Source organism: Centropristis striata, chromosome 13 (assembly GCF_030273125.1).
Source record: "Centropristis striata isolate RG_2023a ecotype Rhode Island chromosome 13, C.striata_1.0, whole genome shotgun sequence".
Lineage (NCBI taxonomy): Eukaryota > Metazoa > Chordata > Actinopteri > Perciformes > Serranidae > Centropristis > Centropristis striata.
In genome coordinates, this window is record NC_081529.1 from 19,842,812 (window position 1) to 19,914,900 (window position 72,089).

Genomic DNA, 72,089 nt, shown 5'->3' on the forward strand with positions numbered 1-72,089 from the left:
AAATGCCGAGGCTTGCGTAGAAATCATCTTACGCCCACTTTACGCTCACTTTCTGACGTACGCTCGTTTGATAAATGAGGGCCATTGAGTCCCTCTAACATGTTTCTATGCTATTTTTGTCACACTTAGTGACATTTTTTCTGCGTAGACAGCAGTTTAAATCACATGTATCTTGCTGTATATGTGTTTTAAATGTATAAAGTGCATCTTCATTTGTTGTTCGGCTGCTCGAGACAGACTGGGAGTCTTGATCAAAGTGTGATCACTCACTCAGTCACATACACACCCATGTGTAGGGCTGACCTCTCGGCAGTCAGCCAAAAAAGAAACAAGATGTTCCAAGATATCATTTTATACACATTTCTCCAAAATGTAACCTGACACATTTGGGGTTTTTTTTTTGGAGCTTTTGGGATCCACCTTAGACTTTAAAATAAAGTTTTCACAAAGTTTGGATGCATCTCAGGAGAGTGTAAAATCAGGGTCAAGAGGTTAAAATACCAAAATGTAATTTAAATGAATCCCTTTGTAGCTACAGGCTGTTTTGCTTAAACCCTTTGTAGTTTTGGGCTATTTTGTCAGATTTTGAATCTGTTTCATTCTGCCTGTATACACCACTTAGAAAATGTTCACCATGCCATGTTGGTGTCATTGTTTTCAGAACAACCTCACCAATATGACCTGATCATTATCTATTCACTTTGACTAACTGGGTCAACATTTTGAACACAAAAAACACACAAAATGCATAAAATATGAATATGAAAATCATCATCAAACAAAAACTGGCATGCAGTTTCAAGCCAGGACTTTAGTGACGAGAAGATTGTTTACATTATTGATCTCTTGTGTTTCTGTGTTTTGTTTCTCTGTGTAGTTTTACATTCAAGGATATGAAATATGAACACAAAAATGTGCTTTTGGAAGCTTCTCTCTGAAACTATTCGTGTTGGTATCTGGTTCATTAAACCCAGTTGAGCCACGGTCTTAAAGACTTCCTGTCGCTCACTTTTTCTCGCTGAACAGCATCATAGCAACTAAATGTGTGTAGCTGTTAGTGCGGTGACATTAGTGTGACTCACTCGGCCTGAAGACTCGATGGCGAGCCTCCAAGGGGCTTCCGTGACAACAGCTGGAGGACACCCTCCCCTTAAGACACACTCACACACACACACAGCTCATCCTCCTGCTCCTCCTTTACTCCAAAGCCCCGTCTGGCTGTGCAGACGCTGGTCTGGCTCTGCTCCGGCCTGCCTGAAGGCAGGGGGACGGTACCGCCGCCACAGCAGCTGTTCCCGTTCCAACGCTGGTACACCGGAAATAACAGGCCTGACGAGCCTGAAGGACGCCATGTGCCTTATCCATTTAGCTGCACAAACGGCGCATCAGTCTTTATTAACCTGAGAGAATTCACTTCTTAACCCATTAAACTAAACAGACCTGGTTCTAAGTGGACGAGTGTAAACATTAACCCATTACAAGGGACCCAGTTAAGATACTTCGGAAAGTTCTTTCACCTTTGGTTCAGCCCAAGTAAGACTTAAACCGGAGTTGCACGCAAACACAGTGAACACTCATTGTTCATCATTGGAGCAACACTCCTCCCAATGTGTGCCGACAGAGCTGCAGCCAGCCTGGTAACGCTAGCTCACAGAATGATTGGCATAATGATCTTTGGTTATCACACACCTTATGTAAATATCTGACACTGGCGGCATTTGTGTTGTTCGTACAGGAAGAAATGTTCAGATAAAAACAGGGCCAGGTGGTTCAGGTGGATAGGCGTTTCCAAATTTGCATGAACCCAATGCCCTCTCTGAGCCATTCACCATGGACCTAACCTTAAAGAAACACTCTCTAAGAGCACAATAATACATCTTAATGTCATATATTATCAGTGTTGAGGAAAAAACCTTTAGAGTTCAACATCAACATCATTCGGAGGAACTATTGGGCCTTGTAAAATTAGTATGTGTACCTTTAAACCACGATGATCCCATTAAATGGAGACTTGAACTTTTGTACCAGCCTTCACTCCCCTGTTCTCTGGCCTTCTACCAGATTCTGGAATCTGGCTGCAGGATTTACAGCCACAAGAGCATTAGTCAGGTCTGATTCTAACGTTGGGCGATAAAGTCTGGATTACAGTTGGAGTTTCAGTTCATCCAAAAGGTGTTGAGGAGGGGGGAGGTTAAAGTCAGGGCTCGGAGACGCAAGTTTTGATCACGTAGAGTTCTTTCATCCCATCACTGAAAATCCCAAGCAGAATTTGGGTGGAAACAGGAAATTACAAGGATCAAACGGTTTCATGCAGCCAGTTTTTGTCACTCTGGCGAGCTGATAACAAGAGGGAGGACAAAGGACATAGTCTTTCAAGTCATAAATCTTAGCTATGAAGTCCCAAATTAAGACCAGCAAGAGACCAGCGATCCCCAAGTCAACTCCAAGTCCAAAACTTAAGTCTATAGGGAGAATGTGTTGTGTTTAGGACCTAAAACTCGTCAGATACAGTCGTACAAAAAACCCTTTAGTGTTGGTTTTTCGAAATAAACCTCAGAGGCAACAAAACCACTTGATTAAGGCCCCGTTCACACGAGGACGCTCGCAGGTGAAAACGACAAAATATTTTATTGGAAGTGCCTTTCGTTTAGACGGTGACAGCGTTTTGGGGGCTTAAAGACGCAAAAATCTGAAACCACCCTCCAAAGTGGAAAAGTTAAATACGCTCCGCCGTAGCGTGTCCGTCTACACTGCCAAGACGCAAAACTCTGCTCAGATCTGCTCACGTCACATATGTGTTTACGTCATATACATGCTCCAGTACAGGAAAATAAACAAATGTGGGATTATTTCCATGCGTCGGACCTTCAAGCTGCTCTGGCAGCTCTAATAAACTTACAGGAGTCTTTCCACCAAATGTACAGGATATGTAGAGATAGTATTAGTGAACAGAGAAGGATCTGTAATTACCTCTATCACATTTTGGATGCAGCAATTCGTCGGAGGCGAGCCAGACGGCTGTGAACGAGACCTGGGAGATCTAGTGGATGGTGGATAACTTTGTGGAAGGAGAAGCTGATGAAAATGTGTGGCGTGAAAACTTCTGCATGCCCAAAGATGCTCTTATCGCTTTAAGTGATGCCGCCTGGCTGCATACAATCGAATTTCACACACTTTTGCGCACCGTATGCACGCAGATTTCCTCCCGAAAATGCTCGTCTAAACGAGGAATAAAAAGTGAAGACGCGACGCCACTTTTGCGTCTTCTGTTCAGACCGTCCTCGTGTGAACGGGGCCTGAGGTTATGAAAAAAATAGGGGTGGGCTTTGAGACAACTACTTCTGAATTTTTACCCAAACACTGACTTTGGTTTAACAGAGGACACTAACACCGGTCAAAGTTCAGCATTTGTTTGACTCCCCCCAACCCAAAACGGATCTTTGCGCTATGTATATCACATGTTTCAGTATCTGACAAATTGGGAGTGAGAACAGGCTGCCTAAACCAGTCATTATGCAATAAATCCCAGAACTCATCGGTGATCGGTCTGATAACAGTTTAGCCTCTGGGGTCAACAAACACTATTTTCAGTGTAACTAAACTTTCTCTTGCACTTTCTCTTCATTGTTTACAGTCCAATTAGCAACTTAAGATGTAAGAATAGAGTTGGAGCTGAGAAGCGATGTCTACAACTTGTTTTTTTCCCTGCATATGAATATTGATAATTTGTTTAAAAAGCTACATTGCTGTTAGACATTAGCTAATGGGTTCTGAGAATGGATTTGATCAATGCAATGCATTTACAGTAGCCTCTTTCCTCTGCACACAGACCATTTACCTGCATGCAACCACTTAAACATGATTGATCAACAAAACCATAAAACCTGTGTCTGCAAAATTCAAATGCAGAATCTGTTTATGGAGATAATTCAATTAAAGCATCTAAGTGGAGTTGCAAGTGCTGTGATGAAGGTCTGCAGCTCTGTAGATAACCGTACAGAAATCCTCTCACACCTTCACTGACTGATGTTGTGCATGTGAATGCATCTGCAACCTCTGAGAAGCAAATCAACGTCAGCTCCGGTTAATTGTGATGGATAATCACGTATTCCCTGGTTGCAGCAGTCGTTTCTCTCGCTGAGGGATGCCTCTGCTCGACACCAATAGCTTCAATCAGCTGAACATTGGAATGGGAGCAGACAGCAGTCGTTTAATGAGGCGCTTCGCTGGGTCCAAATTGTTTACGCTCTGTGTCATGGAAAAATGAGCGGCCTAAATTAAAATGGCCTGCTGCGCCGTCTGTTGACATTCTCTACCTGTTTTCTGCTCTCTGGCTCACACCGCTCCCCTGCAACCACATTAAACATGGAAATACTGTACTCACACACAGGTCTGTAACATACACAACAGGGTTTTTTTTGTTATGAGGCAGGAACAGAGGATTGGCAGAGAGATGTAGAAGAGCAGACAAAACAAGAGGAGAGAGAGAGGGCATGTGCTGGGAAACGTGTCCGTCCATGCCGACCGCATGTGACTCCGGTCTGAGAACACAGCGCAGCACGGGAGTGTGTTTGTGTGTTTGGTGATTGTGTTTTGAATGTGCGTGTGTTCCTCCGTCTCTCTCTCCCTGCATGTGTGCACAGGCTTGCAAATACTGATCTTCACTAGCTTAAATATGACCTTTGTTTTGCAGACTGTGGAAGTGTACGTGACACTCTATGTAATAAAAGCCAGCAGTCTCGTATCCATCAGATCAGAGGAGAGAATGAGGCTGGTCCTCCTGTTTAATCCTCACAGGGGCTGTTTGGCAGCTTGTTTCCTACAGGGAGTATTAGCGTCCCTGTGTGATGCCCCCCCTCCCACTCACACTGGAGGAAATATAATGTGTGCCACGTGAAGGCTGGTGGGTTGACCAGGTAACCAGGTGACAAAGACAGGATGCAGCAACAAAAGCAGGTGATGCATATCGATTAACGACTCAGCAAGACAGAAAAAGGAGGAAAAAATAGACACACGTGTTGGACGATGATGACACAAGGACGCTTTTACTGTGACAGAAATACAGAATACAGAAAATCTATTCTGGCATTGACTGATGTAATCTTAATTGATTAATTTATTTCCCAAATCCGTTTTGGGCCTTGTGCAGATCAGGGTTTGACGATATCTTAAAAATATTTAATAAGGCCAGATTTAACCAAGCAACATTGTACCCCCTCCAAACTCCCGATCTGTCCATCTCTGACATATTTTAATACCAACAAGATCTCCAACCTTTTGTCACCACCACCCATAACGTTTTTTTTACATACACGTACGGTTATAAAAAAGCTGCAGTTGCTGTGAATCTATGCTACAAAACCACTGACCTAAGTTAAGGGCAAAAACCTCCCTGGTTAGGCGTTATAAGTAAGTTTAAACAGTAAATAAATGTATGTATATGCTGGAAACGAATTAGTTACAAGGGTGAAGTGAGCCGCAGAAGTTGCGTAAAAAAGCAAGTTACGTTAAAACTCACAAGACACAAACTCCGATCTTCTGGGTGAAAGGAGGACCGTCAAAAATATAAATATGAGCCATAAGCTAAATTAGCAAAATAAAAGGACGAGAATCGCCCCGAAAAACATGCTGATGTATTTGTCCAGTTTCCCAAACCTAGTGCTGAAAAATAAATTCGCCCAGCTCCCCTGTGACATCTTTTCAGGTTGATCGGGTCAGAGAATACTTTGGTATCGACATTCATGTTAATTTAGGAATTGATGATATTTTGTCCAATCAGCTGCCTAATTGGTTATCTGGGAATTTTATTGTCATATCGGTCACTTTCTACTTTGTATAAGTAAGTAGTATTTCATCTATATCTATATCAATATCTATTATGCCAATACTTTAAAAAAACAACAAAACTCATGAAGCTACAAAGCAATTGGGGGGCACAAATAATTCAAAATCAATCCAAAATTGACCATAAACTGGCTGACAAAATACATTTGTCCATCTCGAATGTGACTTGTTTTCATACTGACCGGGTCAGACATTTAAGTTAATTTTGAACGTCATATAAAAAAAAATCTTGTTCTCAAATGTAGTAAGAGGATATTAGAGTGGACACCATACGATTCACATCATTTTCATCAAATCATTCAGTGAGCACTCGTATATCAATGAAGCATTTGAATTCATAATGTCTCCCCACTCATTTCTCAAGGTTCTAACTTAATTTGTCACCCGTTTGCATGAATAAATTATTATAATTTGATATAACAGAATATCTCATGGTGTTCCTTAAGCTATGACTTAACTGATCCACTCTGACTCCTGCATAAGATTCCACCAGACCAATGAAACTCATAATGAAATGCTACAATCTTTTTCCTTTACAGCACAAACAAATAACCAGCATGCACTGTAAACGATCTGAACAAACAGTCACAGGCAGCTGTCATTCAAGTTGTTTTCCCTGCAGCTAATTCTGCCTTTTTTGGTCATAAATACTGAGACGAGAGAAAGAAAAAAACTCAGATTTTCACAGTGCTCTATGAAATTGAATTTCAAAAACATTAAGTGGCTTGCTCTCCTCTCTCCAGAGCTGCCAAATCACTCATTCAAGTGTCACTCTGCTCCAACAGAAATTACAGTATTCTCGAGAATAATCACTTTAATGGAGGAAAATTCTGCTCACATTATTCCGTCCACTGCGATGGTGATCTTTTCAGACGATGTGAGCCTGATTTTAAAGCAGCAGTGGGCTCTTCTTCTATAACTAGCAATCTCTAATCTATATATTTTCTTATATTAGGTCTATTTTTGGTCTAATTCACCCGTGTGCATGTTAAACAGTCAATCCCTGACAATAGAGAAACCCAGCAGAGCATCTATGCATGCATCAATCTCCCCTCCTGGCTCTATAAATGGACTCGCAGCACATTACAGGATCCAGGAATATACAGTGATCTGCCATCCACTTGTTTCACCTGGAGCCCTCTCGATGTGTGTGGGCACCTGAGTGTATGGCGGCGAGTGGAAGGGATGTGAGTGTTTAATGCGGTGTGTGGGATGTGGAGATGAACAACCCTACATCTCAACATCACTCACCTGCTGGCAAGAGGAGCTGACGAGCAGGTAGGTGGAGAGTCAGATTGTGTTTCTGCAGAAAGCCTGCAGCACAGGACTGTTTCCATTTCTCATTCAAACACTGTTTAAACAGGCATTACAGGAAATCTGTGCCCTTGAAAAGAGCTCATAATTATCAAGATAAAGTCTGAATCAGTTGCACATTCAGTCATTAATCAAAACATCAGACTGTCAAAGAATTTCTGCCTCTTGGCTCGCGAGGTTACGAGGAAAAACTTGTGACGCCTTTTTTTTTAATAACAAGGCTTTGCTGGAAACTTTTCAGGACCTTGTAACTGTATTCCTCATGGCCAGTTTCCTTGAGAGGACTGTAGATGCACGTAGGCGACCAACAAAGAAAGAATTTGGTGCTCAAAGATTCTGGGAAATGTATTTTGACACCTGCAGATGACTGTAAATTTGAATGGTTTTGCAGAACAAGGAAGCTGGTAAATATAAGAGCTACAGGTTGTGAATAAAATATGTCTCAATAAACATACCTGTGGTGAGCTTGGTGAACTTGAAAATGTTATTTATGGTGTTGTAGTGAGTGCTACTACATTACACAACAGGTTTTTTTTGACTGAAACAAGCCACAGTGAGCATGTCAGTCTTTAGATTCTCCACAATGTGTGAATTACTTGTAGTATAAAAAAACTGTGTCATCTCTACAGCAGCTTAAAACATCCCATAAGTACATTTGTAGTTAGCAGCGCCCTGTAGTCGCGGTAGTAAAGATGTTACGGAAGAAAAACGCAAAGGTGGAAGCGGGATAAAGAGTATAAAGAGTGACAAAGTCCACCGAGGACAGGCAGGGGGTTCTGGTGAACGGGTCAAACAACACAGGATTTTGACCCAGGAGACTGATGTTTGTGTCCCATATGAAGCCAAAAATAAATGTTCCTATTTGAATCAGAATCAGCTTTATTGGTCAGGTATGTGTGCACATACTAGGAATTTGACTCAAGTTTTACTCTCTCTCTTGTTAAAAAAAAATACTACTAATAAAATAGGGAAAAAAGACATTAGGAAAAAAAAATTGAAAAATATTTGCATGTAATGCAATGGAATTGAAGTTGCCTGACTTAACAGATAAGTGGCACTTTGTTACCTACATAACTGCCTCATGTACAGAAGTTAAATCCAATAATTTTATCGTTTTCTGCTTCTAACCAGCTACTTCTTTCCACTAAGTAGTTGTGACCTAAACCTAACCAAACTGCAACCGTTTCACAATGTTAACAACATGTTGCATTAACAATACGGAACAACCCTGTTAGAAGGAGTTGGGACATTATCTAAAACAAAAAATAGAAAGAAAAGAAAAAATGTGATAATTTGCAACATACAATGCTTAACAAATTTATAGGACCACCTGTCGTAAACAAGAAAACATTTTTGGTTTAATATTTTAGAAATCTTTCAAAAGCTTGTTCAAAGCTAAAAATTTTGTTGTTATTTATTTGGCGAATAACAAACTGAATTCACCTTTTTATAGCCAGATTTGAGCCAGACATCAAGCAGAATTTGACATCTCATTCAAGAAACAATAATATGCTTTACTATTTTTACAGTTAATAATTTTATTTTAGCATTAAAAATATAATTTGGGTTAAAGAGCTTCTACACAGGTGTAGTAACCCTTACATAAAGAATATTTTGGTAATCATAATGCTGTTAATTCAGTACAGCTGTGGCACAAACCGCTGGTCTAATACATTTGTTAAGCACTGTATGTTCAACTGAAGACTGTACAAATAAAAAAATACATTTCATACATTTTTGCTAGGCGTCCCAACTTTTTTTTGCTTCTGGGGTTGTATGAGGACGTGTCGATCTCCTCCCACCGGTACGGTAGAGTAGAAACAAAAAAACCCACTGTCATCCAACCCAAAGCTCCTCCAAGCCATATGACAAATATATTGTTTATGTCTTTTGTCTTTTCTATTCTCTTTAAACCACTTACTTGGTAACAAACTCACAATGTTGCATTGTTTAATGTCAAGGACGCAGAACTAACACAATGTGCTGTTTTGCAGCATTTGAGATGTTGATATGAGTATTATTGTCAAGGAAATATTCTGCAAACAACCTCAGATGGAAGCAGGAGAACGGTTCAGATTTAGGTCTGTTAGACTGAACCGTCTCTGCTGGGATGGTTGTATAGTTCCAGGACTCTGCTGACGGATAACAGCCTGAGTCTGTGTAATTGCTCCACTAAGTGTTACGTAACACAAGTAGTTTTGTTGCAGGATCATTTCAGCAGCAGCAGCAGCAGGCTTAAAGCCTCAGTGCTGCTGGATAATTCCAGTATTTTTCATCAAGCTTATTTGTGTCCTTTTCACCTCCTGTTATTCAATTTTTCATTAAGAGAAAAGAAACTTTATTCTGACATCGCCTGACCCATTTTCTGTCACCAGGTAGATATCTGAGCTATGAAAATAGGTGTGACGCACCTGTCCACATACTTCTGGTCTTTCCTGGTCTGGGCTTGACGGCTCTTTGTATCCAGAGAAGGGAAATCTTCCTGCTACAGAGGACAATGAAGCTTCAGACAACAGATCTGTTGCAACACTTTAGGGAAGACCCTTTCCTGTTTCAACATGATGATGCTCCACTGCACAAATCCAGGAATGACTTACTGTCTGGGCAAGGCTAGCTTCTGCAGACTGGCAATCCCCCAAATAATCATAGATAATAGAGGCTATGATACCTACTCATGGCTTTATGACTTTATTTATAATATTTATCTGTGCAATCTGGAATTTCTATATGAATCATGTGCAATATTTCAACTTGTTACACTGTTGTTACATATATACATATTTGTACATACAGTCATGGAAAAAATGATTAGGCCACCTTGGTTTTTCATGGTTTTCTTTATAATGATGTGGGTTATTATAAAGAAAACCATGGAAAATGTCTACATATCAGCTCTTAAATTAAACTCCTATGAGTTGTTTTTGTTTATATCATTATGTTTGTCCAAACAAATATACCTTTAGTTGTACCAGGCATTAAAATGGACAAGAAATGCAAGAAAACAATAGTCTAATATTGTTTTCTATGACTGTATCTTTATTTTCAATATATTTATTTTATTTAACTCCAAATGAAAAATGTATATTTCTAATGAACATATCTTCATTAACTTGATACTGGCATTTGTATGTATATTTTACATTTTGTAAATTTTGTGCAGGGTGCTTTTTCCTTTTTTACCTGTATTTGTTTACAGTACAAAGTTACAAAGTACTTCTTTTTATTCTTATACAGCAGCAACTGCAACAAAGAGCAGGTAAATGCATGGCTAAAAACTGACGTTCTTAGTGTCTGACGAGCGAGCAGAAATATAATATTAATAATCATCAATTTTATTTGTATAGCGCCCTAAAAATCAAATAAAAATGACCTAAAGACCTATCCTTTTAGACAGGCATTTGGATAACCAGCCTGTATTGTACAAATTATTATATATTTTCAATTGTATTTTGTGTTTTAACTGTGTTTAAATGTGTTTTAATAGTATAATTTTTAATAAAAGGTTCTCAAAGTGCTTTAAAGAGAAATTATAAGTAAGTAAGTAAGTAAGTACAGTTTATTTATAGATCACTTTTCACAGATAAAAGCACAAAGACACCTGACATAATAAGCAAGAACCAGTTGTTGTAGCTGTAGCTGTTTTTTAATACCATTTTTGTTTACACTAATGACAGTAAAAGCAAAAACAATTCAATTCAATTCAACTTTATTTATAGAGCGCATTTCATGCACAAGGCAGGCTCAATGTGCTTCACAATGGATATACATAATTACAGTTAAAAAACAAAACAAAACAACAGAAAACAAATAAAAACAAACAATTAGAAAAAATCAATTACAAGTTAATTGAAGAGTGAAGGTAGACAAGCTATGCCATATTCACCACATACACACTTACTTACTCACACATGTGCACCCACAACCACACATGCACACACGCACACACACAGTTCAATCGAATGCTGTTGAAAAAAGATTGGTTTTTAATCTGTTTTTAAAAATGGCTACTGATGTGGCATGTTTAACTGAGTCAGGCAGGGTGTTCCACTTTCGCGGGGCATAAACACTAAAAGCTGCTTCTCCTTCTTTGGATCTGGTGTGAGGGATGAATAAGTTGCCACTGCCTGTTGACCGAAGTGTTCTTGCTGGGGTGTAGGTGATGAGCATATCTGTGATGTACTGAGGTGCAAGGCCGTGTAGTGCTTTATAAACCAGGAGCAGTATTTTGAAATCGATTCTTGTTCTAACGGGTAACCAGTGCAAAGATTGAAGAACGGGTGTGATGTGTTGATATTTCTTGGTGCCAGTGAGAATACGCGCAGCTGCATTTTGAATTAGTTGTAACCTATGAATACTTGATTTGGAGATTCCAGTGAATAAACCATTGCAGTAATCTAGTCTACTTGTTATAAATGCGTGGATTAATTTTTCTGAGTCGGATTTTGACAGAAAGCCTCTCAATTTAGAGATATTTTTGAGATGATAGAAAGATGATCTGGTGATGTGGTTGATGTGACTTCTGAAATTTAGATTGCTGTCGATAATTACACCCAGATTCCTTGCTTCAGTTTTGCTGTCGAGAGAGAGGGAGTTGAGATGTGCTGCAATTTTCTGTCTGTGAGCCTGTGCACCAAAGATGAGTATTTCTGTTTTGTCTTTGTTTAGTTGTAAAAAAATTTGTGACATCCATTGATTAATGTCTTTGATACACTGAGTGAGGGATGTTATGGGTGATAGGTCATCGGGGTGTAGTGAAATGTAAAGTTGTGAATCATCTGCATAATTATGATAACTTATTTTATGTTTGCGTATGACATGTGAGAGTGGAAGCATGTAGAGATTGAACAGTAGAGGTCCTAGAATTGACCCTTGTGGTACCCCGCATGTAATTTGTTTGAGTAGAATTCACCGATGGAGACATAAAACTGCCTATCCTGAAGGTAGGTTCTGAACCAGTTTAGAACTGGGCCAGACAAACCAACCCACCTTTCGAGTCTTTCCAGGAAGATATTATGGTCAATGGTGTCGAATGCAGAGCTAAGGTCGAGTAGAACAAGAATGGACATTTTTTTGGAGTCTGTGTTTATATGTAGATCATTAAGGATTTTAATAAGTGCTGTTTCTGTGCTATGGTGGGGACGGAAACCAGACTGATAAGTATCTAAGAGGCTATTTGACTCTAGATAATTCTTGAGCTGAATGTAAACTGTTTTTTCAAGTATTTTACTGAGGAATGGTAGGTTTGAGATGGGCCTGTAGTTTGCAATGACACTTTGATCCAGATTGTTTTTCTTCAGAAGTGGTTTGATGACAGCTGTTTTTAGTGATGTGGGAAATATACCTGACTGAAGAGACGTGTTAATGATATGTAAAACCTCTGGTGCAAAGCACACATACAATAATCTCTGTAAGAATATGTGTTTGTCCATAAAGTTGTAATAATTTGGTTTTAGACAAAGTCTTACAAATATACCATGATGAAAATGAAACCACAACTAACAGAGGATTGATTAATACATTTTTGAGAAGACGTACACTTATCTGTCAACAATAAATCACATTTTCACAATAATTTCATGGAAAGAGGTTAAAAAATATTTTATTATATACACTAACCAAACCCACAAAATGTTCCAAAATTATTATTACGTAATGTTCCCAACAAGCTTTGATAATGTTGATTTGTTATATTCACAGAAATTGTTCTTGCATTTCAAGAAAAGTCTGTGCACCTCTCTCATAACCGTCCTCCCTAATCAACGAGCGTGAACATGAACAAATGACCATTTATCACACAAGGACGTCCTCTTTTTATTTCACTTTGAAAGGATTTCACCACAAAAAATATTTAATTTATCTTTAGAGCAAACATCATCATAAAGGGCTAAAATCTTCGAAGCATCTAGTTAAACTGAGTAATCCTTCTGCTTCCACACACAAGTCTTTGTAGTCTGCTGTCACACTTTAAATCACATTCTTCATAGGGTTGGTGTTCTTTGAATCCTCCCTTTTCATGTGTCCTTGTCTAACTCTTTGCAGCGATTCGGGGGCATGCTGCTCCATTCAGCTGACCACTTTCACACAACACACGTTTTGTTCGGCTCATACGTCACAAATGTCCTCCTGCAGAAGTTTCTCACAGTTGAACATGCGTGTTATTCTGACAACAAACACATGATGGCACAAAGAGACACACTAAAGCAATCAACTGTTTGACAGCTTCCAGGGCTCATGTGATCTATCGATACACTGATCTTTGACCTTTGACATCACTGCAGCCCTCAATCCATCATGTGTCTCCAAAAACTGCTGCCTGATGTGAATTGTTGAAAATTTACAACCTCTTATTGTGCATGTCCTAGGTGGGTTTGCAGTCACTTTGTCTTTTTATTTATTGATATGTACAGACCCCACTAAATGTGAAGACAAAGAAAAGCATTGACTGCATATGAAATATTAACTATCAGCTGAGGTTATATTGATTTTTGATTGTGATCAAGAGAGAAAATAGCTAAAATTGACTTTTAAAACAAATCATTATTATTAAGATAAATCTTACTTTTACTAAGATAAATCAGTGTGATGACGTTGCTATCAGCTATTATTTGGGATTTGGCCACTTCAATCAACACAGTGAATAGTTGGAGCCCCAGTAGCAGCTGTAACGCACAGCTAATCATACTCATTATCTGACTCATAGCTCAGAAAAAAGCCCTCCTTATAATTGCAGAACTTGCCTGAAATACATCATGTTTTTTAGTTTTTCTTCAGTATAAGCAGTCATTGATCAGCACAATGACAGTATGTGTGCACTAAAAAACAGGTTCTGCTAATAGCAAATTCTGCAGCCTTTGGATGCCGATTTGTCGCAATGTAAAGAAAAATAAACAGGGCTAGAGTTGTAGCCTTTCCTCCTATCATTCCTCATCTGGCTGTCTTTTGAACACACTCCATTGTCCTGCAGAGGGTCAACATTTTGCAGATGATACAGCACTATTTCACACAAATCACACAATCTAGAAAGCTGTTTCACCTACAGGCTAAAGGTCAACACATCATGAACAAAAAAAGATAGCAAGATCAAAACACCAACAACCAGCATTTACCATCCAAAATAAAACCTGGAAAACTAGCAGAAAACCCTAACAGCAAAATGCACATTAAATCCATCCTGGTGTTTGGTCCAAAAACAGAGAAAATTACCCCGAACATATTCAACAAACTTCGACACTCATCAACAACAGCTACTTCTGACGCCTCCTGGAAACTTACTGGAGAGACACAATCAACAATACCAAGGAAGAACCCTCTGAACTTCAGGTTACAAGACTGGACTGGCAGAGCTGGCTGGGACACACACTCTGCAAACAGAATAAGTCAATCACTGAGCAGACATTAATAATGAAGCCACAAGGCAAGAGAGAGAGCGGAACGACCGGAGAAATAAACAACAGATTAGGAGTTTCGTTGGTAGTTCCTCAGGGAATACAAAGCTCTGAGTAAACTCAGGTTATTGCTCACATGCTTTACATGCCACAAAGCATCATGGAAACTGTAGTTCTTTAAATTTAACTTTTGTGACCTGATCCTTGTATGAAATCCTACGAAATTTACCTAACAAGCTGTTTTTCAACACATGACTGCAGCTCATTGTTGACATGTGACGGCTCATGGTCAGGACAGTTTTCAATGTTTTATAAAATTATGTTTGCTGTCATTTTAAAGGCTTTCATTCAAGCCCAATTGTGAATCTTTCTGACAAATACTTAAGTAACTGTAGCTCTTAAAACAATAACACACATTCTCCTACAATTTTCACCTAAATGATATTTATTCTCTCTTTCCTGTGACATCTAGGAACATCGGGGACAAAAAACTCAGATACTGGAATACTGACATGACTCTAAGGATTCAGGAAATGTATAATATACCCATACTATTTCATTGTGAGACGTTATTGTGAGCCATACATTAGAAGAATTGGCAGAAATCTCTTAATATCTACTTTCAAGCAGTTTGGAGCAGCTTGTTGGTATGTGACAGGGCTAATAATAACTGTCTGTTATTTAAAAGTCTCATTAATATACACAATATACTCTGACCTGGTTTAATTTGCAGGCTGCAAGAGGACATCTCCTGTCAGCAGAGCTTTGAACTTTACTTTGACTTCCGTTGATGTCATGGAAAAATAAGATCTTTACTTTGATACAGCGTGACATTTTCATAGGCATGAGGACAGTTCCAGAGAAAAGGATTTAACCGAGTCTGGCCTGTGCACAATCAGATCCTTTCATGCAGCTTTTTGTCATATATCTCTCCTCATACAACTGGTTTTGTTTCAGCTTGTCACTCTTCTAATCTCCATCCTGCATTTATGGCCTTGTATCATTTATTTCCCCACAAACAGACGAGCTGATGATTAAAACAAACAAACGAGCAGAGCGGAGCGAGGGTTTTAAAGTATGACTCAGCAACTACTACACTAGAAAGCATGAGTTTCCATGTGCAGCGACCCACTCGGGTAGAATTGCAGTCTGACAACACCCATTGGCTGAAAGTAGGTCAAGTTTAGATTCACGTCATTCTTTGCTGTGGCGCTGGAGAGGATTGTGTCCTCGCTGCTCAGACTGAATACAGCACCGAGACGCTCATCCTGACATGCATGTAATAAAAAATAAATCAACAAATATAACACTATTTAAGGTGCAGAATCTCTCTCTCTCTCTCTCTCTCTCTCTCTCTCTCTCTCTCTCTCTCTCTCTCTCTCTCTCTCTGAGATCTGTGATGTCTCAGTGGGTTTGGGAGAGTTTGTGCTCATTTATGAACATCTGAGAGAACAAACTGTACCAGTCAGGGATCTAATCTGTGTCACCGGCACAAAATAAAGCTGCTTTATTCATGAAGAGCAGCTCTGACTTTGGAGTACCCAAATAAGTTTTGGTCTAACAATGAACTCTCACACAAAACAATGTAAACAACCAGGCATTTGCTTGCTTTTCTAGGTGTGTTTATATTACGTTTCTGTCATTTTGTGACCAGGTTTGATCTGAGAAAAACTGATTAAAGACCAGTATATTGTTTTACTTTGTTTCCAAGTTACATTTAAGTCGTGGCTCCTGCATGACGCCGAGTGTTTCCAAACAGATTTATTACTCAGTGGCTCGTATGTGTCATGGGGGAGGACTTATTCTCATATTTTGAATTTTCTCCTTGGCACAAAGAGTTTCCCCTGTTTTAGGAGTCAGTTTTTTTCACTGATGGATTGATGTTTTATTGCACTGAAGTCATTAATAACTGGCATGGATTTTCAAAGTAAGAGAAAGTTAAGATACAGAATGTTCTTGCACAAGGTCCAATGTTATTTTTATGACATAATGCACAAACAGAAGCTGAAAAGTCACTATTTACTCAGTTTTCATGGGAAGTTTGATGCTAAATGAAGTGGAGGGAAATGTCCAGTCACAATTTACAAAACTGTTTTGAGTTCAGGTTTGAAAAACAACATAAATTACAAGTTACAAGTTACAGTCTGTTTATTCCACCTTCCTTTCCAGATGTTTGACATACCTGCTCTGAATCCCCTACGGTGCTGTGGCTGCAGGAAAAAAATGACCATTTCAACATAAAATAATGGTAACAGACGACAGAAGCAGTTTATGGCAGGCAGTATTCATAATTGAGAAGTTTACGCTTTCTTCCCCATAACACACACACGTGTCTGTTATACTTTTGAAAACCATAAATCCACTAAATTGTCCACAAACTCTTGAATAAATACACACATGGACAGTGAGAGGATATTCAGTTTGCACAATGGCCGGTTTAAACTGAAGACGCCTCCAGGGCGAGAAAAATAACTTGTGACTTTCCTCCAAACCCTGTCCTCACATGTGCTGTCCTGCATTTCACTTTATAGTCATTTTGTTGAACACAAGTTAGGTTATAAATTACAGGCAATGAAAGAAAAATGTACAAAAAGGTGCATCTATGTGGTAATATAGTAATATTACTAGTACTTTGCTTTGAAAGAATACAAAGAAAGAAGACTTACTTGGGTATTTTCATTTTATGCTACTTTATATTTTATACAAATATTGTACTTTTTATGTGATTTTTAAAGCTTTAGTTACTCAGTTTATTTAGATTTTTTAACAATAATTAAAATGTGATAATAATTTATATTAGATTATTATAGATTATGCTACCCAGCAGTAATTAAGCATCATTATACGTTCTAGTATTAAAGTGATGTACACATGAATGCATCAATAAATAATAAACCCAATATATATATATATATAGGGCAATTTTTCATAAGGGGTATTTTTACTATTATACTTTTGTTCTTTCACCACAGCAACATTTGGAAAGCAGGACTTTTACTTGTAACATAATATTTTTACACTATAGTTTATTTTATTTTTACTCATTATTTTTACTCAAGTAAGGGATTACTTTTCCCACCACTGAAGTAATAACAATAATAAATAAAAATACAGTAAGGGTTATTCCGGTATTACCAGTAATATAATAGTGGTGCTAGAATATGTGAATGCTGGGGGCAAACAGTTTGAACGTTTGAGGGATTAATATGTTATCATTGATATGTTTTTCATTACAGTATACCTACTTTTGCAGCCCCCATATATATATATAAAAAAACAAAAAGCAGCATTTTTTTATGTTTTATTACAGAATACACACATGTAATACAATATCTGATTTATATAATGTTGAATTCTCAGACAAGGATAAATATATAATGTCTGAGGTGTCAGTACATTACCTGAACATGAGGGAAGACCTTTTTGCTTTTTCCAAACAAAATAAATAAATAAATAAGTTGTTTGTTTAGATTTTATTTGTCCATGTTATATAATAATAATTAATAATAACAATACTAATAATAATAACAATAATTTAGAAATGTATATAGCACTTTTCTTAATAATGTTTTGCTTCACAACAAGATTAAATAAAATAAGAAATTGTATAATATTTAATAATATTTCAGACATCTATTTACCTAGGTTTTATAATAATAATAATAATAATAATAATAATAAAATAACAATAATTATGAAAATAATAATACAACTTTGTAACATTATTTAGAAAAGCGACAAAAAGTGCTTCACAACAAGATAAAATACACGTTTGTATAATCTATAAAATATGTTTTGTGCACACGTTTTGTTTTCCATTATTGTATACCTACTTTTGCAGCCCCATGTATATAGGCCTATATAAAAAACAAAAAACACATTTTTAAATGCTTTATTACAGAATACGCACATTTAATATACTTTTAAATGTATATAACGTTGATTCTCAGACAAGAATAAATATACAGTACAGGCCAAAAGTTTGGACACACCTTCTCATTCAATGCGTTTTTCTTTATTTTCATGACTATTTACATTGTAGATTCTCACTGAAGGCATCAAAACTATGAATGAACACATATGGAATTATGTACTTAACAAAAAAAGTGTGAAATAACTGAAAACATGTCTTGTATTTTAGATTCCTCAAAGTAGCCACCCTTTGCTTACTAGAATATAAGACATGTTTTCAGTACATAATTCCACATGTGTTTATTAATAGTTTTGATGAATTTACAATGTCAATAGTCATGAAAATAAAGGAAACGCATTGAATGAGAAGGTATGTCCAAACTTTTGGCCTGTACTGTATAATGTCAGAGGTGACCAAATAAACTACAGACACTGAATACAATTTTTCCGATTGTCCATGAAGGCAGCTGCACATAGTTGTTTTTTCCCCCACGCCACTTGAACGCGCCGTCAGCAGCGTCTCCGCCCTCCCGGTGCTTTGACGTCACCGGCGTCCGTCTCCGCACATGGATGGAGAGGTGTAGCTCCGCTCTGTAAAGCCGCGCTCCCCCCGCCCTCCTCCACCTCCTCCTCCAGCTATTTGCCAGCCAGCTCCGACTACAGCCAGCCAGCCGCTCACCGTCCTGCTGCTGCGCGGAGTCCCGTCTTCTCCCTCCGAGCACCGGCGTCGTTTTCTATCCGGAAAGGATCTTAAAGGGGACCGGCTTGCGAGTTCGGTGGCGTCTCTTATTTTGGGGGGGAAACTTTAAATATATATTTTTTCTTTTTTGCCCTTCAAGACATACGGAGAAAATGGCCAGACCTCTTCCTATAAACCCAACTTTCCTGCCGCCGACTCACGGCGTACTGAAATCCCTTCTGGAAAACCCGCTGAAGCTGCCTTTCCATCACGATGAAGGTAGGTTTTTAAAAACAACTTAAAATGTACGTTGACTCGGCTCTCGCCTCTTCTCTGTTGTGTTTCTGCACTTGCTATTTTTATTCTGTTGGCACGCATGGTTTTTGACAGCTAAAACGCATTTAAAAAGAGCCAGATTTTTTTTTTAAATACAACACGCAGAGTGATGCCTCTTTATATTTTACGATCTTTGTGCCGGCCAACTAACAACGTTCTATTTTGACAAAGATGTTAAAAACAGAAAGTTGATCATCTCGATTGGATTTTAGTTGACTGACAGGTTGATGTGGACTTCAGCTCAAGCTAACAAGCTATTTTAGCATGTTCTTGTTGTATAAAATCGCATAATACAGTGTGATTCGCATGTGTTGTTGTTGTGACTGCGCTGTTTTTAGCTCGCAGGTGCGTTTATAACCTTTAATGCTCAGTAGGATTTATATTACTGATGCCACAGGCGGCCGATAGAGGGCGACTTTTCTGTTTTGAAAGCTGCTGTGGATGTTTGCATTGCACGCTCTGTTTGTATTGTTGGATGTATTGCGTGTCAGTATTAACATGACGGCAGACCTTTTTGTTTGTTCTAACAAAATAAATGAATAAAATAATATTTAAATACATTAGTCGTGCAGATTGTTTGGAATGTATTTGTCCATGTTATATAATAATAATAATAATAATAACAATAATAACAATAATACAAATGTATACAGCACGTTTGTTAATAATGCTGTGCTTCACAACAAGATTAAATAAAATAATAAATTGTATAAAAATAATAATATTTCAGACTTCTTCTTATCTAGGTTTTATAAAAAATAATAATGATACAACTTTACCATTGTTTACAAAAGTGACAAAGTGCTTCACAACAAGATTAAATAAAAATCATAAATTGCATAAAAATAATGTTTCTGACTTCTAGGTATCTAGATTTTAATAATAACTATTATTATGATTACAATTATTATTATTTAGAAAAGCAGAAAAGTGTGGTATAAAGTGCTTCACAATAAGATGAATTAAAAATTGTAAATTTTATTAAAAAATATGTAATTTATTGTTGTTGTTCTTTTATCTATGCATGTACCACATTATTTATTGTAGTATTAATAGTTATAAATTGTATAGTATAATAAAATAAAAATCACAAGTATGAAGAACGTGAAATGTAAACAAATCTACATTTCTATTAACTCCTAAAATTAAGTATAGAAAAAGTTAATCATAGTATTATGTCAGTCTTTGGAAGACAATGGAATATATTTATAATTGAATTAACTTCATTTTGGCCGTTGGATGTTGTGTCAACATTGAACATGCCTGGTCAAACTATGAACTCAGCAGAGATACAGATGGGTGACATATTCAAGGAAAAACGTAAAAGTGACTTTGTATCACATGTCAGCTTCAGTATGGGCCTCTACTGGAAGGGTGAACACAACTCCCCCTCTAAATTTTTAGAATATAGAACCTTTATTTAATCAGGTAATCTCACTGAGGTAAGCACCTGCTTGTAAAATTAATACAAATAATAAATGACAAAGCAAGAGAAAGTTAAGATAAGAATATGCAAATGTTCTTGCATGAAGCCCAATGTTATTTTGTGACAAACTAACAAAAGTTAGGATCGGAGGAAAATGCCCACAGTCATTGCTTACAAACCAACAAACAACAATGAGTAAAGATAACATAAAAACATAAACATAAAAATCGAGTTGCAGCTGCAGTTTTTTTCTACAAAGTGGGGTCTGTGGCACTCAAAAATGTTTTCAGATTCATTAATTTCAATGATTATGATATGAATTTATATTTTTGAAGTTTAATGAAAAATCTATAATAGTTCTTACAAATTGGTCCAAAATCTTCCATGTAAGTGGGTTGAGATCTGGTGATGGTTTGGTGAGTTTAAATTGACAGAAAGTACAATGAACCCTGGTGCATTTGAAAGGTTTATCCACTTGTCAGTGGTTTGCAGAAAAAAATGAAAATTTCCCCAACGTTATTTATTTTGTCCTTTGGTAAATTGGTTGAAGTGACCCTTTAAACCCCAGTCACACTTTCTTTTCATACCCATGCACTGAACCGTGAGACAAAGAAATGACTGTGCGCTAACATTTCACAGGATTTGAGAAAAACAAGGAGCAGGAGAAGAAGCTGGACGATGAGAGCAGCGCGGCCAACCACCCACAGTCGGCTTTCCTGGGGCCGACCCTGTGGGACAAGACCCTGCCCTACGATGGGGACAACTTTCAGCTGGAGTACATGGACCTGGAGGAGTTCCTGTCGGAGAACGGCATCCCTGCCAACACAGCCCAGGGCGAGCAGGCCCCGCAGGCAGCACAGGCGGCGCAGGCCCCTCAGCCCGCCACGCCTGCCACGCCCTCACCCACCGTGGTCGACCTAAGCAGCCGCGCCACCACCTCGGTCCACACGGGCATGGCGCCCCAGACCTGCCTCCGCAGCCCCAGCACAGCAGGTAGGAACCACATGCCAGCATAGGGATGCTCAGAGAGAAGTTTCTGTCTCTAAAGGAGTCACCTCTGATCATGATAAATGATAGTATTGTTGTATCGATGTTGTATTAGTTTTATAACGATATTAGAGTACAAATATGAGTAAGTACATAATAAGTACATCCTTTTCCACAGCAATGCTTTTTTAAACCTCAAGAATATTAAACATTGGAATTGAAATGTGGAAAAAAAATCTTAAAATATCCTGGATAAATAAAACTTAAATAAATAGACTGCAACCAAAACAAATAAAATAGACTTTCAGGCTCTGTTAACAAATCATTGCAATGAGATAATCATCATGTATTATATTATTTTATCATTAATATAACATAAACAGCTGGAATGGCTGCTTGGGAAATGTAGTTTGTAATTGTAATGTAAACAACAAATTATATCGAGTCAAGAAAAAAATCGTGTCCATTTTATATATCCAACGATAAGTCGATATAGTAATTATCGTCACAGGCCTATGTCTGAGCACCCATTTCGCTTGTTTTCTCATTAAGCTCCTGCTTTTTTAGCTTCTCAGAGCCTTCAACTATAAGTTAGCTCCACTCTGACACACTTAAGCTCAGATTTACTGCCCCTGAACCTGGACTTTGGAGTCCCAGAGTGCAGCATAAACAGGCTCAAGTCCAAGGATGCAGCAGCAGTCACAAAGCTCTGATTGGCAGAAAAGTCTCTCTCTGTGTTTTGACTTTGTCCACCATGAGTCATCTTTGTGTGCTGTAGTTATACAGGTGCTCTCTTCTGTGTTTCAATATTAATTTTCATTCCCAAGATTTTTCCCCGCAGGGTTTGGCCAGAGTGCTTGCGTCAGTCAGAGCAGTGATTCATAAATTACTCCAGGAGTTCATTAATCCTGCAGTGCACACTCAATCAGATTAATCTTTGATGAATTTTAAGATGTTACGCAATCGCATTTTAATTTGGCTCTTGAGATGCGCACCATGATCCATGTAGAGTCATCTAAAACATATTAAACTGCTGAAACAGAGACATTTATTTCACTATGTTCCTCACGTAAAGTCTTGTTATTGTAACGAGTTGACATTAAGCAGGCAGTTGGTATTTAAACTGTGAGTTTGTGAAGCTGCCAGACAAATAGTTTGAATCGTTTAAAGGGCCAACCCTCACTGTAAACATAAACACAGCTCATTACCAGTGGGCAGAACCCTGAAGACTGTTTCAATCCAAAACGTAACACACAAAAAGTCTGATGATACGTGACACGTAAACAGAGGCAGAGGGAGTGTCCTGAGGGTGTTTTACCTGTCAGCGCTGAAGGATAAGACAACACGTATTGTTCCTCTGAAGAGTGTGACGTATTTCAAACCTAGAGCCAGATAAATGCTGATTGATTGTCTGTGCGGCTGTGTATCGATCCTGCTGATGATTAATAATTCATCAGCATCCTGTGAACTCTTAAAAGGCTGATTTCCACCTTATTTAATGCAGGAAATGTGTGGTTTGGTTGGACTTGTCCATGTTGGGACCAGTTGTGCCAGATGTTGGTGTGATGTCTGTAAGCTGCTCCTCTCAGTGTTTTGTGTCTCATGATTTAAAGTCTAGGGAGGAATAAAACTGGATGTAAACATTGTGTTTACCTTCACTGTGATGTGCTTTAATATCAGGATTATTATTTATTTTCCTAATATTTTAGATTTGTTTCCAGTGACTTTGCTGTTATAAACATTACTGTTTCTGCTCTAAATATAACATTTGGATATATTTAAAATATAACAAATGCTTCTGATGCTGTTGTGATTGTATTCTAATTCTATTTTAGATTAGTTTTATATATTTTTATATAAAAAAAATAATTATTTTGTAATGAAAAACATCAAAAAGGAGAATTGATTAAGAATTATTTTATAAAAGGGATAGAGTATATTATTTGTCACATTAGTGATACTTTGATTGCCTTACTGAACTCAATATACTATAAAATGAAATAAATAAAATCTATAATAATAATCAATCAGCCAACAGTCTAGGCAAGAAATCCAGAATATTCAACAGGTCAGATTTTAATTAATTAAATGTATTGTTAGAGCAAATTTATAAACAACTCAAAGGCTTTTGCAGACTTTTTAAAGTACAGCAAGATATATTTTTCAAAAGCAATTAAATGTGTAAAAAAAAGTATGAAAAACAGAATATAAACAGAAACAATTTAACATAAAATGAATATATATTTAAATATTTATCAGTGTTTAAATAATGCAACAATTTGTTCTAAATGAAAAGTTGATAAATCAAACTGATTTATCAACTTTTTCTATCAACAATTTTCTAAAAAATATATATAATAATAATTATTTTCTGTCTGTCAGTTCCCTTTAAAAACCCACACTCCTTGCAGGTAATTAGGCGTGTTTATCTTTTATCAATCTAATTATGAAATGTATACAGAGTGAGCAGAGATACTTTAGTTTTAGTCTTTTCTGCAATAAGAAACAGTGTAACCAGAAGCTTCAGTTTCTGCCATTTTTAATATAATTTAATGATCAGTGGATTTGTCCACAACAACAGTTAAAAAAAAAAGGTTTTACAAAAATCTAAAACAGCGAAAAAACTGCAAACTCTCCTGTTGGAGAAGCTGAGACAGAGGATGTTTAAGATATTCACTTTTTTTAAAGAAATTGATGAATGCGTTAACAACACTAGACAGTTTATTATTATAAAGATTTAAGTTCATATCATCTAACCTGAGTTTATAAGAAGGAAATCAACCAAGACAGCAGCAATATTTTTATCATGTTTTCTGAAAAATCATCATTATTTCATGTTTTCCCCTTCACATAAATCCCTCATTTCAGTGAGAGTGGACAGGTGTGCAGACTCAGCTCCGACTGTTGTAGGTTAAATCTGAGAGCAGTGCAGCCACAGAGAGCTGGCTGCTGCAGGGGAGGTGCACCTGTACAGTACACTTTATTCTGGCCTGAGTGCACACATGTGCGTACTTCAGTGTGTGTGTGTGTGTGTGTGTGTGTGTGTGTGTGTGTGTGTGTGTGTGTGTGTTGGTCTGCTTCTATCTGCATCTTCACATTTACCTCTCACGTGAACGCAGCAGGGGTCTCCATGTGAGACACACACATGCAGCGCCGAGCTCACAAACAAATAAAATGATAATGAAAATATGATAATAAACTGAATAAACAGGAAAAAAAAAACAGGTAAATATTGTTCAGAAAACAGAATATGGTCATAAACGATTTATATGTGAGCCAGCAAAAATAATCTAACAGTTTGTTCTACTAAAAAAAAAGACCAATCAGTTATATTTTCTGAAAATTAATCAGTATTTCATGACTTTTTGTCTAAAAATCCCTGAAAATGTTTATGTCCTGTGAGGCAACAGGTGTGCAGACTAAGCTCAGGTTGTTTTAGGATGAATGTGAGAACAGCACAGCCACAGATAAATAGATGCTTTTGTTCAGGACACTTTATTCCAGTCTTTGTGCACTTGACGTACTCCAGCCTGTGTGTGTGTGTGTGTTCTGTCACGTGAACGCGGCTGGGGTTTCCTGCAGCGTGCCGGGCCATGTGACGGACACATGCAGGCGCCGTGTGCAGGGCTGAGCTGCAAACAGGAGCTTGTCACGGCATGAAGCTCTCTCTCGCTCTCTCTCCCTCCCTCTCACTTTCACCCTCCCCTCCTCTCTCTCTCCCTTCTCCTCCCTCTCTCCCTCCCTCGCCGGTCTCGGCTCCGACACAGCCTGGACTCGGAGCCAAAGCACAGGCTGTACCCTGCTGCAGATCACATGGACTCTGGTGTGCTTTTGTCACGTGCGTGCAATGTTGTTCCAGCTCGTCTCGTCTAACCAGCCGCTCCGCCACAACCACCACCACCACCGCTGCACACAACAACAACCACAATCCCCCTGGTGCATGCTCTGCAAGCTGTACAGCAGGCAGCTGATAATATTATCAAAATCAGGCGAACAAACGGCAGGGCGTTTCACTGTTTTCTCCCTGTCTGAACAGCAGGCAGATGTTGGCGGGCTTTGTCAGGGTCGGTTCAGGAGATGGAGCCCTGTGAACTGCTGGCAGGGGCCACAGTGGAATAGATGTAGGAGGGGTCGGAGGGCGTGTTGTGGTGCATTCCAGCGTGTTAATCAAGGAAAGGTGGCTCAGTGAGCAGCTTGTATCTTTATCAATAAGGCTGATCATGCAGCGGCACTTATCAGACCTGCACTGTGTCTAAAAGTCTAAAAGTTCATCTTTCAGATTGTTGTCTTTGCAGCCAGTTCCTCCTGGACTTTTCTTTTTTTTTTTTTTTTTTCAATCTGAGTTTTCTTCTCAGATGTCTTGTCATGTGGTCAGCAGACAGGATCAGCATGTCCTGCATGAGTGACCTGCAGGAATTCTTATCAGAGGAATTGTGTGTCACGGAAACAGAAATAAGTCCTGCAGGGTTTGCTTGATAAGTTTAATTGTAGGACAGGTTAGTCTCCTGCAGAGGATCAAGTGTTTAGACTAAAAAAAGATTCATTTATTTACTATAAATGCTGGACACTGTAGCTTTAACAGATGTTTCTGAAACAGGAGGAAATGGTGCATTTGTTGGGGAGTTTTTCAGCTGCAGATGAATGCACATCTTCAGAAATACAATCAGACATGACAATATAACTTAATCAAAAGAAGATATATAAATAGAATAAGGAGGCAAAAGATACAATACATATACAATTAGAAACCAGATATATACTTATGAAAGAGCTTATTGAGAGTTTTATATAATTTGTACTGGAGCATTTTTTTTTCATCTAATGTTTTGTTGTGCTTCTCTTTAGTAATTATTTCTTTAAACAACCTTGGAACAAATGGAAAAAAGAAAAATGAATGCAACTTGTCTTTCTCTTCCACGTCACAGAATCTTCATCTCTGCTATAACAATACAATATTACTGCAATATCAAACATTTTGCGTTACTTATTTTCCAACTGCCTATTGTGTCCACAAAGGAAAACATTGAAACTATTATCATATTAGATTAAATATTAGATAAAATGAAATTATTTAAAACATTTCAACTCAGCAGCAGAGGACTGATAAAGCAATTGATATTATTACTCAAGCACCAAAAGTTTAAATTTTTATTTGCAATATTAATAATTTATACTATAAAATGTCAATACTTTCAGTCAGTTTATCAATGCAAAATATTGTGATAATATGATGTATCATTTTTTCTTTCTTATGTTTTTTGCATCATTAAAATAAAATATAATTAAACACTTCAACTCAACACCAAATGAATGAACTGACCAAATTGCAATATTAATAATTGATTAATTATAAAAATATAATAAATTATAAAATATTGATGCTTGGCATATTTTTTATATTATTGCAATATAAATATTGCAATAATATTCTGTATTTTTTTTTCTTTTAGCCCATGCCTGCTTAACCCTAAAGATTGCTGCAGGTTAAATATATTTAGTTGTTTTTTAGAAACAATCCTGTTAATGCACACATTAGCTTCAGTTTTGGTCTTTAACTGGGAGTTGATGACAATAAGAAAAATACATAACATTATTAATGTGTGTTGTGACCTTCTGACACAGGAAAACCAGTTTTAGTTGTCTTTTAAAAAAAAAGCTAGTTCAAGGAGCTTAAGGGTAAAATGTTTTTCTCTCAGGTGCAGTGTCTGAGGGGGGAAGTGGCTGTTGGTCAGAGTTCAGCAGCTTATCAGCCACACAGCGACACGATAATGCTCACTATCACTCCGACCTGCAGTGTGTGCGTGTGTGTGTGTGTGTGTGTAAATACATAAAAACCACACATATTTCATCAAGTTATTCCCTCTTTCACACGGCTCTTTGTAGGCCAGCTCAGGACTACCTTTCCTGGACTGTTAACTTTAGATTTCCTGTTGAGGAGGGGTGGCGGCAGCGGCGGGACTATTTAGTGAATTCGCCCACTTCCTCTCCCCTGGAATGTGCCGTACATTAGTTGAGGACTGTGCAGGTTAATGAGCCGGTGTCTACTTTTAGACCACGCTGCTGTGTTTTACCTCGTAATGAGGAGGTCAGAACGACTCGTAAAGGTGATTAGGGCGCTGCGGCGCTATTTGCAGGTTTGAATGCAGGACAGATTGTCTAAGACAGGAGTCCAGTTTTAGGTAGTAAGGAGCTTTTGGCAGGTCTGTTCTGTGCTCGCTTTATGAATGTTGGGAGGTCAAGTTGAGTCATGTGTGTCCTAGCTGCAGATGGATTAGCTCAGTGTCAGGAGTCATGTGCTTCATCTGCTGCTAACAAACTCTGTGGACTCTTAAATCAATGATTCTTCTGCTGTCAAACAACAAGCATCAGTTAAATCATGAAAAATCTATTAGCAACAGTTTTAATTAGCGATTAGTAAGCCTGTCACGATAATTTTAATATGGACTTATCGTTTGTCAAAACATCATGTGAGCTAAAACTTTGTTGACTTATTAAGCAAAGAAACTGCAGGTTTTACTGACTATTATAAGACCAATGAACAAAAATAAAACATAATTTCTGCGTTGTTCTTTTATTTGTTGAGGATATTTTAATATTTCTATCACATCATGTGTGAATATTCTTTTAAGAATTAAAAGTTCATTGCTCTTTGAAAGGGTGTATTTGCATTATAAGCCTAATATAATCATATTATTATTTTGGAGGCATAAAATGGGTCTTAAACTTTAAATAATATTGCAATAATTTCTGGGAATATATATTGCCTTACCAAATATTAATCATAATATCCCTAATGATTTGTTATCTAAATAATACAAAAGGAAAACTTTCCCATTACCTCCAGTTCCGGTCGGCTTGTCACATAATATTTTTTACACTTCTTAAACAACATATCAGTGAGTTTATTGAAAGAAAATGCATCGATGCAACTTCGGCCTGAACAGTACATTGGTGCTCTGGGCATCATTTTCACTATTTTCTGACATTCAATAGACTAAACGATTCATTAATCAATCAAGAAAAAACAGCTGGGAATTCAGCATCTTTTGTTGAGATAAAGTTTGTGTTCGGCATTACTTAAAAGTGTTTTGTAGGAAGAAAATTGAGATTAAAGAAAGTCCGTCCTACGTGTGTGTATTGAGCTGCAACATCAGCATCTGTTGAGGCGTGTATTTGTAACATATGCTGTTTTTTCCCACATTTCTGCTCAGTTTTATGAGGTGATAATTCACAGTTTTAATAGTAGTGCATAGTGTTCCTTGTCTTTACGGAGAAATCTGGGCGGCACTCGGTTGAGGTTGATGAATAAAAACCATCACTTCCTTTGGGTAGAACTCTTGTCTTCTGATGTACACACACACACTTCCTGTGTGGAGCAGAACGCCGTCTGACCGTGCACGCTCTGACTGAAGGTCAGCTGTATTGACGGGCTGTCATGGCACGCTCACAAGTACAAGCAAATGTAGGTCATGATGTTCCAGCTGCCAGAATAACAGCAGCTAATGAAACGCTGCAGGCTTTTAGTCATACTCCTTTTGTTTGTGTTGCCCTTCAGGCTTTTAGTATCGAGCAGGTTGTGCAGGTGTGGTCGATCTGACAAAACGAATAACTTCTAACGTAATGAATCACACAGACTTATCTCTAAAACTCAGTCACCCTCCGCTGGTCGGCCTGCAGATTCAGATCAATTAAAGAAGTTTTGCAGGAAGTGAGACATAAAACAAAACTACAGATGGTGGTTTGAGATCAGCTGACACATTCTCTGCAGCAATCAGCAGCTTCTAATATCAAACTGTTGAGTTCTCACCTGTGTTTTTAAAGCCTGTGTGACAGCACCACCTGCTGGTCAGATGAGGTTAATCCTCTTCTACACAGATCCAATGTTTTTAGTGATTTAGCCATTATCACTAAGGCTTTTTAATATTTTTTATTTTATTTTGGAGTGCCTAGATTAGGGCTGGACTATTTATAAGAGTTAATTTTATAGTAACTAATTATGAAAACAAGATAGTCAAGAAAAAAACATTATAGTGCCGTATTATGTTTCGCCTAATAAAGCAGCGTTTTACAGGATTTTCTCTCACAAAAATATGTTGAATAAAATGGATTTATTATTTAAAAAATGTTTTTATATATTATATATATTAAGTAGCTTGCAGGAGGTTAATTTATATTTTTTTATTTTAATCTATTTTTGTATAAATTAATTTTATATTATTTGAAATGTATATATATTTTTTGTCTATATTTTTAGTTAATTTATTTATGTGATTTTTTAAATATTTTTTTTTATTACTTAGAATTGTATTCATTCATTTTTATTTTTAATAAGAAAATCCACTGTGAAAGAAAAAAAATCCTTTTTAAAAAAATATCAATAATTGCATTATGTTTCCCTTAGTTATTAAATAATCGTGATCTCAGAATTTACCAAAATTATTATTATTTATTTTGCCACAATTAAGCAGCCCTAGCCTTGATTGGCTCACATCAAACACAGTAGTAAGAAAATCTTTCATCTTTCGTTCAGCAGCTTGAATCCAACAAATTTCCCTGTAATACGTGTTGCTCTGTGTTGAGCAGGAATTTAAGTGTTTTCTATAACAGCAGTCACCTGCTCTCTGGCTTTACATCTGCACCGACACTCAAACATGTGAGCTCAGAGGGAAGAAAGGCAGCATTCAGCTCCCCCTCCGAGGCCTCCTGCTCCAGCTCACAGCTCCACAGAAAGGATCTGCTGATGATGACACACTTATGACATTGTGTAACCAATTAGCCCCAAAAAGAAGCGCCGCCTTGACCTCTAATGGGGCCATTTCTGCCATTAGAGTCACAATCTGAGGTGTTTAGAGTGTGTTCCCTGCTGAGTTCTCCCCTCTCTAAATAATAAACAAGATTCTGTGCACCTAGCTGCAGCTCATGTGTGTTATTTCATTGTTCTCAGCTCTGCCCTCATCCCGGGACACCCCCAGCCCCATCGACCCAGAGTCCATCCAAGTGCCGCTGGCCTACGAGCCTGACCCGGCAGACCTGGCTCTGTCCAGCGTGCCTGGACAGGAAATGTTCGACCCCAGGAAACGCAAGTTCTCTGCAGAGGAGCTGAAGCCGCAGCCCATGATCAAGAAAGCCCGCAAGGTCTTCATCCCCGAGGACCTGAAGGTGAGATGGACTTTTCGTGTGATATATGGACATTTTGTCAGAGCTCAATATCTCCTGTTGTGTTTCCTGCAGGTTTGTTTCCTTAATAATGTCAGCTTCTTCTCTGTTCTTTTATTTATTGAGGATTTTTTTTTTCATGATTTCTAACAAAAAAAGTAATCGTGACAGGCCTTTTGGAAGAAAAAATCATCCAAAATGATTAAAAAATGTAAAATTAAATCATCTCACTCATTCAGAGAACCAAGGTTATAATGTAACCAAACGTTTTGATGCAATAGTTTGTAGAAATAAAAGTTATTTGCTGCTTAAAAGTGTTTGCTTGCTTTATAATCCGATTATATTATCAATACATCAGCGGCATAAATTGGTTTTAAAATCAAAATAATATCATTTATTGCAATTATTTCTTGGATTATCCAACAAAAGTAGTTATCGTGATGGGTCTACCCATAAAAAATGTAGAAAAAAACAGCCAAAATTATTTAAAAATTAAGCAAGAAATGTTCTGAAGTTTATCAGCTGAGGTTTCTGACTTGAAGCATCACAGTTACATTATACTCACATCAGCTAATAGATAATACGGCAAAATTCAACTTATTAAATAATGTTTTGTTTGCTCTCTTCACTCAGAGAACCAGGGTTACAATGTAACCATACGTTCTCTGTCGTCTTGTCTTGTTTTCACTCAGAGAACCATGGTTACAATGTAACCCTACGTCTATAGTCTCTTCACTCAGAAAACCAGGGTTACAATGTAACCAAACGTTTTGATGCAATTGTTTGTACAAATAAAACACATTTGCTGCTTAAAAGTGTTCTTGCATTATAATTATATTATATTATCATTATATAAGTGGCATAAATCAGTCTTAAAATTACAATACTATCATTTATCGCAATAATTTCTGGGATTATCCAACAAAAATAGTTATCATGATCACCTCTTTTTTGATTTTTAGACTTTTTTTTAAAACAGCTGCAGCTTTTAAACAGAGGCTGTGTGGACTGGAGTTTACTGTAAACATGATAATAATTCTGACTGACGGCGTCAGGTCAGCAGAAGTCGTGTCTTGACCTTGAGGCACCGTCAGCAGCCAGAGGCCGCCATCATGAGACCGAGCACCAGACTCCATAACAAACAAAAACAGTGTGTCTGAGTCAACACCAGTGCTGACCCTTGTGCTCTCTCTCCCTGCAGGACGACCGGTACTGGGCCCGGCGCAGAAAGAACAACGTGGCGGCCAAGAGGTCACGGGACGCCCGGCGGCTGAAGGAGAACCAGATCGCCATCCGGGCCAGCTTCCTGGAGAAGGAGAACGCCGCTCTGCGCGTTGAGGTAGCGGAGATAAGAAAGGAGCTGGGCCGCTGCAAGAACATTGTGGCTAAATATGAGGCCCGACACGGGCCCCTGTGAGCCCCCAAACCACCACCACCACCACCCAGCCACCACCCACTCCCACTCTGCTCCCGACCCTCCTGCCCTCGAGTTTGAAGGACAATGTGTCTCTTTTGGTGGCACTGCCCCTCCTCCTCCTCCTCCTCCTCCTCCTCCTCCTCAACACACCTGTATGATTCTGGTATTATAACTGTCATTTTTGACTTCTATCATAAGCTTCGATTCGTCTGCTCCTCCTTTTAATTTTCTGTACACAAATCGTTCGACTAAATATAGAAACATACATGTATCTTTACACACGCATACTTCCCACTTTTAATGTGCTGTGAGGAGTTATGAGCCAACCCACCAGCTGAGCCCCTCTCCCCTCCCTCCCTTACACTTTTGAGAAACGATGCCATGCTGTTTGTTGTTCACTTTCATACCAATTTTATACGTGAGATCAGGACTAAAACTGTTCCCCCTCTTCTTCTATTCTTCTGTGTTATAACGTGACGTGTCCGAGAGCCTGCTTACACAAATCTCCTTTTTAATGTTTTTTCTGTCATTAGCAGCTTGTTTTTCACCCTTTTTTGAGCTCTTTTCTTGATGTTGTATTTTTTTAGTTCAGCACTCTAACAAATAACACTTTTTTAAAAAGTATTTTTTTCTGTGCAATCGTGGCGTAGAGTTTTTTTCTTCTTCTTCATGAACCGGACACTGAGCAATAATTCCTGTCCACAACTAAACTGACATCTCCTCCTCCTCCTCCTCCTTCTCCTCTCTGCTCCTCCGTCTCTATCTGATACTTTATATAACCTCTGCACTAATGCGTGTCTCACAATCTGATCCGGTGCAATGTTTCCACTCGCTCAAAAAGAAATCTCCTCCACCTCATATTTATCTACCTTTTATTTCTCAGATGGAAGATTGTTGTTTTTTTATATATAAATATATATATATATATATATACATATATATATGTATTCTGTTGATATAATTGTTAGTATTAATACTACTCTTGACATTGTTGTTTAGCTCCTCCTTTGTTTTCAGATTTAAGCATGATTTTTTTTCTTTCACAGAACGAAAAGCTATTTGCAAAAACCTTTCTCTTTTTTTGTTTTTTTTTGCAAAGTTGTTGATAATTATTATTTTTTGCTTCTGTTTAACTTAGCATGATTAATTAATATGAGTGTTTTTATTTTAGAAATCAATACAGATGTCTGTAGTCTCTCATTGTAGCTCCATGTATGCCCTCTTTTTTTTTTTTTTAAAGATGGCTGTATGAATGTAAAAGATGTTGACACACAAACAGAAAAAAAGAGAGTTGGATGGTGTTGTCCGATACTGTGGTTAACCCGATCAATTTGTTTACTGCAGACCAAACGATTCACAACAGAGATGATATATTGGTTACAAGAGATATGTTTATATATAAACCTATTCTATAAGTTGTTCTTTTTGTACAGTATTTTTCCTATACATTACTGAACTATGTATTTTAAAGGCACAAACAAATCCAGAATATTATTAAAGAATACAAATATATAACTCAAAAACAAATGCATATAGTGGTATTTTGATAATCTATATTAGCTAGGATGTTTTACAGAGATTTGTGGATATTCAGCAGCACCTAAACCCCCCTGGGCATTATTATTATTATCACTTTAAATATTATTATTATTATTATTATTATTAAGGCAACACTCCTGCTTGTGTTGGCGCCACCTTCAGGCTCCCATCGTCACATACAATACCATTAAACTCTGAGGAAGCAGAAGCTGAAAATGCAGAGAGAATGTACAGTTAGGCACTTTTTAAGAGTCCATCAACTGGTAAAAACACATTTGTTCATCCTGTTTCGTGTACCCCCGACATTTAAAGGAGCCATCCTTTCTTTCAGTGATGAGTTTTCTTTTTTTAAACCATGCAGCTTGTGAGTCGTTTCTTTCTCATCTGGGTTGAAGTTACTATGAAGGAAGGGAAATCTATAGCTGGTGACTATTGCTGCTGCTCTTGTGTGTGATTGGTTCCTTTCGGCCAAATGCAGTTGTAGTGTGTTCCTGAGCCTGAGTGATGGACACTGGGGGAAGATTTCTTCACTTTTTTCTTACGAAGGAAGCTCACAGAATGTTACTTGTGTCATAGTGTAGAGCTGCATGCTGCTTTTCACCAGTCGGTCAAAAACTGCACCAACTCTTGTTTTTAAAGGGCTGATATGGAACTTTTTGATTATTGTATGGAAGTCCAAGGCTGCCAATATTAACGTGAAACAATCTAAAGCCATAGTTTGACATTTTTGGCTATTATTTGCTTTTTTTCTGACTAAACCAGCATCATGTGTGAGCATGAAATATGACGTTACAGTTGGCTTAGCTTAGTATAAGGACAACATGAAGAGAAATAGCAAATAGAAAGAGTTTAGGGTTTTTTTTCTTTATCTGAAAATAAGATAAAATCAGAATTATTAAATTGTAAGAGCCCAGTTTGTATTTTAATGTTAAATTTAAAGTTCCCTGCCTATTTAAAACTATATTAATTATTTTTAATGGATTTTTTTCTTTTTTTTTGGGGGGGGGGGGGGGGGGGCAGTTATGTATTTTCAAACATGAAAATATGAAAAAATACAACTTTAACAATGGATTTAAAATGCATTATGCACACGGATATTGCAAATATAATTTTTATTTGAGCAAATTGCTTTTAAACCTTTGCTTTAGAGGGTTTTTTTTGTTTTTTTTTCGTTTGTTTGTCAGCAGAACTACGAAAAAACTACAAGCTCGATTGTAATGAAACGTGGTGAAAAGGTGCAGCATGGGTCGAGGAAGAACTGTTTAAATTTTGGAGCAGATCTGAATTTTGTAAACATTGCAAGATAGAGCATTTGTCTTCTGGTCCAATCTCCCTTTTTTGTCTTATTAATGACAGCCCTGGACTTCCATATATTTGTGCTGTCATCAGAATTTGTGTTTTCATGGTTTTAAAATAAAGCAAAACCAAACAGAAGCCAATATCAGCCCAGTAAAACTGGTCCGGTCCCGGCCCAGACTTGGTTGAACATTATCGATCCAATCCAAAGGTGTGTGCGACGTAAAAATGGTTCTTTTCTAACCACAAACTTTCGTCTTTAGTATTTGTTGCGCTTTAGAGGGTGTTTTCCCTTCGGTCTCTTATCTGCACAGACACACTCGGGTGTGAACAGGGTTCGTAGAGTAAGCGATGGCATGTTTTTAAATGTAGGAAAAAGCCAATAATTAATCCATGTGTATCCCAAAAGTACCTCACTGTCGAGTGATTTCACTACCTCACCCGGAAACGTTAACCATAATTCTGAGTCTATTCCAGTGCCTTGAATACACTGACTGTTCCCCAGTCTCTCAGCAATGTAAAGTTCTCATCACAGCACCAATCGGGTAGGTTCAGATCTGCACTGAAGGGCTTCTTAGTGCATCAAAAATCTATATATTATATACACTGACAACTCTGTTCATTTCTTATTTTGGACATTGCAACAGACTTGTAACCATTGTATTCATGGCAACACCAACGGACTGTTTCAGAGTGTATAAAAATACAAATTAAAGTGTACTCGGTCTTGATTGTCATGGAGTGGATGCATAACATTTATTTGTGCTGTTCAGCCCTCTCCGTCTCTCTGTAATTTGTAGTGTCTAATAAAATCCCAGTTCTTTTAAGCCATGTCTCATTTCTCTTTTATTAATGACACAAATCATCACTGTAGTTCAAACCTGCATGATTCTGCAGCAGCAAATTTCTGAAACTTGTATGGAAAAGTATTCAAATTTGCAACAGATCTACTTTAATCATTAATTTCAGATATTTCCTCATGTAAATTTTGCACACTTCTTCATGCATTTGATTAGGTTTTATCTAACTTCTGCAAATACAAATATGCATCTGCAAAAAATAAGATATGGTGGTTTGGGATTTGGGGTTACATTCTTGGTCAGATTTAGTCATAATTTGATCAGATATTTACCTCTCTTATGGCTGCTTTGCGTTGAAATAAAATCTTTAAAAGGCGTTCTGTAGAAGTACATGTTTATACTATTATTAACATTTATTTGTGTTTACATTAACAGTTCAAACCTGCATGATTCTGCAGCAGCAACTGCTGAAACTTGCATTGAAAAGTATGCAAATTTGGCAACAAGTGTAGTTTGATCATTTATATCATCCTGTAAGTTTTGCAAATTTTGTGCATTTGATTAGGTTTAATCTAACTTAAAAAAAAAAAAAAAAAAAATTAAGCTATTGTGGTTTTAAGAAAGCAACATTTTGATACTTATTTATTCAAAACCTGGGTAATAATTTATCTGTAGTATTGAAAGGTTATGACTGAGTTTCAAAAACAGACAAATACTGAACTTTGCGATTCAATTTTTCGTCAGATTTATTCATAATTTGTCAATAACAGATTTAGGCAAATCTTTAAAAATAGTTCCGTAGAAGTACTTTTATACTATTATTAAAATTCATTTGTGTTTACAGTAACAGTTCAAACCTGCATGTGTCTGCAGCATCAACTACTGAAACTTGCATTGAAAAGTTCAAATTAGACAAGTCAAGTTTAATCATTAATTTCAGATATTTACTTTTTACAAACTTCTTTCATGCATTTGATTAGGTTTTATCTAAAAAAAATAAAAATAAAAGCAGTTTATTCAAAACCTGGGTAATAATTTAATTTTGGCAAAACTTTACAGTTTTGTATAAGTACATGTTTATATTGAATATATCAAGTATTGAAAAATGTATTGTTTTGGTATTTGTACCAAACCTCAAGCTTCATATGAGCATATTTATAGGCAAAAAGCATCAAATTCAGACTAAAAAAGGGCAGAAAGTTGGCGTTGAACGTACGGTCAGATTCTTAGTTTTGTATTCCTTTTTTTTTTTTTACCAATTAAAAGGTTACACAAACCTTCAAGATAATTAAGTGGGGGTTCTCTGCAGCAGCCATAGTGTGTATGGACAAAAACACGCCTCGTATGTTTAAAATATTGTATTAATTATAAAATCCTGCCACAAAAGGTACTCAAAGGAAGCCTTTTTTTGTGCCTGCAGGAGATTAATTACAGCCTGCTTTCCTACAACAATGCAAACAGAATGTGAAAGGAATCCTCACACGTGGAGCTTTTATCATGTTTTATTGTCACATTAGAAAGGTGATATTCAGTATAGTGGAGGAGCATTCATGTATATGCAGCACCATTAACAGCCAACAGAGAAACGGAACAATAAGCAGTTTTTTCCCCCTGCAAAGGCCAGGATCATGTCATGGACAGAACAAAGAGCAGAATATACAAACGTTACAAAACACAGTGGTTCAGGACAATTGCTTTTTTTTTTTCCAACAAGAGCCACAGTTAAGAAATACGCAATCATTCAGCTCTGCACGTCACTAAGAGGAAAAGCAACACAGAGGTCGTGTTAGGAATCTGGAGCCATTAAGCAAATTTACAAAACATGAACATGAGGTTTCTCCACTGATCAAACCCGCTTCAGAAAGGAAACCCACCGAGAAAGAACCAGTGGAAATGTAATACTGGACTACAGTACAAAGGTCGTGCATACACACACACACTATTCGCACACTGTTCACATTAATAAGAAAGTGGAAAAAATCCTCTCATATTACCTGAACTGATTTTCTCTCATCATTTGGCTCATTTATCACAAAATCCCACCTCACCTGTCTGTGTGTGTCCGGTGTGTGTGTTGCCTAAACACACCCTGAAATGCAGTTCATCCCCTTGTTACAGCAGCCCACCAGGAGGGGGTGCTACATACTTACAGGACAAACTGTGGATCCCTGAAAAACTGAGGACTCCATTTGGATACTGGTCAGAAAAAAATCATGCATTGGTCAGAAGAGTGTGAATGTTGATGATGCAAATCACTGTAAAATGCACCTGCAGAGCACAACTTTAAACACCTCAAATCTGTGTTAACTACTGAAGAGGGCTGGGTATAAACCCTGAAACACTTTTTGGTGAAAAGTTGGCATCAAATATCAGGTCAAATTAAACTCTTTAGCTCCTGATTTAAATCACATTTTACCCAAAAATGAATTTGCTGTTGCAGAGTTCTTGGTTAGACAACATTTGAAATCTTTGGTTACTTTCTTTCAGAACAGTTCTTTATATTTCTCAAAAGTAAAGCCTGAAAAAAAGATGATTTGGTATTGATACTGAATCTCCAAATGATACCCAGCCCTGCTGCTGACTCTTAGCACCTCACTTAATGTCCCCACAGTGCTCAAATCACCAGCTGAAATAAAATAAAATCTCCAACATGGAATGTGACTCACTTCAAGCGATACAAAACTATCAAATTTCTCATGAATGTGCCAAGGTTCACTGTAAAAAGTCAAAATTAACCTCCCTTGCTGTTAGGGTTTGGTTTTTTTTGGACTTTTAAGTTGTACAAAACTGCTTTGAAAGTAGCTTTTGTTCATCAGGGAGAAGCTGAAAAATCTGTTCTCCACATTAGAAAACAGTAAACAATTCACGGTCAGTGTTTTCGTAAACTTTTTACGGCTGTCGTTGCAGCTTCAGTGGACAGTTTTAGGGAGTCGGTGCACTCAGACGCACACACGGGGGGGAGGAGGAAGGAGAACTGAACCAGCGTCCAGCCCCGGCTGTGGTCACGACTGCAGGAGGGTGTCTGCGCTGGGGGCCTTATAGAGGTATTTCCAAATGGCGTAGTAGTGCACGGCTGCAGCTAGAGCCACGAACACGTGCCAGATGGCGTGGGCAAAGGGGATGATGCCATCGCTTTTGAAGAAGAACACGCCGAGGCAGTAGATGAGTCCGCCGCAGGCCAGCTCCTGAAGGCCCTCTGTGTTGCTCTGCAGGAGGTACGAAACAAAGGAACAGAAATACAAAGTGTTATATAACAAAAACAACTCTCCAGCTGTCTCGAGTGCGTACTTGGTATAAAAATACATTTTTATTGCTGTGCTGACAAGAAGTGCAAGGTTTTACAGAACAGAAAATTGAGATCTGAAGCAGAACAAAATGTAAAAACAAGAACAAATCTAATCTAATTTTGAATTGGCAGTAGAATTTAAGGATTTTATTCATCACATGTACAACAAAGCACATGATGTCAGATCAATTTGTGTTGATAAATGCCAAACGAGAAGTGTTTTAAGGCTGCTATAACTCTGCAACCACAAGAGAGCAGCAAAAATAAACAGATGCACAATCACAAAATTTGTTCTAGATTTTAGTGTCACAATATGCTGCAAAAACTAAGACAGGTGCATGCTTAGATCCCTTTCTAATATGAATAACAATAAGTTTATTAACAAAACTGATGAATTAAACTAATCCTCCCTTTGCTGCAAGCTCTCTAAAACACTTTGAATGTTGTTTCAACCAGAAGAGGAAGTAACATTTCTAAACCCCTCCACCCTGCTGGTTGGAACAAGTGACATGTGAGTGATTCAGCACATGCAAATAAACCGTGTGTGACTGTAAATATATTAATAAATATTAACATTACCATTGATGTCACGACTGATGCAGGGAAAAAACCCATTGTCAAGTAGAAGGCCAGCTCAACAACTTTATACCTGCAGAGACAAACACATCACATTCACTGACACGGTCAAAGGCATGCAAATCTCAGGCATGAGCATTTTGTATGCATGAAAAATATCTGCTTAATAATTCTATCAGAAGAGAAATAGATTTTTTTCACATTTTCCTGGCAGTGTCAGAGGTTAACACTGTTGACGACATCATGCACATGGCGACACCCAGTAACTGCTTACTATTGTGACTGAACACCAACAATGAAACAAAGCGCTTATTAAAGTTGCCAAGCCTGTCTTAAAATTCCCATTGATTAAGAGCTATGCTAAACATTACTTCAAGTTGCCAGATCATACCAGTGTTTTTACTAGTTTCTTATTTGTATTTTCTCTGTTAATATTTCTAAAGCTTTAAAGCTCAATTTCTTTATGCAATTTCACCCATGAGTGTCCACAAAAGTGTAGACGTTAATACCATCAACTATACATCTTGTATTACAACACATTCCACATGCTATGCATTCTATATTTTATTCAGCATATTCTGTACATTACGCTATGCATTAATATGCATGTGGAGAATGGTTGAAAATATGGTTAAGTAATTTGTATAATATGGACTTTACCTCTACTTTTTCTCTAATTTCATTCCTTTTGGGGTTTTTTCTTGGTTATAGGCCTGCAACTTTCATTTTTTATGATGGATTAACCTGTTGATTTTGATCTATAAAAAGTTCAGAAAATAGTCAAAAATGACCAATATTCCTAGACCCATAGATGCTCAGTTCACAACTTAAAAAAAGCCGCAAAAATTCACATTTGAGAAGCTAAAAACATAGAATTTTTGGCAATTTAACTACTACTACTTGTTACCAAAATGTAAAAATCAACAGAAATTTTGTATGAAATATGTTTTATTGAGGTGTCTGATGAAACACCATTTCTTCCATAACTACCAGATATCACACACAATCAGTCACCACATTAAATGAACTCACTTTTCATGATAGTTGAAGACATAAACGGTTCCAGCAGCAGCCATGAACCACACAAACCAGCGCATGTGTGCTGCTAGTGGGCCCAGCTCACGCAGATTCAACCTGAGGAGAAACAAGAAAAACTATTATCAGGCCTTTCTTTAGAACTCCACTCCCTCTGAGAGCATTCTGTCCTCTGTGTGTCACTCACCAAGGTGTGTAGGAGGCAGCAATGAAGAAATAGATAACCACTCTGTCACACATGTGGAAACAGTGTTCCATGGATCTGAAACAAACAAACAGGTGACTGTTTTACTCCAGGTCACAGGTGTGAAAAGCAGAGACATAATTTGCCATGTTTTTACAGGGAAAACCCCACAGGAATGTTTCCATAGAAGAGTGAATGTAATATTAGCTCTTTGACCTGGCATTGTAAGAAAAGCACAGGTGTCTTCAGTCAGACTGGGAAACAATTCTTTATTGTTTTTGTTCAAATAGTTCCTGATTAAAACAGAACATCTGCCAGTTTTGGACTGTATTTTATTACATTTTTGTATGCCTGTCGCCGTTAGCGGCAGTTAGCTCTGTAGCAGTACAGCGTGTATGTGCTGCTGCTGCAGGAGGTGTTCACTAACCGACCTCTGTTTGTTTACAACAAGCACCGACATTCTGTGCACAGTTAGCAATGTCGTTAATTCACAATCACTATATTTATGATAAGCGGAGACTCTGCAAGCCATACTGCTTTTTGTCCCGCTACTAGTCAAATTATATATCAAAACGTGCGGTTTGATCGGGATCGGTGTGCTATTACTTTTCTCTACGGAATACAAATTTTTTGCAACGTAAGTCGCGAAAACCTGCCCAAAATTTTGCATTGAAGTGAATGGGACGGCTGAAAAAAATGAGCGAAAAGAGCAATAATTGGAGATTTTCAAACATCTACTTCTCCGGCATAATTTCACCTAGAGACTCCATTTAAACTTTAAACAATAGACACAAGTCTTGTGTATCGGTGTATTAATCCACGTTTCGATAGGTCATATAGTTTTTTATCAATCCCTGTTCAATGACATTGAAGGTGTATGCTGTGAGTTATAAAAAAAATCGGCATCAGCCAAAATCAGAATCGGCAGGTCAGGCTTTTTAAAAATCGGTGATTGGTGATCGGCTAGAAAATTGCAATCAGTGCACCCTTAGTTTAATAACATTAAACATTATGGAATACAAAAACTTAAAATAGAAAATTAAAGATAACAGCATTTATCACAGCCAGAAACTTTAAAAACAGTAATTACTGTCAGATTCTCACATATATGAAAACATATGTGACAAATCTTAGCTTAAAAAACTTTGTCGTATTTAAGTCTTTGTTTCCATCAACCAGATGCTGTACATTAAATTATGCGCTCCTCGGCACAACTGAGAAACCATGAATGAATCAGCCGAGACAGTCACATGACAAAAATTCAGTGAACTGCAGGCTGTTTACACAGAGCAAAGAGGAGAGGACAAGAGAGGTTCAAAGAGTGGTTGTAAAAATGTGAATCTCAATGTGAAGGACAAAAACACCCTGAAACTGCTTGGCGTTCAGAGGCTTATAAAAATGATTTTCTCTAAAACTGTTGCACTAATGAAAACAGTAAAAAGTTCAATATCATGAATCTGTGATAATGGCAGTGCTTTTAAACCAAAGTGAAAACACACAGAACAAACACTGTAGGAAACAGGCAATAGGCAAAAAAAGGTTGAATTTCTCTCTTGGACAAATACAAACTTGCAGGATTTCTGCTGCGCAAATATGGCAACAAAAGAGGGAAGATAAGTATGTAAACACATGAAAATACCTTTGTCAACAGGGAGGTATTAATGTAGTGTTGGGACACTGAAATTCTACTCATAAAATTAAGAATTACAGACCAGCTGTTCTGTACATCAATGCTTTAGCTCTGGATATTAAAGGGAATGATCGTGTCCCTTGCTCTTTTGTCTGTGTCCTCATACATGTTTTTTTTTTACAACAGTTTATTCAGCTACATGTCAGTCTTGGTTCTCTGCCAACATGTTGGTTTCTCAGTGCACTCCTCCTCACCTCATGTGGCTCTTCTTCCAGGTGATGATATGAAACACAGTGGAGACCAGGAAGAGGGCACACAGGCCCATGCCGTACACCCAGGCAGTGATCCTCTCCCAGCCGTCGTCTGACAGACGATGCAGCAGCGCCATGCCCACGAAGGCCGGCACAATGAGGAGCTGCAGGGAGCATAAAACCATTCAAACAACATGCAGATATTCTACACTACTGAAATATTTTTAGAGCAGTAATGAGGCTGAATTTGAGATTAAGTCATCTACATTAAAAGATGATTAATTCAAGCCACTCACTGCATGGGTGTAGCAGTTTGCAGCATGCTCATAGCAGGTGGGCTGGTAGCGGCAGTTAGCAGAGGCCCGTCTGTTCATGAACCTGAATCACACACAAAGAAACAAAACAGTGTTTAACTTCTTATTCTGATTTTGTCCAAATCAAAACAAACTAGTTTGCGGAAATGTTGATTCAGGGCTGAGTGTCCAGACTTTGTTTTTTTAGAGCGTCAGCATGTTTTTCAATTGTTCCCACTGAAGAGAGAGGGTATGCCAATCCTTTGGTTGATGCTCATGCTAAAAAAAACATTGCCAAACAATCAGCAGAGCAAATAGACGATAAAGAATAAAGGGGCGATGGTAGTGTATCATACTATGGAAGTTCGAGTGATAATATGTTGTCAAGACATTTTTATCATCAGAAACAAAACCCAAACGCTCTGGGATGAAGCTCTCTTCTTCCCTGCCTGTGCTGTTCTGCCAGAGAAAAACACCACATGGACACACCCCACGGATGTTAACTATATTACAGTGCTGCTTAATACTCAAGCTAAAACAATTAGTAGATGGACAGAAAAATAACTGGCAACTATTTAGTTAATCGTCTCATTGTTTTAGTCATTTTCAAGCAGAAACAGTGAAACAATTCCAATTCTCTCTGATTCCAGCATCTCAAATAAGAGTATTTATTTCCTTTTTTTGATCATATATCATTGTAAACTTAATATTTCGGGGTATTTGGACTCTAGAGTGAACAAAACAAGACACTGTCATGTCATGTTTGGCTCTGAAGTTATGATGCCGACTTTAACAGACAGGTTAATCAATCACAAAAATGATCAGTAGTTGAAGCCCTACTTAACAGCATAAAGTAAATAAACTATCAAGGGTAAAAGTATTTTATACTGTGTATAACATGTAATGGACAGAGAGCAGCCAAGTCACATTAATCACAAGACAAAGATAAGAGCAAGCTTATAACAGTGTAAATAAAAAAATTCTGAAAAAGTAGATTACATGTGTTAAAGTTCAATAATATTATAAATAAGAATAGATAAAATGTACAGTATGAATGCAGTGTAAATGCCAGAGTAAATCAGAGCATTGCACAGATGAATAACTAAACTAAAAGCGACAAATCATTTTATAACTGATAAGCTTTAAAACAATGATAACCAATAACTCTGCCTTTCACTGTAACTGTTTTTGCATGCGTTTTGTCTGTGCTGTTTTGTGTTTTCTCTGTACTCTCGACATTATTGTAAAATGAGGGGTTGCTTTCAAAGATTCCTCGAGAAAATATATAAAGGACAAATGAAAATAAAGCTGGGAGCAGAGAATGAGCAGCAGTTTTCCTTGATTCAATTTCATCCATCATTTTCTGTAACACATTTTAAATTCCTTTGTTCATGTGACACAGCTTAATAACTTTAACCATCATGTAACTCCATTTGAAAGGAAAACCGGTTGATAATAATGGACATGAATGCCGAGGAAACGTTAACTAACATTACATTAATATGGGTGTGTAACATCAAGCAATCACTGCCAAAACATATTTTTAGTGAGATTTTATAGATTTCACAAACCTCTGAAAGCTGTTCACTCTCTTCATTTCAGTGCCTTATTCACCACAGGGAGCAAAGGGGAGAAAAAAAATCAGCGAACGCCAGCAAACAAAAGAGCTACAAAGCCCCAAAAGCTTTACAAAAGGAAGAATAAAACAATAAAGTGTCCTGACAAACCAAAGGAAACGGAAGGCCTAGCATTAGCTAGTCAGCTAGCGTTTTGCTACTCATTAGCTAACTTTCACTACAGCTACAAGGCACCAGCAGCATCACTCCCGCTACAAAGGCACCATTTTAGTCTTTTTCTTAAAACCATTCTGACACAAATACTGGCTCACTGTCTCTTCTTTAAGCTACAGATATCCATAAGCACCAGCGGCAGCCAGGACAAACCGAAAAAAAGCCCCCCGCTAAGCACGCAGCTCCGCCGGTCAGTGACAGGCTGCTCCCCGCTGAGCCGCTCAACTCAAAATATGATTTTCTGTTTGTGCCCCGCCGCCCAACCGGTGGTGAGATGTTGAGTGACAGCGGCGTGGGCCAATGAGAAGCGAGACGACCGGCACACTAGCCAATCAGGTGTTATTTAGGCGGGGTTTCCTCAGGAGCATTCTGGATATGTAAATATCAAAGATTGAGGATTTTTAATTTATGATTATTTATTTGTTTTACCGGAAAACATACAAATAAACATTTAGATGGATACTGTTTGGTTTCTAGTTTATTTTCTATAATACGTGTTCATCTTTTCTGTGTCTTTTAAGAAGTGATTTCTGTTTGTTTTTTCACTTTAAATAATATTTTTTTCATAATGTGTACAAGGCCAGATGGAAAAATATTGAACAAACAATGGGAAAAGGACTTTCAGTCACTGCGTTGATTGGTGATCCATTATTACACAAATACCTTACTGATCAAGATAATCCATGGATCACTAACTCATTAAAGCTTTTGACCGATGTATTAAAACAGTTAAATTAAAAAAGACATTAAAAATCTTGAAATGGTTTGCTCATGACCCACAATTTACACCAAGTCAACACGACCATAGATTCAAGGAATGGACCTCCTTAGGGCTTACAACATACTATTCACTAATAAGTAAAGGTACGTTCAGAAGTTTCCAAGATCTCAAAGATAAATTTGGTCTACAGAGCCGTGTCACGTGTTACAGAGCCGTTTTGTGTCTCAAAATGTGCCACACACGTGTCACATTTTGAGTGTAAGATATATGCAATGCAATACAGAAAAATGGAAATATTCGCATGAAAATGTAACTGTGAACCAGGAGCCTTGTTGAAGGATGTTTTATCTTTCTTCATCGGTTGTGAATCTCATATTCCTGCCACTTTTTGTCAAATCTGGTTATATTTCCCTTTTTGAAATCAAAATTATTGCCATAGATGAAATCAGTGGCTGCTGGATATTGGTAGGGACATTTCTAGGCTTTACGTACGGTTTCACAGCATGTTCTGTGAAACAAAACATGTTCTTGTTAAGCACACACACATTATGTAAGAAGTTCCTCTCTGATGGAGGATGCAGCACAAACCACACTGATTGTGTCAACAGCTTGCACTCCCGCTGAAGAGAAACTAGCCGAAGCTTTGATTCTAATTTATCTTTTAATGCAGTTAAAGCTTAACCATTTCACTGATTGTTTTTTTATTAACAGAACGACACCAACAGACTGTGTTCTGTTGCAAGCATCACACACATGGACACGTGTAAATGTGCTGGTACAGCAAGAGTTATTGTACGTCTGATGTTGCAGCAGACAAAGTGACACAGTCAGACACAGTGTCACAGCTCAGTTACATAACAGCACTGTAACTTGATCAGTGACTCTGAGATATAACAGAGGCTTTATGTAAGACCAAAGTGCGATCCTCGAGCTTAATGAAGTTCATGCAGTACACTTTGTTATTGCAAGAAGGCAACTAGAGAGCATGTTGTCTTCTACTACACATCTGCATCTTTCTTTCAGCACATAAACAGGAATAAAGTCTTACAGAGATACCTTTCATAGAGGAATGGCGTACTGGCCTGTAAATAAAGGTATCTGGGCCTTTGTGGTACACGTAACTGTACCAGTGAGAGCAGAGATCGGGATTGATCCAGACAAAGAGAGAGCTCTTTGTCTGGTTGGGTTTTTTAAAAAGGACATTAGCACCAACAGTAGGGCAATGCCAGAGGCCAAATGTCAGGGGACAGTGTCTCCTTGTTTCTGGCTCCAGTCTGCTTTTTCCCTACGCTGCTACGCTAACACCTCTAATGTGATACAGACCTGAGAGGTGCAGGTTTGGCAGCATGACACGGAGGCTCAGGAGATCTTTCTGTCCTGGCTGTAAACAACCCCCGTCAGCGTCTGACGCACTCGTCACCGAGCCTGTTTGTAGGTAGATGGTGTTTCCGTGGTGTTTAACCTGCTCTCTCACATCACACACGCAGCTGTATCACCAAACCAACTCCTGTCTCTTTATGTTCAGTTCAGAGTAAAGATTTGACTTCAAGCTGCACTTTTAGACAATATTTTAATGGTCAAATGGAGGAGTTGGGTTATAGTAGTGATTGAGGTCAGGGGACATTATTTAGGTCATGGTTAGAGTGGATTACTCTAAAGCCTGAACACATCCACCGTCCACCAACACAGGTGTTTTCACTTATTTTTGGCAGATTCTAACATTGTCTATACTATACTGAGCACAAAAAGTGCTCCACTGATTGGGTGGTCCGTAGCGTAGTGGGTTACACAGGCGCCCCATGTATAGAGGCTACAGTCCTCGCTGCTGTGGAGCCGGGTTCGAATCCGGCCTGAGCTCCCTTTACCGCATGTCCTCCCCTCTGTCACCCCCTTTCTATCTGTCTCTCACTTTCAATAAAGCATGTAAAAATGCCAAAAAAATAATCTAAAAAAAAAAAAAAAAAAGTGCTCCACTGATTCAAGATTGCATCCTAATCCTAAAGCATTTTCCATTTCCCCAGCTGGGAAGTCGTTCTTCTGACTTCGGTGTGTTAATTAGCTTTAAGTTGGGGCAACAACATGGAAGATACAGAGAAGTGTGTTGTATTTTATTACTATTTCCAGTATACAACAGGTAAGAGCAAAGGAAATGGTAATTGTTTGTTGTTGACTTTAGGGGGATTTCAAGATCAATTTCCAAGTCAGACATCAATTTGTCTGATTATTCCAGCAGAGCATGAATGCGTCTTAAACGCCCTATCTTGCAATGTTAACAAAAGTGAAAAATAATATGTTTTCCTGCCCTTAAATCCGCTCCATAATTGTTTAAGTTCTTGGCCCAAGCTACAAACTTCAACCAAGTTTTATGAAAATTCGGTCAGTATTTGTCTGTAATCCTTGCAGCATGAATATATGAAATCCTACAAAATGTGACATATGGCGTGCACTGTTTTCAACACATTATTAACACATCACATCTGCTGTGGGTACACAATGTTGCGATCTTTTACAAATCAGTTTTTAATGCTGTAAAATGGTTAGATGCCACAACCACTTCTTTAGGGTTAGGAAAAAAGAATGAGGTTAGGCCAGCATGGTTACATTGTAACTTGGGTCTCTGAGTGAAGAGACTATCTCTCCAGCTACTATGTACATATGAAATACAGTCATGGAAAAAATATTAGACCACCCATGTTTTCTCTAACTTATTGTTCATTTTAATGCCTGGCACAACTAAAGGTACATTTGTTTGGACAAATATGATAACAATAAAAAATAGCTCATACAAGTTTAATTTAAGAGCTGATATCAAGTAATTTTCCATGGTTTTCTTGATAATGAATTTGGTTATCATTATATTTGTCAAAACAAATGTACATTTAGTTGTACCAGGCATTAAAAAGAAAAAGAAAACAATGGTCTAATATTTTTTTCCACGACGGTATGGAACAGAGTGGAGAAATATTCTCAGGACGATAGACAACATACGATTACATTGTAACCTGGGTTCTCTGAGTGAGATTTTAAGACCGGATGTTTGACCCATCCACCAAACCCCTCCTGCCCACCAATAGAGCTGTTAACTTAATTAATGTCAGTTGAGGCAATTTATCAGACTTCAAACAGCTTCCTCTGGAGTCAATAAAGGCTTTGTGCAGTTGTTTTCACATATGCAGTAGTACTCCACATGACCAATAAACAAGTCCTGCCAGTTTTGTGGTGCTTGTCAGAGCAGGAAAATCTACACCTTTATCATTCTGAAAGTCACAACGCCCCAATCACATGAAGCCCGTATGAGGGACAAGTTCAAGCATGTGAGTCCTGATTCAGTGCAGTTTCCCAGGCAGTTTCCACATATACTCACAGAACAGAGTTCAACTTTGTTCAACTATGACCTGCTGATTCACATCAACCAACAGAAACACTGATGCACTGTATTTGGAAATGGATATAATCATAATTCTTGCAATGTGCCAACATGACACTAGCAGAATGCAAACTGCAGCAATGCTTCCACAGACTGTTTGTGAATGCGACTTCACCTTTATTAGTACATGAGCTTCCATGACTAATTGGTCTAATTATCAGAGTAACTGGGTGTGAACCTTTAATGTAAGGCAGAGTGTCAAACAGATCCATGAACTCATTCAGTCACCTGCACCATCCTCACTCTAATAATTGAGCTCCTGCTCTGTTGGAACAAAAACCTGCAGTCACACCAACCCTTTCATGGCTCAGTTTAAACCCCAATGTGTTGTTAATTGCTACTCTTTCTTGACCCCGATAAACTGCTACAATCCTCTCTTTTCTGTGCATATCAGGATGTCACTTTTGTCTGAATTTACTTGCGATAAGATTCTGTTTTGAGGAAAGGAAGAACAATGATTGATGGATGGACATGTTAAGTCAACTATACTTTACTTAGAATTTAGAAAGTAAGAAATTAGATAAAGTTACCCATAAATGTAAAGGGAAATATATGGGGTCGCCAAACAAATCAGGGCACGGTCACACATCTACAAAAAAAATGGACAAATTGGAGAATATTTGCCACCTCTTCACTTCCATACTCAACTTTCACTTCTGCATCTTTGCCCCATGTGGAGTGCAACTTTGACGACCTTTGGGAAGTTGCAACCTCAACCACCAACAAATGGACTAAAACCCAGCAAATAAACATCCTAAATGCCAAAATACGAATATCGTCCTCACAGGTGCATCAAAGCTAACAGGGGGATTGGGAGCCTCTCAAACTGAGGAACACCTGTGTGCATATTCCATCAAACACTGTTGTAATGAATTCTATGTTGACCATGAACCCTATTTTCAACCCTCACAAAACAAGAAGGAAGTTGTGAATGTGGGAATCTTTCTCATCCGAACCTTCCATTAAACTTGAACATAGCTTTCAGTTAAATCATGGATCTTTCCAGATCCACCTGCTCCTCCTCTGTGCACACACGTCCCTTGTTTCCTTATCAATACTTAGACGCACATAAATATCAGCCACTTTCCTGCTCACAGATGGTATGTTGTCTGCCTTTGCAGTGGTCTGCTCTCCTGCTCTCTGACTTGTTTTCTTGCATTTCTGACTAGTTTGGGCTGTTCTCTAGTTGCTGATTCATTGTTTTATGTAAAGTGCCTTTTATTCTGCCAGTGTTGAGTGAATTGTTTCAGATAAGCGTGGATGTATATAAATGTGTAAACCTTTGTGTTTTTATGCAGGTTCTTTTAAATATAAAGCACTGTGTCTCTTTGTGTTGAAATGTGCTCTTGTCTTGTATTAGCAAAAATTTACTTTTGTCAAATTGGTGCAAATTAACTATATGACCTCCCAACAAATGCTCACGAGTACAAGCAGAATGTGTCTCTGCCATGCTTTTAACTTTCCAGGAACATTTGTAATTTTCCTCTGCTGACCTGCCTTCAGCAGCCTAAACGTTTTAACCTTTCCTAAGAACAACAAACTATATGGAAACACAGTCCTGTAGGGCAGGCATATATACTGTACTAGGTGGGAGTGACCTTAGAATAGGCTTTATGTATACGCGTGACAGAGGGTTAAACAGCTTTATAATTGGTTTACTGTTTCAGTGAATACATGGCCCATAGTTCACCCACCTGCAGCGAGGGACCGCAAACAAACTAATGCAGAGGAAATACCTGAGCAAAGGAAACGCTGTAGGAACTGACCCTTTTAAAACATCAGGGCTTTTAATAATGGCATACAGAAGGTGCTGCACAAAGTATTGACAACAAAGTAGACTGGAAAATAGAACTATTTCCAGTATACCTGTGCTACCTAAATGAATTATTTGGTTTTTCTTAATAATAACCCTAAAAATCAAAGCTGCACAGTGTGTTTGGGGTCAGGAAGTTGCTGCTGCAGTTTTTGTTGCCGTACAGAATAAATTAATCTTGCAGCTAACAGCAGAGCCGAGCCTGAGTGTTCTCTGTGGTGGAGCACTGTGTCTCCTGGTTGAGGATTACAGAGTGCACTGAGGCATGGCTGCCTGTCATTCTACACCTCAGAGTCACAGCCAGTCTAACACTGTGATTGTAGCGTGACAAAAGCAACATCAGTTTCTTCCTGTCTGTGTGTTTTCTTTAATGACCGTTAACATGCTGTTTGGCTGCAATCTTGGCCATATTCCTCTGGAAAATTTCTATAGGTACACTTGGAGATTTTGCATTCTCAGTTGGACTTAAAGGGACTTTCTCTTTCTGATAGAACAGTGTGTAGATATTTGGTTTAGAAGCTGTTTGAGAAAGCTGACAATATTTTGTGAAAACATTCACTTTTACTAAAAGTTTTATCACAGTTTAAGAAATTAAAAATTCAACATATTACAAATATAAATGCCAGTTGTAATGATAACTATACCAATAGTAATACCAATGCAATATTTTCCAAAATAATAATAGAAAAAAAAAAACGGTTTTATTATTAATAATTGTCAATAAATAACAACAACAGCAGTTTGAACAACAGATCAAACTGCATTTTTTTTTCATCACATCGGTTGACTGCATTCATTGGGCCAAATTCATGCATGCAAGATTTATATGTTATAAGATGAGATCAGATATTCCTTTATTAGTCCCACAACAGGGAAATTTTCAGTGTAACAGCAGCAAAAATAGGAGTATCAACAAAATAACAATAAATAATAAACTATATTAACAAGAGATATTAACAATTTAGACAAGAGAAATAAAAGAAAAAAATTACTAGATTCATTGAAGTTTTAGGGGAAAAAAGTTCATAAATGAGGCCTATTATATTAACTGTTAAGAAATTATGATGTTATATGGTTGTAGAGGAAAAGCTTCTGTTGCTTGTTTAAAAATGAAATGTGTATAAAGCATCCAAATGAAATCAGTTGTGTAGATTCCCCAGAACAGGGTTCTGACAGTCTTTTCCAAAAAATGATATGAGAAATTAAGCATTACAGAAACACCACTGGCCTGGTTTCCATGAAACAGGTGAAGCATGGATAAAAGAAGAACCCAATACTATTTTAGAGCAGATCTAAATCACTAATTATATTTCTTAACATTGTGAAGCATGGTCTTTGCCCTTGGTCTGCACTTTCCGAGCATAATTTCAGTTATATCATGTATTTACCATCCTCTGACTAATCTTTACAACCTTTACAAAGAGTGCCGTCGACCTATTTTATGAATGAGCTCCAATTTGTGCACATTTCTCAGAAGAAGCAGGATTACACTGACCAGGTTCACTGTGAGGCTTCTCAGAGCTGTGGGATCTATTCCTGCTGGCAGCTCAGAGTCAGAGCTGTAATCACAGAGTGTTGAGTAATCAGCTACTGGGCCACATAGTTTCTTTATTAACCAACAAAGATTTACTTTCATGTTGAGCCTCTGCCTATCCTGGTGTCCTATTTCTGATTCAGGGTGTAGTGTTATGTATACTTTTTTCCCCAGAGGAAAGAAATGATGTAAAGATTAAAACTTCTCTTGGGAATCTCAAACCTGAGTCGAATCAAAGAACCAAAGTTATTGCAGCAAAAATGAATGCAAAAGACAAACTATGATCAAGTATTTGCAACTTAAAAACTTTTGCATAAACTGTCTGATTGTTGAGTTGATGTGAGGGTTGAAAACACTTAAATTTGCATTAAATTTGAATGAAACTACCTTGGACAATAATGTGAGGCTTCTACATTTGTTTGGTCTTCAGTCGTTGTCAGCCCTGAATCAGATAAATCAGAGCTTTTACGACTTGGATGATGACATGAATGCTGGCTACAAATCAGAAACTGGTGATTACATCAGTTCCAACATGACATGATGTGCTATAAACCTGCTCTGGATAGTTTGAATTGTGATGGCACGCTAGGCAGTGCAAATGGACTCCACTATATTTCATAGATAGAACATATATAGTAAAAATGATATATATAATATATAATATCATATGCTACAGCTTTGCATACTATAGAATTTTGGATCTGGTTCTGAATCAAAGAGCTCCATCCACTAAACAATAACCTCACGTAACCTAACACATCCTTTTACCTAAACAACAGAACAGGTTGTTGTGACCAATGCCAATTCAGACTGGCATTGGTCACACCTCTCATTCATTATATTCCTCCCCTAACACTGTTTATTTTGCAGGAGCTCAGCATCCTGCATCCTGCACTGCTGAATCCTGTTCTTAGCACCGCCCGAGACGATTGTAATTTAAAAACAAGCTGGAGCATTTTTTTTTCCTCAACAGCAGAGTGATAATGGGGGCAGCCACAACTTTTTCTGAGGTGTGGTGTGGTTTTGTGTAACTATTTGGAACATTTGGCCGCCAAAAATATTTGGTTAGGTTTAGGAAAAGATGATGGTTTGGGTTGGGATATAGTTACTTACTTATGTTGTATATTGAGATTAAAATAAACAAAACATAAACAGTTGTTTCCTGGGTCAAAGCCATGCGTGTGTTTGACGCATTCCATCCACCTCAACTTCCTCTGTATGCCGACTGTGTCACTCTTTACACAGCGTCACCTAATTTCTTCCTTTGCTCCAGTCACCAAACAAAAAGCGTAAATATTGATCGTAAAAGGCTGCTTGCACAGACAACCTTTTCAACTGTTTTTGGGGGTGATGAAGGTCTGAATTGTTTGTCAAAATAAAACCCCAATCAAGGGTTTCAATTACTTATCTTCATTTATCTCCATTTTTCTTTAGTCCATGTTTCAGATTTGGCAGGTTTTGGGTTTTCTTACTTACTGCACAATTATCAAGATAACTCTGCTTCTTGGAAAAAGCCCCATGTTTTGATTTAAGACCCTCTGATTGCTCCGACAGGCCAGATAATCAGTCTGATTACAGCACAGCACGGAAGAAGATCCTTCACAATGAGTGACCTGAAAAACTGTTTGGACATAAGGAAGGAGCATAAAAGTCAGTCAGGCCACTGAGAGAATAAATACTGGGTGCATCAGAGGAGAAATCGATCATGACGAGTTCACTGTTTATGCATCCTGAAGCTGAGCTGCAGCTTTATGTCAACTGTACTCTGTTTACTTATTACACACTGCTATCATGTGGTCAGTTCTTGTTTACACAAAACTTTGTTTGCATGTTTCCACAGATTTCGTTCACCATATCTGCACTTGAGTGATATGAGCAACTTAAGAGTCTGTTTCTTATCATCCCTGTCAAACAATCAAGATGGACAACAGATACACTTTTTCTAGTTGCACCTGTAAATTGGCGGGTAAGTGGAGCACTGGATTGATCAAAGAGTTAACATCTTCCTGATTTGTGGTCGGAATGATTAAAGACGTCTCAAATTAAGAATGTAGACGTTGCAGGTCTGACCTTTCACCACCTGTCTGACTCTCTGACAACCACATCGACGCACATCACACTTCCTCGAGTTATGCAACAGGTTGCTGTCCTGCCAGACTTAACCAAATGTTGAACACTAATCCCTGAATGGCAGCTAATCAAGAGCAATGCACCCTTGATTTCCATAAAGTAGTTAAAGTAGATAACAGTTTTATCTACGAGAGGAATAAAGTCCAAAGACGTCAGAGTGCGACAAGTGTTTCTCTGATTTAAAGGCCATGTTTAAAATCCACAAAGAGCCAAAGACTAATTTTCTTCCCTACCACACTTCGGCATGTTTTCCTAACCCTAACCTTAATCTTAAAGCCTTTCTGTCAACACAACACAACAGAAATGCTCTCTTTATACCTTGTGCTTTATCACTTGTGACATTTCCTCTCTGGAGCAGACTGCAGGCTTTGGCTTCAGATCCTTGAGATAAAGAGGGATTTCACATGCATACACACAGCACTTAAAGACATCAGCACATGTCACTCCTCCCCTTACCGTGCCAGTCTGGTCCTGTGCAGGTCAAATCCCAGCATTGTCCCAGTGTAAAAAGAAATGTAAAAAAATGAAAGAGTCAGGTATGTACAAAAGGTGAGTCTGCTGAGTGTCGCTCAGACCATCGTGCTCTTCTTCTCCCTGAAGTCCGCGTGCGTGGGCTCGTGGTAGGTCGTGATCATGTTGGCCGTGTCCCAGCGTCCCACCGGGGCCGGAGAGCTCTGCATCACCACCAGCCTGATGGGAGACTGAGTCGGCTGCGGGTCCGGGGCGTACTCCTTGGTAGGATCTTTGCCCCGGCAGTCGTACATGATACACGATATCAGGAAGACCAGGAGCAAGATAACGTAGCTGGCGATGAGGATGCAAAGGTTCAAAGTGACGGGGTCGATCTCCTGGTAGTTTTCCAGAAAGCCCATGGTGCCTGCTTCATGCTGCGCGGCCCTGGGGCCTCGAAGAACAAGCGCCTCGGAGGCCTCGCAGGACGTGAAGGTAGACCGATGGCGGCAACTGACTGAGAGACACTAAACGAGCCTGGTGGCAGCAGGGCTGTCTCCCTCTCTATCCTCTTCAATCTGTCTCCCTCCCTCCATCCTCCCTGCCTCGCTTCTGCCTCTCACCTCTCTGTTTCAGATGAGCGCTGTGGATACGTGGCTTTGTGGTAAAAATACTTTAATCCGCGCCACTCCTCCTCCTCCTCCAACCTTGAATTTTCTGCGATCAATGGCTCCCTTTAATAACTTAAGCTTCAGTTGTAGCTGTGACAGACTTTGTGTTATATCATCTGCCAGCAAGTGGACATTAATTACTGTGTATGTGGTGTATTTGAGTGCATGTTTGTGTTTGTGTGTGTGTGTGTGTGTGTGTGTGTGTGTGTGTGTGGTATAATCTTAATCTTGATTGTGAGTGGGGATTGACAGAGGAAGCCATCTGGCCAAGCACAGGCCAGAGAGCGTGGCTGAAAGCCACTCACAGGATGCTAACATGCTAACACAAGTGCACAGAAAAAGTAAAAAAAAAACAACAACATTTCCTTCTATAATCTATTACATCATATTTTGTTGAACATGCAATCTGCACAGATTACAGCAGATTCTTCTCTGTGTCAAACTCCTTGTTGCAGGGATTATCACGATGCACAGCAAACTCAGGTTCATAATCTCTGTCGATGCATGACAATGCACGCCATGATGGAGCCGGTTGGCAGGCTCATAAAAATGTGTGTGTTTGTGTCTCAACAGGTTAGCTGAACGTCTCTGTGTGCTGCAGTTATTAAAAGTTACTGTGAGGCTGATGGGCAGCAGAGGGCAGCAAGTAGCAACCTTAGCTCTGCAGTGAGAGTCAGAAATCTGGAGAAGCAGAGCAGCAGGTTGAACTTTGACCCAGACAAACTCTTCAGGAGACAGAGAGGGAGGGACACACGGAGAACAAATAACGCAATAACTCATGATGACATTCAGACATGGAAAATAAAGAAAACCTGATTATGTTTTATGTTTCCTCCCTTTAAAAAAAAAAAATCTGTTTACATATTAGGCAACTTTTCCACATTGCAACATTAAGGTTGTGTCACAGTTTCATAGTGCACACTGATTCTAAGCAGCTTTTGAGAGAATATTTTGTATAATTAAAATATATATATACATGCAATGCACAAAGGTCGTGGATATTTGGCTCCAGATGCAAAAAATAAATAAATATAGCAGATGGAGGTGAAGCAACAATCTCAGAAAACCATCTTATTAAGTCAGAGTAAAAATCTTTTATAATTCTCTTTTTTAATTTGCAGAATCCTCCCACATCCTGCATCATGTCCAGTGAGTACAAACCAGTTAAGTGCAATAATTTATGTTATACCAACTGTAAAAGTAAGCATACGATGAAAATATTTCTGTTTTATTTTAGATTAGGATGCAACATTTTAGTCTTTGTGTGCAGTTTACCTTCTACGATGTCATATTTAGTTTTAACCCCTTATTTCCATCATAAATTTCATTGGAAAGCTTTCTCATTTATTGATGTTTTGTAGCTAAAACATTCCTTTTAGTTGAAATACTTTTCTTTCTTTTCTACTTTTCTTTTCTTCTTCTCTTTGTATCATATTTTACACATGAAACTTGACATGCTTGCTACAATCTGCATTCCTAAAAATTGGTGTGCTGCTTAAAATATAAATAAAAACAGAATGCATCAAATTAAGAGAGTATATTTACAATTTAAAAAATAATTAAAACTGCAAGCAGCGATGAAGAGGCCCGAGCAGAGTGGAGCTGTAGGGGGAGCGGGCCACGCCAGATCAAGGATTCTCTTGACACCTCATACAAGTCTCCATGACAAACGGTTCATGAGTTAGGGAAAAGGGGCGTGGCTAATCAAAAAGGGAGGGAATTTATCAAATATTGTTATGTAGAACTGTTCAGTGATGGACCATCGTCATGCATGACAAGTTTGGGGCAGAGTGGACAATGTATGGTGAAGTTATGCAGTCTCGTGTTTTAGAAACACCAAATTTGGCCGCCATGCCATGCCAACACAGTGTGACGGTCTGCAAAGCTTTTAATAACTTTTGATGTCAAAGGCCTTTTGATGGTACTGAACAAGTCTGAAGTCGATCGATTTAAATCTGTAGGAGGAGTTTGTTAAAGTATGTGGCATGGAAATGGCGAAAAACACCATATTCGATTAAAGATGGCCGACTGCCTGTTGGGTTTGGGATATGGCTCCGAGAGGCTTTTTGGTCCGTCTCCACATGATTCATATGTGTACCTATTTCGTTTATTTACGTGAATGTTCCCCATAGGGTGGCACTCTGTTTCAAAGTTGCATTCAAAGTTTAAGTGAAACCTATATGCACCATGCCATAAGGTCAGACTTAGAGTTTACGATACAGTTCTGTCAGTTTTTAAAATGTAGCAATAGTGAGTCAGACTGCAGGTGTCATCTACATTGTTACCAGGGAAAAATATTTTAGGGGTTTTAATCTTCTACATCTTTACTCATAAATCCCTGAAAAAACACTAAAACTTCAACACTATAAGAGAACAGAAAAAGAGTGAAGCCCACTGGGGTTTTCCCCAACAGAAAAGTATTCATAAACAGAGAGCATGAAATGAGCACTAATCTGTTGCAGTACAGAATGTCAATCATGATGTTTCCTGCAGCAGATGTACATATTACATGTGCAGAGTGCAGCGTGACCTTGCTCCTCTCCTCATGTTAACGCTGTAAGCCCTCCCCATGTTCAGGAACCTGGTGTTATAAGCAAAAGGTTTGACCCTGAGCCAGCCTGACTTCGACATAGCACCGCCGATGCTCAGGCCTCAGGAGGAGAACTGATCACATGCAGCGACCTCTGGCCTCACTGATGAATCGTCTGTCAGGGAGAAATGATGAGCCACTCAAGAAGTCGACATCTGGAGCAGTCAGACTGCACTGTGGGCATTGGAGTCAACAATCACTGCATCATTTACACTTTTTATTTTCACGTGTGTCATTTTTTTCCTGATGATGATCAATTGTCTTTCAGCAGGAATAATCAAAAAGGCTTTATAAGACATGAGTCTGGATTAACTGACTCAAGGGTGATAGATTTCTGTGTACCACTCACAAATGTTGATATAATTTACAGCTTAGACCTGTGGGCCCACCACCCGCAGAGTTAGGCGTAAGGTTCGGGTGCGTAGAGAGTCGGGCGGCAGGCAAAGGCGGGGACCTGGGCATGCTGGCCCCTGGCTACAGCGGCTAGCTCTGGGGACGTGGAACGTCACCTCGCTGGCGGGGAAGGAGCCCAAGCTTGTGCCAGAGGTGGATCGTTACCAACTAGAAATAGTCTGGCTCACCTCCACGCATAGCGTGAGCTCTGGAACCAAACTCCTGGAGAGGCTGAACTCTCTCCTTTTCTGGAGTTGCCCAGGGTGACAGGCACCGAGCGGGTGTGAGGATACTCACAAGCCCCCGGCTGAGCACAGCTGTGTTGGAGTTCTCCCCGAGGAACGAGAGGGTCGCCTCCTTGCGGCTGCAAGTCGCGAAGAGAAGGTCTCTGACTGTTGTCTGTGCCTATGCACTGAACAGCAGTTCGGAGTATCCGACCTTCTTGGAGTCTCTGGGTGGTGTCCTGGAAGGAGACTTATATAATAGGGAGAAGGGAGACTTCAACGTTCACGTGTTTAACGATGATGGTACCTGGAGGGGGGTGATTGGGAGGAACGGCCTGCCCGATATAACCAAAGTGAGAGCTGTGTCCGCATACTCGGCACAACGTCAAACACGTTCCCAGTGGGTGTTGGCCTCCGCCAGGGTTGCCCCTTGTCTCCGATTCTGTTCATGGTCTTCATGGACAGGATCTCAAGGCGCAGCCGGGGGGAGGAAGGGGTCTGGTTTGATGACCTTAGAATTGCATCTCTGCTTTTTGCAGATGATGTGGTTCTTTTGGCTTCATCAGACCGGGACCTCCAGCACTCACTGGGGCGGTTTGCAGCCATGTGCGAAGCGGTTGGCATGAGAGTCAGCCCCTCCAAGTCTGAGGCCATGGTTCTCTGCCGAAAACGGTGGATTGCCCCCTCTGTGTGGGGAGAGAGATACTGCCTCAAGCAAGGGAGTTCAAGTATCTCGGGGCCTTGTTCACGAGTGAGGGTAGAACGGAGCATGAGATGGACAGGCAGTTTGGTGCTGGTGACATTGTACCGAACCGTCGTGGTGAAGAAGGAGCTGAGCCTGAAGGCAAAGCTCTCGATTTACCGGACCATCTATGTTCCAACCCTCACCTATGGTCATGAGCTTTGGGTAGTGACCGAAAGAACAAGATTGCGGATACATTCGGCTGAAATGCGCTTCCTCCGTTTATATATACAGTATATATATATATATATATGTATATATATATATATATATATAAAGTTTTTAAGATTTTGAAAGAGGCTGCACAAGAAATATCACCCACAGAGAGCAATCTTTTGGCCTTTTAACCTTTTAATATCAACTTTTTATATTTAATCCCCAAGCATGCATCTTGATTATTCTTTATAATCTCAAATGTGTTTATTACCATTCACTTAAAACCTGTTATTAACAGCAGACAGAGTTTAGCAATGTTGGTAAAAAAAAAAAAAAAAGTGGCATCATGGGAGTATTTGTCTTCAGGATTTCTTCAGTGTTAATCGTTCAGGAGGTTTTTATTGGTAGCAGAAATTTCCGCAGAGGTCTCCTCCACAAATAATACAGACCAGGTGGTTATAACGGGTAAAAACACTTAATGAAGCAGTTTCATTCTAAAAATCAGTGCTTCTTTGATGCTGTTTGGTGGACACAGGTTGAACATTTTATCAGCTTGTTTCTCTGAAAATTTAAGATCCAAATGTCTGAAGACTAAGATCCTTCATCTAAGTGCACTCCATTCATCTGGTTAGAATAAAGAGTAAAAAAACCCACTACAACTGAGAAAGAGTATCATAAAAGATGTGGCTAAAAACTTGATAAAAAGTGAATTCATGACACTTTTTTGTCAACAATCACAACAAATGTGCAACGGGGAAAAGGTGCCACTGACAAGCGGCTAAAGGAAACATTTGGTATAATGTAAGTACACAATTTAGCAAATTATAACACATGAATTTCGATGTTTCGTGCAGAAAAGTTGCATTTAGGTACCGTTAAAATTTATTTATTAATTATTAAACTATTACAGGAAAACCACAAAAACATGAGATTTCCAGATTAAAAATTGAGCATGACACAGAGTAAAAGCAACTTATATAATACAATAATGACAAAACAATGGCAGCAGGAAAGAGGGGAAACATAAACTGCTTGAACAAAGGTGAAAAGTATAAATCATTTGGCAGCTTTTGCAGTTCTTTTACTGGAACCTTCCATAAACAAAAAGGGATTCTGGTCTTGCAGACTATTCTCAGTGCAAATGTTAAATACCCTCTTGTTTGAGGGTTATATGCATGAAAAAAAAAATCTTGCAAGGCTTCAAAGAGAGGGTAGAAAAGCCACAGTTTGTCAGTTGAAGCAAAGATTTCGAGATCTAAAAACAGCAGAGGAAGAGTGGTGTTTCTGTCCTGGGGATGTTTGTGTTGTTGTGGTCTTGGGGAATGATTAGCTCAGAGGATGTAATAGGTTTGTCTGTGTGTATACCAGGCCTCTTGGGTGGAGTTTCTCCTGCTCATATCTTGGAGATAGATCTTCCCCAGCGCCAGACGCTGGTGCCAGGGAGTCCGGCAGCCTCGCTGAGACCTGGACGCAGACAGCAGGGAGAGATGGGAAAGGATGTGTTGACAGAGCGAGACTGTGAGGATGTCAAGACTCTATCCCTGCTTTAGATTCTGCTGCTGTGAAGTCCCAACAGGTTTGTTTGTTGGTTCTCACAGCATGGAGCTGAGTGTCCCTGCAGAGATTGTCCCCTCCATCAGACACAGCATGACCTCACCTCTGATCTCACACCAGCAAACACCCCAAAAACAAATGAGGCCATTTAATGTGAACTTTCAGAGCTAAACATCTGTGATTCCCAGTGTTTGAATCTTTTCTCTGGAGAACAATAAATGTGGAATAAAAATACAGATTTATGATTCCTACGACAGAAATACATTTAATGAGAGCTGTGAGGCCCATTTTTCTCACAAAGAGATAAACTTTGACAAGATCTAAATTCTGCTTATGTAATGCATCAGTAATGAAAAATACTCAACAACATTCTCTGATGGCAATGTCTTTAGTTAGTTGTGCAGGTACTTGGTCACAAACCAAAGTACTGGAAGGGTTGTAAATCACTAAACTTCTTAACCCTGTGCCTCACTTTTTTTTTTTAAAGTGGCTCTCATGTCTTAGAGAACAAAAATGACAATTTAATGGGACATGTTTGTCCTTAAGGGTCTGAGTGTCTGTGTTTTTGATACATAGTTTATTATAGAATTATTATAGGAGCTGAGATTTAACTTCCAAAATAATATCAAAACAAAAAACCTTACACACTTGCCTGTTATTAACAACCAAAATGGTCCAAAAATGTCAAATTAAAAAGCCAAAAATGTCCCTAGTGATGCACATGAATTAAAAAACATCCTGTGGGGTAAATGGAAGTCCATCTAAGAGTTGTTGCAACTTTTGAATTAAACCCTCAGAAGTGTTTCTCATGGTTTCGCTAGAGGAGAAGTCAGGGGAAGATTTGAATCTTTTGAATTCATCCTCTCACACTTAAAAATCATTTTTAAGAAAGAGCCAAAATGTTGGTAATGACAGAAGTATTCAGTATTCTGAACATTTGAACAGTGAGGACTCGCAGTACTTTATTGGTTAGGTGACATATCTGCAGCGCCCCCCTGAGGGTAAAAGTGTCAGTGCAAAGAGGGGGAGAGTATCACTTACAAACCCCAGAGCTTTGTTGTTTGTTTCCAAAACAAATGACCGTTTTCTACCAGATTTGTATACTTTATCCTAAGAAAATAAACCTCTTAATGGCTTTAAAACTGAGTCAGTAGCCTACTGTCTGTGAAGCTGCTGCAGACGATCCATCTGCAACATTTGAGAACTCTGGTTTCTTATGTCATTGTAGGAAAAGAAAATGTAAAGTCAGTCACAGTTACACAACAAAACAGTTCTGGTTACATCCACCATTCATGTGCTTTTAACTGGGAGTGACCCAGCGTCCTTTACTGGGCCAAAGGGGAATATTTAGTTCAGTCTGAAGCGGCCTGCAGGGCAGAGGGCACCGGGAGGAGCGAGGTGATGCTGTGAACGTGATCCTCCGTCTCCGTTGTGTCTTCAGGCTGTTTGAGTTACAGCCGAGACGTTCCATGAGGTCAGCGAGGAGGTGCAGTTACATGACCAGGAGACAGCTGAGGGAAGCTCCCGCTGCGCCGTCCGCCAGCACACACGCTGAGCTGCAGGAGGATGAGTTATAGTCAGCTAACGGACATTTATACAGCACTTTCTACACAATTTATAAAAACCAAGAGTGTGAAAATGTAAAAGGACTTTGCCAGAGCTGAAAGGTGTCTTTGAACATTTTATAGTGTGTAATATATTTTAAATATATTTAAGAGCCAGGTTTACAGATACCAGAATTTCCTTTATAAAGTTCCATGTTAGCTTGTCTGGAAAGAGGATAAATAATGCTGCGAAGTTGGAAGAGAAAAACTAACATTTTCAAAGGCATCCCTTGACCTCGACCTAAAATATTCTGAATAAAAATGGGTACAGACATGCCTGCTTTATACTGATCTCATGCTGTTCGGGGTATGCTACTTTTCTTATGTTGTAAAAAATGTGTTAACTTCACCTCTTATGTTTGATTAATTGTGCATCCTGGGGTCCCTAAACAGTCTGTGAGCTGCATAAATCGGGTCTGACTGGAAAGCTGAGACTCTTGTGGATTCAATGAGCCCAATTTTCTTCATGTGTGATTAAGTCAGTCCCCATTGTACCATTTAATTCAATAGCTTATTTAAATCAGAAAACATGTAAACAGACAACCTTGAATCCAAAGAAAGAAGTTGGAACACTTTACAGACATGCCCATTTTATGCAAATTCCAGTTTGGGGCAAGAAACATGCAACATAATTTTGATGTAAACCACTTCTATGTGGCATCTACAGTTGACCTTTTATCTCCCCCTGAACACTCGCTGACCCCTCTATAAAAAAGGGAGTGGACTGGTTAGAGGTTATCACATCAGTGCTGATGACATAGAGCCCCTCTTCATAATAAAAATAGTATTAGATGTCAAACTTTCCTCCTCAAAGCCCCCAAGAGTCTGACAGTGACATGCACCGATTGACCTCATCTGAAACACGCAGCAGCAGCAGCAGAAGAAGAAGAAGGCTGGAGGAGGGTGGGGTCTCATCTCTTGGACAGCAGCGGGTGACAGACGGGCCGAGGATCTTGAGGATCTGATAAAGGCCCAAAGAGAGCTCTTTCCTTCCTGAGTGGCGGAAAGTTTGTGTTAGAGCGTTCTGCGTCTCTTCTTCTGGGTGTGGGAACCTGCTCCTCCCAGAGTTCATGGTTTCCTCTCATCAAGGACCGGCCACCAGCCTGCGTGTGTGTGTCACTCAGAGGACTCTCAGCCTTTAAAACACTAGATCTACTATTTTTCCTCTTATATATAGGGACAATGTTTTGCTTCTGTCAGTAATGAAGGCAAATCTGCATATGGAAATTGATAAATGTAAAGGTTTTATATTGCTAAATTTTTCAGATTTCTGACATTATATCATGCATCAATATAGCTGGTAATAAATGTACAGTTTCTGTAGAAAAAAAAGGGGGAATCTAAAAATAAATATATGTATATGTTTTTTTTGTTTTTGTTTTTTTTATACTCATGGGTTGTTTGATGCATAGACTTTATTAAAGAGTTGGACTCCATAGCTCCTGGGTCTGAACAGTCTTAAACCTGCATTACTTTTTAATGGTCTGCAGGGGGCAACTCCACCATTTGCAAAAAAGAAGCCTGATTGCGTAGTCTAAAAGTCTAAAGGACACATATACTTTATGTCATGCTTCAATAAAGCCGCTTTAAAACTGTTAATTTGGGGAAAAAAAGGGTTATATGAATATTAGTTATTTTTAAAAAAAACCTGCATTCTTCCTAATGGCCAGCAGGTGACGACTCCATTGCTTGCAAAAATAAGCCTGATTGCATCGAAATCTATGAGAAAATGACCCTAATTCCCACTTGATTTTGTCTCAGAACTTTGACCTCCTCACAGTGTTTTCACTTCATGTTTTTGTGTTACGTCAAGAATAAACCTACTTTTCCCTCTGAAGTTAAGTTTCACAGGCAAAACCAGGTTTCACAGAATTACAGCTCCATTGACATTAAATTTGTTTGTTTTTTCTAGAAATGTGAATTTGAATCATCATAGGAGTTTACAGTGCATTCACTTGCATAGAAAATACACGTAATAGGTTCTGAAGGCTGATTCTGATTCTTTTTATTCACAATTCTGATTTATTCATTATAAAAAGATCTCTTTATCCATCAGTAACATACACCTGGAAGTTGAATGAAACAATAAATGTGAAAAAAGATCTTTTGGTGCCCAGTACAACATTTGTAGGGGTAGGTGGACATGCTTTGGGGGGTTAATTATGTCAATATTTATAAAAATCCAGGATACAGCCACAAAGATGTAGAAAACAAAAAACCTATCAAAACCCATTTTACTCTATGGAACAGGACTTATATGTTGTTTGACAGTGAGATATACAAGTCAGTTCATGCATATAAAGAGAGACTGGATGGATAGGGTTAATAATTGGTCCATATCAGATGTCATGTGTCACTATTTTTTTCTCCAAAGTCAGCATTAATACAGTTACATTTTAATTCGATTTAGATTTGTATTCAGTGGAAATGATTCTCTCTTCTCTCGTAAATTCCAGAGGAATATATTTCCCTGATTGATGACATGAGTTGTGTGTTTTCTTCTCTCAGTTTCAATGTGTGCAGTCCACATTCACACCCAGTTTAAACCAGCGGGGAGCTGTAAAACCGACTCCTCACCATTGTCTCGTGTACGTCATCACAACAGCTTGTACGCTCCTTCCCAGGCAGCGCTCAGAGGAATGTCCCCAGCACCCCGAGATCTCATCACAACACACCTCCCCCACCGGGAGAGCAGTGACGCCGGCTACACTCACTCAGGAGGAGAAAAGGAGGAGGGGTTGGGTCGGGTTCTCTTGTTGACGGGGATCCAGAGTGGCGACCCGCTGCTTTATGGGGCCCACAACATTTAGAATGAGAAAGAACACCAGTTACAGTTCGTTCACGCTGTCACTGAGTTTCTTATAAAAACAGAAGCACAGCAGTGGTTTCAACAACCGTCTACCTTGTTTGTATTAAATGTTAGCATGAAAATATTTCATCATTAACAGAGATGGAATCAAGTTATTGTTTTGCAAGTCACAAAAAAATCTGAAGTTTTTACACACAAGTCCCAAGTCAAGAAAGACAAGTATTGAGTCGCCCAACTGATAAGTTTTTTTTATTACTAAACACGTCTATTTAACGTATATAATGCCATTTTAGCAACAGAGTTATCATACAAAATTGTATTTATTTATTAAAACAAGAACAATTGAAACCAATCATTTTTGTTAAGTCTAAAGTCATCAAATTTGTGTCTCAAGTCCTCCACTATACACAAAATGGCTGATGGGAATGTTGTTAGTTTAGCAGGACAGAATGAAATTCTGATATGGTAACAGACGAGAGGATAAGTCAGGAGATCAACAAGTTATTATTATATATTCTAAAGAAGAACATGACTATCTGTCCAAAAGTTCTTTGCAACCGAAATATTTCTGTCTGGTCCAACTGACTGACATTCAGCTACTAGCTGGCTCTAATAATGCAATGAAGAAGAAAAAAGTAACAGACAAAGAAAATGTACTTTCAGAGCTGTTACAGTGAAATAATTGAATTATGTTTATAAAATTGCAGAAGAGAAAATGAGTAAGTCAATGACACAGACTGCTTGTTTGTAGTTATACAAAAAGAAATGCACTATAATTTGTGTGGTTTTCTGCACTATAATTATTTTTAGTTCAGTTACTTTATTTGTACCCAGAGGTAGATTTTGTTTGCAGTATAGAGTCCTCATCAACCTACGCCCAGAGGGGAGAAGCTGAAACTCTGTGTGCAATGGATGGGAACTGTCGTTTAAAATTCTGGTGCCACAACTGGCATTGTTGTTAGGTGGCGACCTCTAGTGGCTGTACTGAATATGACGGGAACAAAGGAAGTCGTATCAAGAGCCATAAAGTCTTCAAAAGGTGGAGGTTGCTGTTTGATGCATGGGTCAAAAAACACAGTAGACCAGTGTTCGCGTCCACTGTGACACCAAAAGTCATTAGTTTTATCTTTAATCCAAGTTATTGTTTGAACATATAAATGTTTGTTTATGTAAATATAAACTAACTGCTTTCTATTTTTTATTTACGTTGCATGCAGCATCTGAGCTTTTTTGGACTGGGGGTTGTATTTATTTATTTAAGATTATATTTGGGGGATATTTCTTCTTTACTTGATAGTGAGAGAGACAGACAGGAACAGCAGGGGAGAGACAGACAGAGGATGACATGCAGAAATTTGAGGCCCTGCACTAGACTCAAACCCTGGACCCTGCAGTAAGGACTCAGCTTTACAGTGCGTGCTTTATTGCCCTGTAGTCAGCTTGGTCTATGTCGCCAGATATCCCAACATACCCAGCATATGCACAAAACTGTAAACAGTCATGAGTTTAAAACAGCGACCATGAAACCATTTAATAATGTTAAATAGAAGAGGTCTGCATACGTTTTCATAAGATATTATGCAAACGGTTGTATGAGGATATGTTGCAGGTAATTGTTTCCAGAACAAATGCAGCTTCACCATCTTGAGTTCATTTAAGCTGACTGCTTCCTAAAGATCTACTGATTGTATTTACTCAGTTGATGCACAATTGATCTTTTGTCATGAAAACCCAGAAATCTGTCTTCAGAAAACAAGAAAAAGCCCCCACAGCTGACTTGTTTTTGTGTGAAGGGAGAGGCCTAATTTCAATTAGCGAAGCATCACTTCATGCTGTAAGTGAAACTGGTTGGAAACAGATGTTGGAGTGCATCACTCTTTATCAGATATATTATGGGAGTATGAACCATCCCATCATGCAGAAAGTTTGACTTAAGCAGCAGTTTTCACTCTTATCTAAATCTGTGGGTCACAATAACTCAAACTCTGCAGAGAGAGTTACAGCTCCACGGAGTCGCTCAGTTGTTCACATGAAAAGGAAAACGAGAGCTGTGAAGAAGCTACTTCCCATGACATCACCGTGTTTGTTAAATGACCTCCGCAGGCAAGTCAGACACACCTTCTCATTTCCTCCCTGCGCCATTCTAATTATTTACTTTATTTACTGACGCAGGGAAAATGGTTTGTATATGCCAAGAGTTTTCTTCAAACACAGAATCAGATCTGGAAAAGACTGAAGGACTTCTTCAAGACTCAACGAAGCAGTAAATATTTTAACAGCTCACTAATCTTGAGGAAAACTTTTGCCACTTTTGCATCAGTCAGCATCAAACATTTACAAAAACAAAAAAAGAAGGAAAATCAAAGAAGCACAAGGTGCAATACAGTTTTCTCAATTAATGGACTGCTTGTTTTATTCATAAAATATATATAAAAAGAGACTTTTTGCTCCTTTTATCTGACTCATAGTATAAAACTCAAAGATATTTAATTTACTGTCAAATCAGACAAAAAAGCGGCAAATCCTCATAACTGAGGAGCTGAAATTAAATTATTTTATTCTTGAAAAATACTTAAATGATGTGTCATAATAGTTAATTTTCTGTTGATAAGCTACTCATTTAATCAATTATTCAACTAAACGTTTCAGCTTTACACAAGACAGTTACTCTAGTAAGCAGCAGTAACCTGTTATTTACAAAAGCATGTTCCTAGAAAGAAAACGTCTTTATCTGTAAGAAAATTTTGATTTTAAGGAGTTAATTCAGTTGAATTGAAATGTATGATCATGTTTGTCCCTTGGGATATTTTGAACAAAAATCATGTTACTGTAAGAGGCATGCATTATAAAACCATAAAACCATGCTCTGAACATTTGCACCCATTATTCATTCCTGTTTTACAGCTTCACTTTATATGATATTAAAATACATTAGTGTAAGCTTCTTTTTCTGATGTGTCATCCTAGCTGAAGTGAGGATTAAGCTAAATACATAATATGGACAGTTAGTACTGGATGTGCCGGTGTGCAGGACATGTTTGTTGTATTTAGTGAAAGAAGAATTGTCTGGGAAGGAAAGAAAATGGTGTGTGTGTGTGTGTGTGTGTGTGTGTTTGTGTGTGTGTGTGTGTGTGTGTGTGTGTGTGTGCGTGTGTGTGTGTGTGTGTGTGTGTGTGTGTGTGTGTGTGTGTGTGTGTGTGTGTGTGGCTGGAAGCTTAATGAGAGAAAGACAAAGATTACATATTGATTTCTGGATGATATGAAACTTTTTATGCTTTCTAAGGATCTATTGATAGAAAGTGTGTCTCTTACACATCTTATTACTCTTTTTTTTTTTTTTTTTAATCTTATTATATTCTCTATATATTGTTCCTTTTACCTTATTAGGCTACTTTTCCTCTTCCATTTTTTTTTTTAATGTAAGAATGGTTTTTGGCCTCATGGCATCATTAGTTTGTGATTAACTGCTTTCTGTCAAAGCACTCTGTGAGCTGTTGTTTCAGGTGCTATACAAATAAAATAAAGTTATTATTGTTGTTCTCATGACTACATGTGATGCTCATTACTGCTCACTGCAAGATTTTGAGACAGTTTAAAAACAAAACTGTACTGGCTTCTGGTTTATATTCTCCACACTGTCTAAACTCTTGTGTTGTCTTAACTTTCTGCATACACCACTTGTCCTTCACTGAACCCCTTAAATAAAGCAGCTTGACTGAATTTTAAAACCCAAATCTATTTTGCATGAAGAAGCAACCTGTCACTCATCACAAACCTTGTAAATATCAAGGTTTTCCCTCTTTACAGTGCAGAAAAACTGGATTTGATAAGTGAAATCCACTCATTTTTGTGACAACACACCTGTCAGTCAGGGTTTATTTTTTATTTTTTTATTGCTAAAGGTGCTGCATAGGTGTAAACCTATTTTTTTTTGCAATGCATGTGTGCAAACATGCAAGGTTTTTATGTTTTTTTGTGGTAAAGAAATTACCCATAAGATCAGATTAGTACCCTGTTCAGCTATCATGGAAATATAAACAAAGACAATATTTTACTTTTTCTCATCTTGGGGTTATTCTAGAAAATGTATTTGAATTTCAAGTTGAAAAAGGATAGTTTTCAGGGTTTTCTTTACTGTTAAACTTAGTGGCGGGTCATTTTTGACCCCTAAGACAAGGGTTAATATCATTGTTTTATTTATTTCTCTTTGTTGTATGGATAGATCGCATCATCTTCAGAATTACATTAAAACTGCGGTTGTTGCATTAAAGTAAATGGCACAGATGGCATCGTTTGGAGCTTAAAAACGACCCATTTTGACATCATATGTGACCGATGACACAGTTTCCAGCTGCTTATCGTGCTCTCGTCACACGTTTATGTAAGAGGTTCGGTGCGTCAGCAAATCGTTGATTAAGAAACTCAGATTAGGCGCAGGAAATCCATCCAGAGTTTTATATTCTGTATAAAAAAGCCTCTACAGTGTCTCATCAGTGCTGTACAGTGGGAGATGCATTAGTCATGTGTGCAGTTTCCCCATCTTTTGCAACACATGTGCGTCAGAGGAGGTGATACCAGTCCCAGCCGGGGGAGAGGCCAAACAAACTGCCTGTAAAGAAAAGAAAAAAATCAAACAACTGTTTTTCTTTCCTCACACATATGGACGTAATCAATGTTGATGCTTGATGGGACTGACAACAGGGTGTTAACTTTCCTTTTGTTCTGCTGCGTTGTCCTTCCTCCTCTGCTGTTGACCACAAGATTTAAATTGTGAGAACGGGATTCAGATGTGGAGCAGCGAGGAATAAAAGGGTCAGATTAAACTGTGATTTCACACAGCTGTTGTATGCAAAAAAAATATGTCTTTTTGTGTTTTTTCTTCTTCAACAAATCAACTTTTATACTCTTTTATACTTTTTTAGTAAATCCAGGTGCTAGAAACTCATCTGTAGATGTGAGATGGGTTTTTCTACATCTCTGCTCTGAAGGAGGAAAATGTAACAAAGGACAGTTGTGGACAGTATTATACCCCTGGGTTTAATGAGGAAGTGACAGGTCACTGTAGAAACAATAGGGACAAGAAAGTAAAAAGATTCAAAGCACCGACACCGAAGTAGCTTAATGGAAAGTAAATGTGTTGTCTCAGCAGTTTATGAGCACGCAGATCATGGATGTGAACTCTTAATGGCTTTAATAATCAGGTAAATAAACTGAAAGCAGAATCTGTGATATAGATGTCAGTTTTTTTCCACAGTGATGGTTTGTCTTATTTAATTAAAGGAAACTTTAAAATCAGAATCACAGACAAACATCTGCACCATTTGGTCTCCTGCAAAGATGATGTATGCATCCATGATTCAACATCTGAATGTAACCACTGTGATGTCACACATTGGTTTGTGAACATTCCCATTTTGAAACCTCATCTTTGTTTTTTGGAGCCAGAAGTGACCATATGTGGACAAAACAGGGGAAGTTATCAGGCTGGTTAGCAAAATGCAAAAATGGACAGCCGACTCCTTAAAGTGTCTTTTATTACAACACTGAACAAGACTTTTTTAAGCCACCAAAATATTAAAATTAACTTTAGGAGCAATCTTTTAATCTTAAAGGAACACCGCCATACCCTGCTTTATCGTCTACTTTACTCTAAATTAGACCATAGTTTACTAAATAAACATCACAGTATATTGAAGACGACTTTAAACTAACTATTGAGACCATAAATTCATTATGAGAATGTTTACTAAGGTCAGAAATCAAGTGAGAAGTATAGGTAATTTTCTAAAAGATGACTATACAACAGGACTTCTTTTTGCAGTCAGTGGAGTCGCTCCTTGCTGGCCGTTTGAAAGAATGCCAGTTTAAGACCCAGCTAAAGCTTGACTGAATGCAAAAACATTTTAATGGAGGAAAAAAGGTATTTCAGTAAATACAAGCACAAGCCAATGGGAATACTTTCAGTTTCTCAGATTTAGAATTCAGCTATAAAATTCAGGAGATCCCCAAAGTGATCAGAATTTACCTTGAGGGGCACATGAGTCTTTGTACTAAATTTCAAGACAATCGTTCCAATAGTTATTATTTCAGCATGGACCAAACCACCATTTCTAGAACCATGCTGCTATCAATCAA

The 72,089-nt window shown here is 38.4% G+C and overlaps 4 protein-coding genes across 4 annotated transcripts; 1 reads left to right on the forward strand and 3 right to left on the reverse strand.

Moving 5' to 3' along the window:
* Window positions 1-1,178: 1,178 nt before the first annotated feature.
* On the reverse strand, window positions 1,179-13,308 carry LOC131983382 (uncharacterized). Its single transcript, XM_059348105.1, has 4 exons — window positions 13,299-13,308; window positions 11,134-12,026; window positions 9,570-9,643; window positions 1,179-1,338 (listed from the first exon to the last, which is right to left on the reverse strand). The coding sequence occupies exons 1-4, from the start codon at window positions 13,306-13,308 to the stop codon at window positions 1,179-1,181; spliced, it is 1,137 nt and encodes a 378-aa protein (XP_059204088.1).
* A 5,781-nt stretch (window positions 13,309-19,089) lies between these two features.
* Window positions 19,090-33,875, forward strand: hlfa (HLF transcription factor, PAR bZIP family member a). Its single transcript, XM_059347907.1, has 4 exons — window positions 19,090-19,413; window positions 21,536-21,889; window positions 30,828-31,042; window positions 32,241-33,875. Exons 1-4 carry the CDS (start codon window positions 19,308-19,310, stop codon window positions 32,454-32,456), a joined length of 891 nt encoding a protein of 296 aa, XP_059203890.1. The 5' UTR covers window positions 19,090-19,307; the 3' UTR covers window positions 32,457-33,875.
* Window positions 33,876-38,416: 4,541 nt separating this feature from the next.
* On the reverse strand, window positions 38,417-45,354 carry mmd (monocyte to macrophage differentiation-associated). The gene is made up of 7 exons (XM_059348691.1): window positions 44,918-45,354; window positions 43,350-43,431; window positions 43,057-43,217; window positions 41,176-41,250; window positions 40,986-41,087; window positions 39,957-40,026; window positions 38,417-39,297 (listed from the first exon to the last, which is right to left on the reverse strand). The coding sequence occupies exons 1-7, from the start codon at window positions 44,941-44,943 to the stop codon at window positions 39,094-39,096; spliced, it is 720 nt and encodes a 239-aa protein (XP_059204674.1). The 5' UTR covers window positions 44,944-45,354; the 3' UTR covers window positions 38,417-39,093.
* A 9,976-nt stretch (window positions 45,355-55,330) lies between these two features.
* On the reverse strand, window positions 55,331-55,708 carry LOC131983383 (small integral membrane protein 36-like). Its single transcript, XM_059348106.1, has one exon. It carries the CDS (start codon window positions 55,631-55,633, stop codon window positions 55,331-55,333), a length of 303 nt encoding a protein of 100 aa, XP_059204089.1. The 5' UTR covers window positions 55,634-55,708.
* Window positions 55,709-72,089: the final 16,381 nt, after the last annotated feature.

Bases quoted from the DNA above. Each gene is read 5' to 3' on its own strand.
- LOC131983382 (XM_059348105.1), bottom strand. The intron at 9,644-11,133 runs CTTTTTTCAACA...TGTCCTCTGTAG, and splicing joins AAAACAGATTAAAAACCAAT to CAGGAAGATTTCCCTTCTCT. The intron at 1,339-9,569 runs GTGCGTCACACC...GGCGTCCTTCAG, and splicing joins GACCAGAAGTATGTGGACAG to GCTCGTCAGGCCTGTTATTT.
- hlfa (XM_059347907.1), top strand. From the start codon at position 19,308: ATGGCCAGACCTCTTCCTATAAACCCAACTTTCCTGCCGCCGACTCAC. The intron at 19,414-21,535 runs GTAGGTTTTTAA...AACATTTCACAG, and splicing joins GCCTTTCCATCACGATGAAG to GATTTGAGAAAAACAAGGAG. The intron at 21,890-30,827 runs GTAGGAACCACA...CATTGTTCTCAG, and splicing joins CCGCAGCCCCAGCACAGCAG to CTCTGCCCTCATCCCGGGAC.
- mmd (XM_059348691.1), bottom strand. From the start codon at position 44,943: ATGAAGAGAGTGAACAGCTTTCAGAG. The intron at 43,218-43,349 runs GTGAGTGGCTTG...TGCTCCCTGCAG, and splicing joins CAAACTGCTACACCCATGCA to CTCCTCATTGTGCCGGCCTT. The intron at 39,298-39,956 runs GTAATGTTAATA...TACCTCCTGCAG, and splicing joins CATCAGTCGTGACATCAATG to AGCAACACAGAGGGCCTTCA.
- LOC131983383 (XM_059348106.1), bottom strand. From the start codon at position 55,633: ATGGGCTTTCTGGAAAACTACCAGGAGATCGACCCCGTCACTTTGAAC.